Below are 72,089 nucleotides of genomic sequence, written 5' to 3'. Positions count from 1 at the left end.
CCCTGCCCTTTTTGGGTAGCACTATGCGGTTACCCCACAACAGGCAGTCTGCCTGAATGGACAGCTTATCCTTTTGCCGCTGGAACGGCTTGATTAGTTCTCGCATTTCAACGGGGTTGCTGGCCCAGCTCCCATGCAGTACACAGTTTTTTACTAGGGACAGCAGAGAATCCTGGCTGGTCCAAGTCCTAATCTGGCGAGCTGTGACAGGTCATTTTCAAACGCTTCCATGACCATCAACAAGTCTGCAGGCTGCGCCACCATCAACAAGTTTGCAGGCTGCGCCATTTCCATCCCTGTGGTGGGCAATGGTAGCCGACTGAGGGCATCCGCACAGTTCTCGGTGCCTGGCCTGTGGAGGATGGCTGATAGCGCGAGTGCCCACCTTTGTATGAGGGCTGAGGCATTAGTATTTATCCCCTTGTTTTCAGCGAACAGGGTTATGAGGAGCTTGTGATCGGTTTCCAGCTCAAATTTGAGGCCTAACAGGTACTGATGAATTTTCTTTACCCCGAACACACACACTAATGCCTCTTTCCCAATCATGCTGTAGGCCCTTTCGACCTTAGGCAAGCTCCTGGAGGCATAGGCGACAGGGTGCAACTTCCCCGCAACGTTAGCTTGTTGTAATACACACCCGACTCCGTACGACGACGCATCACATGCTAGCACAAGTCTTTTACACGGATTACACAATGCAAGCAGCTTATTGGAGCATAAAATGTTTCTGGCTTTCTCAAAAGCAATTTCTTGATTTTTTCCCCATACCCAGTTCTCACCTTTACACAATAACACATGTAGGGGCTCTAAGAGGGTGCTTAACCCCGGTAGGAAGTTACCAAAATAGTTGAGGAGTCCCAGGAATGACCGCAGCTCCGTGACGTTCTGTGGCCTGGGCGCATTTCTGATAGCCTCTGTCTTGGCTTCTGCGGGCCGAATGCCGTCCGCCGTGATCTTTCTCCCCAAAAACTCAATTTCTGTTGCCATGAAGACGCATTTCGACCTCTTCAGCCGCAGCCCTACGCGATCCAGTTGCTGAAGGACCTCCTCCAGGTTTTGTAGGTGCTCGACGATGTCCCGACCCGTGACCAATATATCGTCCTGAAAAACCACTGTGCTTGTACCGACTTGAGTAGGCTCTCCATGGTTCTCTGGAAGATCGCTGCAGCCGACCCAATTCCAAACAGGCATCTGTTGTAGATGAATAGTCCCTTGTGCGTGTTGATGCAGGTGAGGCCCTTCGAAGACTCCTCCAGCTCCAGCTCCAGTCAGGTCAAGCTTGGTGAACGTCTTGCCTCCTGCCAGCGTTGCAAATAGGTCGTCTGCCTTAGGTAGCGGGTATTGGTCCTGTAGTGAGAAACGATTAATAGTTACTTTATAATCGCCGCAAATCCTGACCGTGCCATCACTTTTGAGTACTGGAACAATCGGGCTGGCCCACTCGCTGAATTCCACTGGGGAGATGATGCCCTCACGTTGCAGCCTGTCCAGCTCGATTTCCACTCTCTCCCTCATCATGTGAGGTACCGCTTGCGCCTTGTGGTGAATGGGCCGAGCCTCTGGGACCAAGTGGATCCGCAATTTCGCCCTGGAAAAGTTTCCAATGCCTAGCTCAAAAAGGGAAGGAAATTTGTTTACAACCTTGGTACATGAGGCCTCATCGACATGTGATAGCGGTCGGATGTCATCCCAGTTCCAGCGGATTTTGCCCAGCCAGCTCCTTCCAAGCAGTGTGGGGCCATCGCCTGGGACAATCCAGAGTGGCAGTTCATGCACCGTGCCCTCGTAGTTGACCTTGACCATGGCACTGCCCAGGACAGTGATAAGTTCTTTGGTGTACGTTCTCAGTTTCGTGTGGATGGGCTCAGGGCTGGTTTGAGTGCCTTGTTGCACCACAGTCTCTTCAACATCTTTTTACTCATGATGGATTGCCTAGGCCAGTGTCCAGTTCCATGGCTATGGGTAAGCCATTCAATTTTACATTTAGCATTATGGGTGGATATTTCGTCGAAAATATTCGCACCCCGTGTACTTCAGCATCTGCCTCCTCTCTCTGAGGCTCGAAATTGCTTTGATCCACCATGGGCCGATCTTCCTCTGCCACGTGGTAGTTAGCAGGTTTTGCAGAGCTTGCAGCTCGTCGACAAGCTCGTTAGAGGTGCCCCGTTGTTCCACAGCTCTTGCAAACATACCCTTTCAAGCGGCATGAATAGGCTGAATGGAAACCTCCACAGCACCAACAAGGTGTGAATTGCCTTGCATTCATCCTTTGTTGCGGACTCTGATTCATCTGGGTCACCTGAGACCTGCTGGCAGTTGCAGACTCGTGGTGTCTGCCCTGTACATTTCTGCTCGCAAACATAGTTCCAGTTAATTTATGAACATTGCGAGTACTTCTGTGCTGAGAGATTTTTTTGGTGTTATCACTGGTGGACATAAACGCCTGTGCTATCGCAATGGCCTTACTGAGGGTCGGTGTCTCTACAGTCAAAAGTTTTCAGAGGATGGTCTCGTGGCCAATGCCCAGTACAAAAAAGTCTCTGAGCATCTGCTCCAGATAGCCATCAAACTCACATTGTCCTGCAAGTCGCCTTTGCTCGGCGACGTAGCTCGCCAATTCCTGACCTTCAGACCGCTGGCACGTGTAGAACCGATACCTCGCCATCAGCCGCTCTCCTTCGGGTTAAGGTGCTCCTGAACCAGTGAACACAGCTCCTCATACGACTTATCTGTGGGCTTCACCGGCGCCAGAAGATTCTTCATGAGGCTGTAGGTCGGTGCCCCGCAGACCGTGAGGAGGACCGCACTCCTTCTTGCAGCGCTTCCTTCTCCGTCCAGCTCATTGGCTACTGGTCTAGCCATTCGACATAGGCTTCCCAGCCCTCACCCTCCAAGAACTTCTCCAGGATGCCCACAGTTTGCTGCATCTTCGCGTTAGATTCGTATACTCGTCACCAGTTATTGTATTCCTAACACAGATGAGACTGCACATAGGGAGGTTAAAGTAACAGTGACCTCAGTTTTTATTAAGACACACCAGAGTGAGGAACAGGCCTTAGGGGCCGGCTTATATACAGTGCTCCCAAGGGATGCTGGGATCCCTTGGGACTTCAGGGGATGCACTCCCTGGTGGCAGAACATGGGAGTGCATGCTTTACAGATACACAACATCTACATTCTATTACGTTGCTCAATTGCACTAGTTCATGGAAGATTTTTCATTTGTGGTTATGCAGATAGATTTTTGCAGAAACGTGGGGCTCAATTTTCCCCAATGCTGCTTTTTGGCATATTTGAAGAGTTATGCCTGGTTTGTTTGGGCCCGACTATGCCAAAAGAAAAGTTGAAAGTTACCACGTTTTAACTTGTGAATATGGCCCGGCGCACATTGTCCTTAAGCTCTGTGGGTGGAGCCTAAGATGTGCGCCAAAAAGATCAGGTTGCCAGGGTAACGAGGGACACACTGCGGGCTGAGGTTGGAAAGTGAAACATACAACACATTCTGGCCAGCTCACAGCAACCTGCACAAGCACCTTGCACATTGCAGCTATTTAAGGCAGTAACTTACCAACATGAAAATATTAAAGAGTCTTTGTGCCAAAAATCTATCACCCCCCCGCCCCCGCCCCCCGCTGGTGCCCGGTGCTGCCCCTAGCCCAGGCTGAAAGGTCTCCCTCCCCCCGGAGTCGGTGCCATTCCTAGCTCAGGCCAAAAGGCCTCCCTTCCGCCGGGAGCTGGTGCCACTCCTAGCCCAGGCCGAAAGGCCTCCCCTTCCCCCCGGGGCCGGTGCTGCTCCTAGCCCAGTACTCCAGCTGCGGCCTAACCAGTGTTTTATACAGTTCAAGCATAACCGCCTTGCTCTTGTATTCCATGCCTCGACTTATAAAGGCAAGTATTCCATATGCCTTCTTAACCACCTTATCTACCTGGCCTACTACCTTCAGAGCTCTGTGGACCTGCACTCCAAGGTCCCTTTGTTCCACGACACTCTTCAGTGTCATACCATTTAATGTGTATTCCCTTACCTTGTTAGCCCTCCCCAGATGCATTACCTCACACTTATCCGGATTGAATTCCATTTGCCACTGTTCTGCCCACCTGACCAGTACATTGATATCTTCCTGCAGACCACAGCTTTCTTCTTCATTATCAACCACACAGTCTAATTTAATCTCATCTGCAAACTTCTTAATCATACCCCCAATTTTTAAGTTCAAGTCATTGATGTATACCACAAAAAACAAGGGACCCAGCACTGAGCTCTGCGGAACCCCACTGGAAACAGCCTTCCAGTCACAAAAACACCCATCAACCATTATAAATTTAAGTAAAGTAAAGTAAATTGACCAAAGTAAATGGGGCTGAGCTGTTAATTTGGCATAATAGAAAACCAGTATCAAACTAAAAGAAAAAGCTTACATAAATGCTCGGAAAAGCAGAAATCCAGCAGACTGGAAGAGTTATGAAAGTAATAAAGGAATAAAGGGATACAAAGAAAGTAATAAGATGTGCAAAAAGGATGTATGAAAAGAAAATTGCAGGGACATTAAAACAGTAAGGGCTAGAATTTGACATTATTCGCAGATAATGACTTTTTTTGTTGCCAAAATAACAAAAGAAATAAACGTTTAAATATCACGTTTTGTAATGTTTGGCGAAGCATTAAAAAAACGCCATTTTTAACGACAAAATGAAATAATTTTGCGATTATAAAACGGCCGTCCTGCGCATGCGCAGAAAAAAAAAGTTTTCACCCGTTTCTCACATGACGGCTGTGCCCGTGCACGTGCAGTACACTTCCAGGTGTGTATCTGCCATTTTTAAAGGGAATTTAAAGTTCTCGGAGAGTTCTCCATACTTCCATGCAGGTGCCGCAGGAACAAAAATGCAGGGTGACTTAGGAAGGAAGAGGGCTAGGAAGTTTACCCAGGATGCAAATGAAACCTTGGTAGGTGCTGTAGAGAGAGGAGTGACCAGATTGGAAAATAGGGTAAAGGGAAACTGCACCCATCTGCAATGGCAGAAGCATGGAAACGCGTTGTCGAGCAAATTACCTCTGTGGACTTGGTCAGGAGGGCCTATCACCAGTGCAGGGAGAGGTGACATGACCTTTGTGGGACAGCCAGAGTAAGTAATATTTTTATTTATGCACTCCAATTACTTAAATTATAAATAAGACCCATCTTGGTATCGCTAGGCTTCTGATCGTCACACATTATAAAGACTGCTTTTTTTCTGCACTGCACTTCGATGTTTTCATGGTGAACAACGTGCAAGTAAAATGACATTATACAGATCACTTAATTAAATGCACACAGTATTGTATAAGTGCTTTCATGACTATCTGTGTGTGTCACGACAGCAGAAGGCCCCTCTCTTAAAAATTTCTATTGCCATCTTTGCAGAGAAAGTTGTCCCAGAACCGGCGATAGCAGCGGAAAACTGGTGGCAGTCCAACAATACTGGTCCCACTCACACACTTTGAAAGTCATGTTGCAGGTCTGATTGGTGCATTGCAGAGATCGACTACCTGTGTGGATGCTGAGCTCACGTTCAGGAGTGACAGTAAGTCCTGCAAAATCCACAGTCTGGGTTGGCTCAATGTTAAGTACTGTGTAGGCTAGGCTTCGGTTTATGCGATGTACTGCCATTCATCGTGGTTCTTCAAATGAGCCTGTGCTATGTGAGCCTACTCATGTCACCCTGCCCCCTCCCCTGCTGCTAACCAGTCATCAGTTCTTTTATATTTTGCAGAAGATTCAGAAACATCCAATACTGGAGAAGACCCCGACAGTGTGCAGCTTCCATTGCTGTCTCCTTTGTCTGTCTCCAACAAGCGTAGGGGCTTACGCACAAAACTATTAAAAGACAGCTTGGGGTCACCGGGACTAGGGGTAAGCCTGTGGTAATGGGCAAGACTAATACCAATGGCAAGAAGGGGTGGGGGGGGGGGTTAAATTAGGGGGGATGGGCGGGGGAGAGGTGGCTGCAGCTGGTTTGTTTGCTGCTGTGGTTGTTGTTGTTGTGCTGTTTTGTTCTTTTATTGTTGTGGTTGGTTATTTTCTTTATTGTTATTTAAGTGACATTAATTAAAAAGTTTAATATAATTCAAAAATGTTTTATTAAAGGTAAGAAAGTTGCTTTTAAGTACAAGTGTACAAATGTTTAATAAATTTCAAATTATTTTTCCAACTAAACCAAACGTATGCAGTGTCTCATTCAATATCCTTAAAAACGAATTATAATCTCACAAAAAGCTCAAACTGTAAAACGCAGCCTTCCCTCCAAAGGCTTCAATTCACTAAACTGTAGCTCCATTTTCCAAGATGGTACCGATATTGATGATTTCAATCCAACTCGGCCAGGTAAGACAAGCTTTTTTTGTGCGGTATTTATCATTGTCTTTAAAAATGTTGTTATTGGGCAAATTCACAAAAACTGCAATATCGTTGTTTTTGACGCCTAGTGATGTCACAAAAACTGTTTTGAAAAAAGGAGGTTGTTATTTTTTAACGACGGCGTTAAAGCACTGGCGAATTAGCAAAATGTCGTTAACTTTTTTTAACGACAAAAAAACACTACTCACCAACCGCCCAGCTCCGCTGATTCTTGTGGCCGTTTTTTTTCATACTTGCCTACGGGTCACCGCTGAGCCAAATATCGCGCCAGGGCGATCTGAGGATGGTGCATGCTGGCAGTCCACTCCCCAGCAGTACCTCAAAACTGCCGGTGTAACTCAGCTGGGCAATTTCTCGCCGACTTGGTTATCGCCCATAATGGCCAATACCGCCCAGAAACCAGGCCGTGAGCCAATGCAATTTCTAGCCCAAATGCAGGTAATACTGTAAAGGATAATAAGTAAATGTCAGACTTGTCAGACTCTTAAGTAATAGGAGCAGGAGTAGGTCATTCGGCCCCTCGAGCCTGCTCTGCCATTCAATTAGATCATGGCTGATCTTCTAGCTCAAGTCCACTTTCCTGCACTATCCCAATATCCCTTGATTCCCTTAATATCCAAAAATCTATCAATCTCTGTCTTGAATATACTCAACCACTGAGCCTCCACAGCCCTCTGGGGTAGAGAATTCCAAAGATTCACAACCCTCTGAGTGAAGAAATTTCTCCTCATCTCAGTCCTAAATGACCAACCCTTTATTCTGAGACTGTGACCCCTGTTTCTAGACTCCCCAGCCAGGGGAAACATCCTCCCTGCTTCTACCCTGTCAAGACCTGTAAGAATTTTGTTTCAATGAAATCACCTCTCATTCTTATAAACTGTAGAGAATATATGTCTAGTCTACTCAATCCCTCCTCAGAGGACAATCCCCCCATCCCAGGAATTAGTCTGGTGAACCTTCGTTGCATTCCCTCTATGGCAAGTATATCCTTTCTTAGATAAATGGAGACCAAAATTGTGCACAATACTCGAGGTGTGGTCTTACCAGGGCCCTATATAATTGCAGTAAGACATCTTTAATATACACTCAAATATTCTTGTAATAAAGGCCAACATACCATTTGCTTTCTTAATTGCTTGCTGTACCCGCATGTTAACTTTCAATGATTTGTGTACAAGGACACTGAGGTCCTTCTGAGCCACAACATTTCCCAATCTCTAACCATTTAAAAAATATTCTGCTTTTCTATTTTCCCTACCTAAGTGGATAACTTCACATTTCTCCACATTATATTCCATTTACCATATTCTTGCCCATTCACCTGCCTATATCCCCTTGAATCCTCTTTGCATCCAAACCACAACTTACATTCCCACCTAGCTTTGTATCATCAGCAAACAGTAGAGGATGATGACAAAACATCAGTGCTACAAGGGAGCCTACAAATAAGATATGGATTTAATATAATTAAAACTTGTCAATGGAAAAATAATGGGACTTAAGATGGGCAAATCGACAAAAGCTAATGGTTTGCACCCTTAGGTATTAAAAGAAACAGGTGGGGAAATTGTAGATGCATTAGTTATCATTTTCAAAAGTTCTCTAGATTCGGGAGCTGTGTCCTTAAAATTCATGCGCAGGGAATGGTGAAGACCTGAGGCAGCCCTGATATTAGGCCTCAGGCCTCATTTCCTTGGAGCTGATGAGCTGAGAAGGGAAATAGGCAGCTCGCTGGCGAAATGCAATAGAGGATTGGCTGGCTGCTGGCATCGCAGTGGCTCTCAGGTAACTGAAGCAGAGGGCAACTGGGAAGGAGGGGCCATCGGAAAGGGGGAGGGTGATCAGGTCGGGAGGTAGTGATGATCTGGGGTGCTCAGACGGCAGGGGTGAATCGGTGGCGATCGGGTGGGTGGGGGTTGGTGGGGATCGAGTGGGAGGGGATCAGCTGCGATTGGGTGGGGGAGATTGGTGGCGATTGAGTGGGGAGGGTCATTTACAATGATTGGGCAGTGAGGATTGGTAACGATTGGGCGGTGGGAATTGGCAGCAATCAGGCAGCGGATTCGCTGGCAATTGTGGGTGGCACGGTGGCCAGCGGTGGTCCGCATGCTTCAAAGGTGGGGTCGGGAGCACTGATCAAACTGGCTAGTAAGTCCCCCCATCAATTTTCCTTCTAACAACAACAAGTTGTATTTATGTAGCACCTTTAACATAGTAAAACGTCCCAAGGCGCTTCACAGGAGCATTATAAAACAAAATTTGACACTGAGCAACATAAGTAGAAATTAGGGCAGATGACCAAAAGCTTGGTCAAAGCGGTAAGTTTTAAGGAGCACCTTAATAAAAAACACAAAAATATGATTTTTTTTTTACAAGAAGAAATATCATTGCAAGTAAAACTGTTGAGAAGGTGGACCTAAATTGAAATAAGATTTATTGCCAATATCAATCTTTCTAACACAATTACTGCCAGACTTCATTTTATGGCCATGCTAATACACAGGTATAACAGGTCTACTTGTTTACTCATCCGGTTTACTCATCGTTCACCGCCCAATGCCGTCGGCTTAAGAAATGGAACAGCATCGCCGAGTCGGAGAGGCCAGCAATGAGGCCGGGACCCAGGGAAGGTACAGCACGGACCATCAGCAAGATCGGGACCCAGGAAAGGTACAGCACGGACCATCAGCGAGGTCGGGACCCAGGGAAGGTACAGCACGGACCATCAGCAAGATCGGGACTCAGGGAAGGTACAGCACGGACCATCAGCAAGGTCGGGACCCAGGGAAGGTACAGCACGGACCATCAGCAAGATCGGGACTCAAGGAAGGTACAGCACGGACCATCAGTGAGGTCGGGACCCAGGGAAGGTACAGCACGGACCATCAGCGAGGTTGGGACCCAGGGAAGGTACAGCACGGACCATCAGCGAGGTTGGGACCCAGGGAAGATACAGCACGGACCATCAGCAAGATCAGGACCCAGGGAAGGTACAGCACGGACCATCAGCAAGATCAGGACCCAGGGAAGGTACAGCACGGACCATCAGCAAGGTCGGGACCCAGGGAAGGCACAGCATGGACCATCAGTGAGGCCGGGACCCAGGGAAGGTACAGCACAGACCATCAGCGAGGTCGGGACCCAGGGAAGGTACAGCACGGACCATCAGCAAGGTTGGGACCCAGGGAAGGTACAGCACGGACCATCAGTGAGGTCGGGACCCAGGGAAGGCACAGCACGGACCATCAGCAAGGTCGGGACCCAGGGAAGGTACAGCACAGACCATCAGCAAGGTCGGGACCCAGGGAAGGTACAGCACGGACCATCAGCAAGGTCGGGACCCAGGAAAGGTGTGGTGTCCCTGCACCTTATTACAAACTCACACAAGGCATGGATATATCAGACACGGTCACTCTGTGACCTTCACCTTTATTGCCCAGACCAAGGAGTGCTGACCCTGGTTGGAACCTCCCCTTTTATACCTGGAAACCCAGATGAGGAGTGTCTCCCGCAAGTTCACCCACTGTGGTCAGGGTGTGCATTTCTATGGTACAGGTACAGTGTACATGAGTTACAGTTACATGACTATGTCATTGCAAGATGGTTAAATACATGACATCACCTCCCCCCTTAAGTCTTTTTGTTTCAGAGGTTAAGTCTGTCAGGTGGTCGACACTCTCTCGTGGAGCGCTGCAGTTGTGGCTCTGGTGGCTGAGCCTCGGCACGCGTCTCTGTCACTTGAGGTGATTCCGGCCTGTCCAGGCTGGCCGCAGGGACTGTGCATGCTGAGGACTGTCTTTGTTGCTCCTCCGCTGGCAGTGGTGTGGGTGCCATCTCACGCTCTTCTTCAGGTTCCTCCGTGTCTATGCTGAACCTTTTCTTCACTTGGTCCAAGTCTTTGCGGCATATCTGCCCATTGTTTAGTCGGACCACCGTGACTCTATTTCCTTCTTTGCCAATTACGGTGCCCTCAAGCCACTTGGGTCCCAAAGCATGGTTAAAAACAAATACTGGGTCATCTGTTTCTATACACCTCCCCCTTGAGCCTCGATCATGGAGCTCGGTTTGGGACTGGCGCTTGCCCTCAACAATGTCTGCCAGGGCTGGTTGAATGAGGGACAGCCGTGTCTTGAGCATGTCTTTCATGAGGAGTTCTGCTGGCGGGACTCCCGTTAGCGAGTGAGGGCGGGACCCGTAGGCCAGCAGGAGGTGTGATAGGCGGTACTGAAAGGAGGGTCCTTGAATGCGTAGCATGCCCTGTTTTATGACTTGGACCGCCCGTTCCGCCTGGCCATTGGAAGCCGGCTTGAACGGCGCTGTCCAGATGTGCTTGATACCATTGCCTGACATAAACTCCTGGAATTCACGGCTGGTGAAACACGGGCCATTGTCACTGACCAGGATGTCCGGCAAGCCGTGGGTCGTGAAAACCGTACGCAGACTCTCCACGGTGATGGATGTCGTGCACGAGTTCAATATGATGCACTCGATCCACTCGAGTATGCATCGACAACGATCAGGAACATTATCCCCATGAACGGGCCTGCATAGTCTATGTGAATACGTGACCATGGTCTGGTGGGCCAGGGCTACGGGCTGAGTGGGGCCTCCCTGGGGGCATTGCCCAGCTGGGCACACGTCGTGCACCTGCGAACCCAGTGTTCCAGGTCTGAGTCAATCCCCGGCCATCATACATGTGACTGGGCAATGGCCTTCATTAACACGATACCAGGGTGCTCGCTGTGGAGTTCCCTGATGAACGCTTCCCTTCCTTTCTGGAGCATGACTACCCAGCTGCCCCATAGCAGGCAGTTGGCTTGGATGGAGAGCTCATCCATCCGTCTCTGAAACAGCCTGACTTCCTCGGGGCGCGCCCTGTGTGCGGGTGCCCAATCCCCGGTCAGGACACATTTCTTTATCATGGATAGGAGGGGGTCCCTGTTGGTCCAGAGTTTAATCTGGCGGGTTGTGATGGGGAAGCCTGCGGTGTTAAAAGCCTCAACGGCCATGACCATCTCAGCGCTTTGCTCCGATATCCCCTCGGTGGTGGCCAGTGGGAGCCTGCTGAGCGCGTAAGTGCAATTTTCGGTGCCTGGCTGGTGTCTTATGGTGTAGTCATACGCAGCCAGCGTGAGGGCCCAGCGCTGTATGCGAGCTGACGCATTGGCGTTGACAGCCTTGCTGTCGGACAACAGGGATATTAACGGCTTGTGGTCCGTCTCTAGCTCGAACCGTCTACCGAAAAGGTACTGGTGCATCTTTTTCACACCGTAAACACACGCGAGTGCTTCCTTCTCGACCATGCCGTATCCACGCTCTGCCAGGGAGAGCGACCTGGAGGCGTAAGCCACCGGTTGGAGTCGGCTGTCATCGTTACCCTGCTGCAACACACACCCAACCCCGTAGGATGACGCATTGCATGTTAAAACCAGTTTTTTACAAGGGTCATACAAAGTCAACGGTTTGTTGGAACACAGCAGGTTCCTTGCCTTATTGAAAGCCCATTCTTGACAGTCCCCCCCAAAACCATTCACAACCTTTACGCAGGAGCATGTGTAACGGCTCCAACAATGTGCTTAAGTTTGGCAGAAAGTTTCCAAAATTGTTCAAAAGTCCCAGGAATGATTGCAACTCCGACGTGTTGCCGGGCCTGGGCGCCCAGCGGATCGCCTCCGTTTTTGATTCAGTGGGTCGGATCCCGTCTGCGGCAACCCTCCTGCCCAAAAACTCAACCTCTGGGGCCAAAACACACACTTGGCCTTTTTCAGCCACAAGCCTACCCGATCCAATCGGTGTAGCACCTCCTCCAGGCTGTGCATGTGTCCTTTGGTGTCTCGACCCGTTATGAGAATGTCGTCTTGGAATACGATCGTTCCAGGAATGGATTTGAGCAAGTTTTCCATGTTTCTCTGAAAGATGGCTGCTGCCGAACGAATGCCAAATGGACACCTGTTGTAGACAAATAATCCTTCGTGCGTTGTGATGGTGGTCAGAAGCTTGGAATCTTCAGCCAGTTCCTGAGTCATGTAGGCCGAAGTGAGGTCCAACTTCATGAACAGCTTGCCACCTGCCAGCATGGCAAAAAGGTCCTCCGCTCTCGGAAGTGGGAATTGGTCTTGCAGCGATACTCGGTTGATGGTGGCTTTGTAGTCGCCACAGATCCTAACCGAGCCATCTGCTTTGAGGACGGGAATGATGGGACTTGCCCAGTCGCTGAATTCAATGGCCAAAATTATGACCTCTCTGAGCAGTCTGTCGAGTTCACATTCAATTTTTTCATGCATCACATACGGCACCGCTCTGGCTTTGTGGTGCACTGGTCTGGCATCTGGAGTGATGCGTATCATTACTTTAGTGCCCTTGAACGTTCCGACACCAGGTTGAAACAGTGACCCGAATTTTTGCAGGACCTGTGAGCATGAACTTCGCTCCACGGATGAAATGGAGTGCACATCCCCCCATTTCCAATTCATCTCAGCTAGCCAACTCCTCCCCAAAAGCGCGGGGCCATTTCCCGGAATGATCCAGAGTGGCAGCCGGTTCTGTAATCCATTATGTGTTACCACCAAGTTTGCACTGCCCAGCACTGGGATGATCTCTTTGGTGTACATCCGTAGCTGCGTCTCAATGCGTTCCAGTTTGGGCCTGCTAGCTATGTGTGGCCATAGTCTCTCAAATTGTTGGGTGCTCATGAGTGACTCCAGCTCCATGTGCACCGGGATGCCATTCAGTAAGACTTTCATCATCATGGATGGTGTTTTAGTGTATGAGCTGTGGACGTCAGCCACATGAACCCGCTGAACTTCTATGGCTTTACCCCAGGCCTCATCCTGCATTGCAGACCCCTCGTCTGGTTCCTCTGTCTCGCAGATTAGCCTTGCTATTGCCTTTTTGCACATTCTGGCCAAGTGTCCACTGACATTACAAATCCTACAGGTGTATTGCTGGAACCTGCAGCTTCTCACAGTGTGTCTACCCCCGCACCTTCAGCATGAGCTGAGATTGAGATTGCTGTTAACAAGAGGACTATTACCAGGCATTCCTCTCTGATTGCCCATTTGGCTGTTTCTAAGCACTCTGATGGTGGGTGTTAATGGTCCCATCACGGGACGCATTGTTCCTCGAGATGGCATGAATTGCCGATCCCCTTTCCATTGTCCTCGTTGTGGGCCCACCCGAGAGCCTGTTGCTGCCTGGGCGGTTTGGAAATGCCCTTGCCTGCCTGCAGGGTCCTGAGCCGCGTTCACCATGTTAACTCCCTGGTCCATCGCTACGTTTGGACCAGGGCTGGGCATGTAAATTAGCTTGGTCTCCTCTTCCCCTGCCATAAAGGTCTGAGCTATCAATGCCGCCCCTTCTAAAGTCAAGTCCTTAGTCTTTATGAGCTTCCTGAAAATGCCGGCATGATTAATGCCCTCAATGAAAAAGTCCCTTAACATCTCCCCCCTGCAGGCATTGGAGAACTTACAGAGACTGGCCAAGCGCCGCAGTTCCGCCACGAAGTCTGAGATGTTTTGTCCCTCCCGATGCCGGTGAGAGTAGAACCAGTGCCGGGCCATGTGTACGCCGGCTTGAGATGCTCACTGATCAGCTGGCTGAGCTCTTTAAAGGACTTGTCCGCCAGCTTTTGGGGTGCGAGCAGGTCTTTTGTCAGCGCATACGTCTGTGGACCACAGCTGGTCAGTAGATGCGCCCTCCGCTTGTCAGCCGCAGTCTCTTCCAGCCAGTCCTTTGTGACAAAGCTCTGCTGGAGTCTTTCCACGTAGTCGTCCCAGTCCTCACCCACACAGTAACGTTCCTCTGTGCCACCAGTGGCCATCCTCGTGGTTCGGTGATTCCCGTTTCTCGTCGCCAAATGTGGTGTCCCTGCACCTTACTACAAACTCACACGAGGCATGGATATATCAGACACAGTCACTCTGTGACCTTCACCTTTATTGCCTGGACCAAGGAGTGCTGACCCTGGGTGGGACCTTCCCTTTTATACCTGGAAACCCAGGTGAGGAGTGTCTCGCGCAAGTTCACCCCCTGTGGTCAGGGTGTGCATTTCTATGGTACAGGTACAGTGTAGATGAGTTACAGTTACATGACTATGTCACTGCAAGATGGTTAAATACATGACAAAAGGTACAGCACGGACCATCAGAGAGGTCGGAACCCAGCGAAGGTACAGCACGGACCATCAGAGAGGGCGGGACCCAGGGAAGGTACAGCACGGACCATCAGAGAGGGCGGGACCCAGGGAAGGTTCAGCATGGACCATCAGTGAGGTCGGGACTCAGGAAAGGTACAGCATGAACCATCAGAGAGGGCGGGACCCAGGGAAGGTACAGCACGGACCATCAGAGAGGGCGGGACCCAGGGAAGGTTCAGCACGGACCATCAGAGAGGGCGGGACCCAGGGAAGGTACAGCACGGACTATCAGAGAGGGCGGGACTCAGGGAAGGTACAGCATGGACTATCAGAGAGGGCGGGACCCAGGGAAGGTACAGCATGGACTATCAGAGAGGGCGGGACCCAGGGAAGGTACAGCACGGACCATCAGTGAGGTCGGGACTCAAGAAAGGTACAGCATGAACCATCAGAGAGGGCGGGAGGCCAAGGCCAACAGCGAGGTCAGGACACGAGGCCAGAATACGCGTGATCACTGGTAAAGAACCAACGACCAAAGCATGTGCGGCTGGAGAGAGAGCGGAAAAAGCACAGCAAGGCCTGAGCATGGAGAGCACTGTGCTGGAGTTGCAGCTGGGGGGCCAAGGGCACAATATCAGTATTTTTATGGACAAATTTAAAAGTTGCTCCAAGATTAATGTGCGCACCTACACTGCGATCTCTGAAAACCAGTGAGAGAGGACATGAGGGAGAAAGGGAGGGGGTCAGTAGGAATATGAATGTGTGTGTGTGCTAGGCCCATGCAGTAGAGCCTGGTCTCCAATTATCTTGGATCCCCTTGCCATTGGGCCAAGACCTAGCTCTATCAAGTTTGTGTGCTAGCTGGTGTGCAACGGCCACCCCATGTTAAAAGAATTCATGCACAGACATCTTCCATCAAGTCATCCTCGACTCTGGGGGATTGCCTAAGAAGAAGATAACAGGTCATGTTGACAAACGTATCAATTAAAGAACAGATTACATTAGAATAAATTAGTATTCTATTTTGTATATTTTAAAATCTATTTATTACATAGATTCAATATGGAGTAAGTTTAAATAGCATAACACGAGACGTCAACACAGTTCGCATTTCCTGTAGCAAAATGCCTCATATTGTTTGATAACGTAACGGAGAGAGTGGAGAGGCATTTGATAAAGTATCACATAATAGACTTGTTAGCAAAATTTAAGTCCATGGGATTAAAGGGGCAGTGGCCACACTTGAGAAACTGGCTAAGCGACAGAAAGCAGAGAGTAGTAGTGAACAGTTGTTTTTCAGATTGGTGTCGGTATTAGGACCACTGATCTTTTTGATATATATTAATGACCTGGATGTGGGTAAAAAGGGCAGAATTTCAAAGTTTGCAGATGGCATGAAATTTGGAAAAATAGTAAACAAAGAGGAGTATAGTAATAAACTTCAGGGGGACATAGACAGACTGGTGAAATGAGAAGACACATGGCAGATGAAATTTAACGCAGAGAAGTGTGAAGTGATGCGTTTTGGAGGCAGAATGAGGAGAGGGCAATATAAATTAAAAAGTATAGTTTTAATGGGGATGCAGAAACAGAGAGACCTGGGGGTTTACCTACAGAAATCTTTGAAGATGACAGGGCAAGTTGATAAGGCTGATAAAAAATGCATATGGGATCCTTGGCTTTATAACTAGATGCATAGAGTACAAAAGCAAGGGAGTTATGCTAAACCTTTCTAAATCACTAGTTAGGCCTCAAATGGAGTATTGTGTCCAATTCTGGGCACCACACTTTAGGAATAATGTCAAGGCCTTGGAAAGGGTGCAGAGGAGATTTACTCGAATAGTACCAGATATGAGGGACTTCAGTTACATGGAGAGACTAGAGAAGTTGGAATTGGTTTCCTTAGAACAGAGAAGTTTAAGGATAGATTTAATAGAGGCATTCAAAACCATAAAGGGTATTGATAGAGTAAATAAGGAAAAACTGTTTCTACTGGCAAACGGGTCAGCAACTAGAGCACATAGATTTTAGGTAGTTGGCAAAAGAGCTAGAGGTAAGATGAGGAGAACTTTGTTAATGTTGCGAATTGTTATCTGGAATACACTGCATGGAAGGGTGGTGCAAGCAGATTCAATAATAGCTTTCAAAAGGCAATTGGATAAATACTTCAAGGGTAGAAAATTGCAGGGCTACGGGGAAAGAGCAGGGCAGTGGGACTAATTGGATAACACTTTCAAAGAGCTGGCACATGCATGATGGGCCGAATGGCCTTCTTCTGTGCTGTAAGATTCTATGATTAGTAAACTATTGGAAGTTATTACTGATGATGTGCAGCAAGGTAATAGTGAAATGGGAAAGACAGCACCTTTCCCGATGGCCTCGTGGGTAAAGGCACTGTCCTATGCAGTATACAAAGGCACAGAGTTCCAAAGTTGCACTACCATTATTGAGTTCCCCACCATCAACATTTGGGTTAACCATTGATCAGAAGCTATTCAAACAGCCATACCAACAAGAGCTGGGCAGAGACTAGGTATTCTGTAGCAAATGACTCAATCCCTAACCAGTCAACGCTTCTTCACCAGTTACAATGCTCAAGGCTCATATCCGAGGTGTAATAGAATACACATCACATGCCTGGATGGGTCTGGTCACAATAACACCTGAAGCTTAACAGCATCCAGGACAGAACAGTTCTCTTGGTGCCCATGCCACTGGACTCAATAGCCACCACTGGTGTACTATGGCAGCACTATGTGCAATCTAAAAAATACATTACAGTAACTCCCCAAAACAAATTTCCCAGCATCTCTCAGCCTCACAACCCTTACCATCAAGTGGGACAAGAGCAGCAATGTCATGGGAATACCATGACCTGCACGTTATCTTCATCACACGCCATCATCACTTGGACATATTCCACTCTTACTTCAACATTGCTGGGCCACTATTCTGGGACTCCCTACCAAACACTATTGTGGGAGTACCATCATCTTAAGGACTGCAGTGGCTCAAGAAGAAGGTCCACCACCACTTTCTCAGGGTAACTAGGAATGGGCAATAAAGTTGGTCTTGCCATTGCCACCCACATCCCGAGAACAAACTAAACAAATAGTTAGTTGATCTGACCTGGAGCAGGAATTGAGGCAATACACTTGTCCTCATTATTCCTCAACTAAGGATGGGAATAATCAGTCATAGTTCCCTCTCCAGATCACTTCTACTAGGATGCATATGTCTGTGGTGTCAGGTGAAGAACCTATAGGACTCAGTTGTTATACTCTCCATGGTTGAATAATCTACCAATCGCTACTGCCGCATGAAGAATGCATTCTTAGGTACATTAGCAGAGGGCTGCTTGAACCCTTTGGAGCTGTACTCCGGTAAGATTCAGGACCTTCGGGGGAAAGGAGAAGAAAATTGGCAAAAAGAATGAGAAGGGACTCACTTGGAGGTGTTTCTTGTTAAAAATCCTGGTCAGAAGGCAAAGGACAAATTAATTAAAATTGCCTGAGGAACATTATGTAAGAAGGTTCTGCCTTACCAGCGATATAATTAGTCGCATCTGCAGCATGTTAGCTTCAGGTTTAGAATTGGCATTACTAACCCTAACTGCTCTGACTGTGACCGCTACAGTTAAAACTGCAAATAATGTTACTGCAACTAGTTCATTCATCTGGGGAGGTGGGATGACGGGAAAGATAAAATGGCACTTCAATACTTCTGCCTATAGCAGATCCAGGATGGATTTATTTGTAAGGCTGGAAGATTTATTCACTCTCCGATGTGTACAGAGAAACAAAAATGACGGAGTCCAATGCTGGATTTTTGAGATTCCTGGCAGTAATTAAGTGTTCCAGGCTGAAATATGGATATTGTCAATCAATAGGATGATATACATCCACTGAAAGAGATTTAATTCCCTCAATATGCAGATGGTTTGTTGCAGTGGTGAAAATCTAAACTGAACACATGGATCCTTCATCCTTAGATATTCTTTTATGTCTCAATTATTCGATCACAATGATCAAACTTCAGAGCTGGCCCTTGGGGGACAATGAATATATATGGCACATCATGACCCACATAGATTACCTTCAAACAGCAACCAAGCACACAATATAACCAGGCACATTTCATTATTAAAGCAACTCCATGAGATGTTAAAGCAAAGAATTTGTAGCTTGGATGTCTCCCGAAATGCCCTGCAGTATCTGAGATATTTATGGTGAAATGCTTGCTATTAACGGTAATTCATGGAATTGCCTCCTGAAACTCATGCATTATATACTTTTTCTTAGTGTATGCACAGCTGATCATGTTTATAGCTCTTGCGTATCACCAATAGTGGCACTGCTAGTGAGATTGCCATCTTCTATCAATTCCAACGATGGCCTGTGAATTGGGAAGGTGATAAGATCATAACTTGATTTTTGAGGTTTGCTATTCTGCTGATGAAAATTAATTGATAACTTGAATAATAATTGCTTTGACATTATGAGACATAGAAGTAAATAGACATTTCTGGACAGCACACCAGATGGATGACAATCCTAACTGCTCATGGAAGATATTCTGACATCTAATGAAGAGATTCTGAAGTGGGAGCATTGGCAGGCTCAGAGCGACATTTAAGGGAAATCCAGGCCTCCTGCTGAATTACTGAATGGCTGAAAACTTTGAATGTTGCTTTTGAGATACGTAGATCACTTTGGAACTGATACAGATATAACACTAACCGCAGAACCCTTGTTTTACTTATGAGGTCACAAGCTGAATTCGAATACAATTTGTAGAGTCCCAAAATGGTCGCGGACCTGGATACAACCATTCTGATTGGCATTCCAATTTCTGGATAATTCTGGAGGACTGCAATCCATCCCTAATGTCAGGTAAACCTTCGGAGTGGGCCAGATTGAATTGCAGCCCTCATATTATTTAACGACACAGTATGTCACAAACAATAATTAACACTGAATTACTGCCATGTCAAAGTCCAATACAGTTTGAAAAATTTCACAAGCCTGAGTGCATATTTACCCATGTCAAGGGTTTGCAATGTTCTATGCTCCACACAATTCCACAGATGTCGAATACTTGCTTTCATATTGTGATGCGCTAGCAAACTCCCTAAAGATAGAAGCAAATGATCGTACTGTGTTCACATTCTGTACCTGCAACATTTGACGTGTTTAACTTGGAATTAGCGGACTTTAGTCGCCTTCCTCCATTGGCAGTGCAAGTTCTTAACCACTGGTTAGTCCTGGTGTGGTGATAAGTGTGCCTCATCCCCTTTGTCGATGATGTTTTGGTACTGGCAATGGATGTATTGGATGTTGGAAAGCTGCTTATATTGACGCTTCTTTGTGCTGTCTCAAGTGCAGACAATACTCTTGTAATCTCTGATAGCCCAGGCTCAATACTCTATAATATACTAAATAATATTTGCAAAGTCGTAAATGTAAAATAATCAACATTTGACAAAACATAGGGCAACAGCATTAAATATATTTTTGAAAACATTCACAAATTAAACACAGCTATTTGATATTCTAAGTAATAATATAATGTGAAACGTTTGTTGTTTGTTGTTTTTGGAGAAAGAGTCAGACTGAACACTGTGAGCTCAAAGTGAAGTGTGACCTTAGTCTTTTATTACCGGTCTCCAGAGTGCCTCTCCAACCTGTAAAGCCTCCTTAAATACCTGTGCTCCCAAGGGATCTCCAGGGGATGAGCCCTCTGGTGGCTGTACAGAGTAAATACAAGTCCACATATATAACAACACTCCCCCCGCAAAGTCAATCGAGTAACTATTTACAATGTGAGTCGATCTGGGGCCCTTCTTGCCCTGGTTGATCGTCTTGGTGTGAAAGCTGGTGTTGTTGAATCATTTGTTGGGCCCTCGCTGGGCTGCTGTGCAGCTGGCCTTGCTGGGCTGCCTGGTGTGTTGGGCCCTGTTGCGCTGCTGTGGATGATGGGTTCTGCTTCGTGGTCAACCGTGGTGCCGGTTGCCACTGGTGTGTATGTTGGGGGATCAAAAAAGGTAGAGTCCAAGGTGGATTGCTCAGGATAGTCCGTGAATCTGAGTTTGATTTTGTCCAAGTGCTTCCGGTGAATGAGTCCATTTGAAAGTTTGATCCGAAACACCCTGCTCCCCTCTTTGGCCACAACAGTGCCGGGAAGCCACTTGGGACCTTGTCTATAATTTAATACAAATACAGGATCATTGATTTCAATCTCGCATGACACATTTGTGCTATCATGGTATGCACTTTGTTGAAGCCGCCTGCTCTCTACCTGTTCATGTAGATCAGGGTGAACTAACGAGAGCCTTGTCTTAAGTGCTCTTTTCATGAGCAGTTCAGCAGGTGGGATCCCAGTGAGTGAGTGGGGTCTCGTGCGGTAGCTAAGCAGGACTCGGGATAGGCGAGTCTGCAATGAGCCTTCAGTTACCCTCTTCAAGCCTTGCTTGATGGTTTGTACTGCTCTCTCTCTGCCTGACCATTGGACGCTGGTTTAAACGGAGCAGATGTGACATGTTTGACCCCGTTACGGGTCATGAATTCTTTGAACTCAGCACTGGTAAAACATGGCTCGTTGTCGCTCACCAGGACATTGGGTAAGCCGTGTGTGACAAACATGGCCCGCAGGATTTCAGTAGTGGCAGCGGATGTGCTAGCTGACATTATCTCACATTCAATCCACTTGGAGTACGCGTCTACGACCACAAGGAACATTTTACCCAAGAACGGACCTGCAAAGTCGACGTGTACACTAGAGCACAGTTTGGAGGGCCAAGACCATAAATCTAGTGGTGCCTCCCTGGGTACATTGCTTAACTGCGAGCATGTATTACATCTGTGAAAGCAGGACACGTGGGATCTGGCTATCACTTTCATCATTACAATGCCTGGGTGGATACTGTGGAGGTCATTGATGAAGGTGTCTCTGCCCTTCTTGAGGACCACTACTTGATTGCCCTACAGAAGGCAGTCTGCCTGTATAGACATTTCATCTTTGCGCCGCTGGAACGGCTTTATCTCTTCCTGCATTTCCACTGGGACACTGGACCAGCTCACATGAAGCACACAGCTTTTGACTAGAGATAATAAGGGGTCCTGGCTTGTCCAGGTTTTGATCTGCCGGGCAGCGACGGGTAATTGCTCACTCTCAAATACTTCCATAACCATGGCTAGATCTGCGGGCTGCGCCATTTCCACCCCCGTGGTGGGCAATGGCAGCCTACTGAGAGCATCGGCACAGTTTTCTGTGCCTGGCCTGTGGCGGGTGGCATAGTTGTATGTGGACAACGTGAGCGGCCATCTCTGGATGCGGTCCGATGCGTTGGTATTTATCCCTTTACTCTCGGAAAACAGGGATATAAGCGGCTTATGGTCAGTTTTCAATTCGAATTTTAGCCCAAACAGGTATTGATGCATTCTCTTTACCCCATAGACACACGCTAACGCTTCTTTTCCAATCATGCTGTAGGCTCTCTCAGCCTTAGACAGATTCCAGCATGCATAAGCAACTGGTTGCAGTTTCAACCATTGGCTTGTTGCAATACACACCTGACGCCATATGACGACGCATCACATGCTAGTACCAAATGCTTACATGGAACATACAACACAAGCAATTTGTTTGAGCATAACAATTTTCTCGCTTTTACAAAGGCATTTTCTTGGCTTTTTCCCCAAATTCTTTCACCCCCATTTCATAGTAAGACATGTAGTGGTTCTAGCAGTGTGCTGAGACCCGGTAAGAAGTTACCAAAGTAATTCAAGAGTCCCAGAAACGACTGCAGCTCCGTCATGTTCTGTGGCCTCGGTGCGTTCTCGATTGCCTCCATCTTCGCGTTGGTGGGCCTGATGCCATCCGCTGCAATCCTCCTTGCCAATCATTCCACTTCAGGCGCCAGGAAAACGCACTTCGAGCGTTTTAACCTGAGCCTCACGCGGTTGAGTCGACTAAGAACCTCCTCCAGGTTCTGCAGGCGCTCGACTGTGTTCCGATCTGTGACCAAGATGTCATCCTGGAAGACCACGGTGTGCGGGACCGACTTCAATAAGCTTTCCATGTTTCTCTGGAATATCGCCGCTGCTGATCGGATTCCAAATGTGCATCTATTATAAACAAAAAGACCTTTGTGCGTGTTGATGCAGGTGAGGGCCTTCGATGATTCCTCCAGTTCCTGCATCATGTAGGCTGAAGTCAGATCCAGCTTCGTGAACAACTTTCCTCCCGCCAGCGTTGCAAAGAGGTCGTTGGCCTTTGGTAGTGGCCTTTGGCAAGGAGAAACGATTGATAGTTACTTTGTAATTGCCACAGATTCTGATGGTGCTGTCTCCTTTGAGGACTGGGACAATAGGACTGGTCCACTCGCTGAACTCGATCGGTGACATGATGCCCTCTCGTTGCAGCCGGTCTAGCTTGATCTCTACCCTTTCTCTCATCATGTACGGTACTGCTCTCGCCTTGTGATGGATGTCGCGCCCCCGGAATTAGGTGGATCTGCACTTTTGCTCCTTGGAATTTCCCGATGCCTGGTTCGAACAGCGAAGGAAATTTGTTTAAGACCTGGGCACACGAAGTGTCGTCAGCGAGCAATAGCGCTTGGATGTCATCCCAGTTCCGGCATATCTTTCCCAGCCAGCTCCTGCCGAGCAGCGTGGGACCATCGCCCAGTACCACCCAGAGTGGTAGCTTGTGCACCGCTCCATCATAGGAGACCTTTACAGTAGCACTGCCGATTACAGGAATCAGTTCTTTCGTGTAAGTTCTTAGTTTCGTGTGAACTGGAGTTAAGGCTGGCCTTGAGGCCTTGTTGTACCTTTCGAAGTCTTTTTGCCCATGATGGACTGGCTTGCGCCTGTGTCCAGCTCCATTGACACCAGGAATCCATTTAGTTCAACATTCAGCATTATCGGGGGACAATTCATGGTGAATGTGTGCACCCTATGTACCTCTGCCTCCTCGGTCTGAGGCTCTGGTTCGTCATGATCCTCCATGGATCTGTCCTCCTCTGCAACATGGTGGTTTGCAGGTTTAACAGGCTTTGCTGCTTGCCTGCACATTCGTTGGAGGTGTCCCATTGTTCCACACATCTTGCAAACGTACTCTTTGAATCGGCATGAATGGAAACGATGATCACCTCCGCAGCGCCAACAAGGTGTTAATGGCCTAGCATTCATCACCCTTGATGGTGGACTCTGAGACATCTGTGCACGTGCAGCTGCAGGTATGTGTGACCTGCCCTGTATGTTACGATTTGAAAACAACATCACTTTGTTCACAGTACTTGTAGCAGCACTTGTGTGCTAAGAGATTTGCTTCGTATTGCCACCAGTGGCAATGAACGCCTGGGCTATCCTATGACTTTACTCAAGGTTGGGATCTCTACAGTCAAAAGTTTGCGAAGTATGGTTTCGTGGCTAATGCCAAGTATGAAAAAGTCTCTGAGCATGTGCTCCAAATGTCCTTCAAATTTGCAATGTCCTGCAAGGCGTCTTAGCTCGGCGACATAACTCGCCACTTCCTGGCCTTCAGACCTTTTGTAGGTGTGAACCGGTACCTCGCTATCAGAATGCTTTCCTTCGGATTCAAATGCTCTCGGACCAGTGTGCACAAATCGTCGTACGATTTCTCCGTGGGTTTCGCTGGAGTGAGCAGATTCTTCATGAGGCCATACGTTGGTGCCCACAGACGGTGAGGAGGATCGCCCTTCGTTTGGCAGCGCTCTCTTCCCCATCTAGCTCGTTGGCAATGAAGTATTGGTCGAGTCGCTCCACAAAAGTTTCCCAATCATCTCCCTCCGAGAATTTCTCCAGGATGCCCACTGTTCTCTGCATCTTTGGGTTCCCTATCTGTATCTGCCAGTTGTTGTGTATAGAGAAAGAGTCAGACTGAGCACTGTGAGCTCAAAGTAAAGTGTGACCTTAGTCTTTTATTGCAGGTCTCCAGAGTGCCTCTCCAACCTGTGAAGCCTCCTTAAATACCTGTGCTCCCAAGGGATTATGGGATGAGCCCTCTGGTGGCTGTACAGAGTAAATACAAGTCCACCTGTATAACATTTACATTTAATAAAAAACATTTCGATCCACTTGCTATTATAGTGTTCCAAAATCACAGCCCCCAACTCCCTCCAAAGAGTGCATTAAGTAAATATGTGCCTTTCTCTTCTCTGAAGGAGACAGTTCTCCCTAGATTGCTGCTCATGACTGGATACTGAATGCAATATTTTTACCTACCTAGTTCACAGCATTCAACCTACTAGAGATATTTTTATTGTTTTTAGTTTTTATAATTTTGCCTCCTTCTGACTCATGTACCATGGGTGTCAGCTATTCTCCAGTGCCTCAATCTTCATTCTTCACATTTGAGCCCAGACTGTGACTTTCAGCAAGCTATTCGACTTTGGAAGGCATCACAGTTGATCCTGATCCCAGGAATCCTGTTGATTTTTTACCTTTCCTAGGCCTAGACATAGAGCATCTTAATGTTACCCAAGCTGAGATCAGACCAGGACTGAAACGAGATCATCTTGATCTCCATGGCTGAGTACAACTGGGTGGTTTTTCAAGCAGCAGGGAACTCTGCCCGGTTTCTTGTTCTAAAGATTGCATTAATAGCTCTTTATTCTTTTCCACTGCTTTTCAGTGTGCACTAGGATTGGAGGAATCTAACTGGTCCAAAACATAGAAGGATACCTTTTGAAACCTCTTCCACTATGAATCCAGCTTCCTGCTCAATGAACCACAACTTAGATCATAAGAACATAAGAAATAGGAGCAGGAGTAGGCCATATGGCCCCTCGAGCTTGCTCCGTCATTTAATACGATCATGGCTGATCCAATCATGGACTCAGGTCCACTTACCTGCCCGCTCCCCATAACCCCTTATTTCCTTATCGGTTGAGAAACTATCTCTGTCTTAAATTTATTCAATGACCCAGCTTCTACAGCTCTCTGAGAGAAGAAATTCCTCCTCATCTCAGTTTTAAATGGGCAGCCCTTATTCTAAGATTATGCCCCCTAGTTCTAGTCTCCCCTATCAGTGGAAACATCCTCTCTGCATCCACTTTGTCAAACCCCCTCATAATCTTATAGGTTTCGATAAGATCACCTCTTATTCTTCTGAATTCCAATGAGTAGAGGCCCAACCTACTCAACCTTTCCTCATAACCCAACCCCCTCATCTCTGGAATAAACCTAATGAACCTTTTTGGTACTGGTACTGAAGTTGCATGTTTAGCCATGAACTCATTGGATGGCGGTGCAGGCTCGAAGGGCCGATTGGCCTACTCCTGCACCTATTTTCTATGTTTCTATGTTTCTCTGAACTGCCTCCAAAGCAAGTATATCATTTCTTAAACTGTACGCATATTCCAGGTGTGGCCTCACCAATACCCTGTATAACTGCAGCAAGACTTCCCTGCTTTTATACTCCATCCCCTTTGTAATAAAGGCCAAAATTCCATTGGCCTTCCTGATCACTTGCTGTACCTGCATACAAATCTTTTGTGTTTCATGCATAAGTAGCCCCAGTTCCCGCTGTACCGTAGCACTTTGCAATTTTTCTCTATTTAAATAATAACTTGCTCTTCGATTTTTTTCTGCCAAAGTGCATAACCTCACACTTTCCAACATTATACTCCATCTGCCAAATTTTTGCTCACTCACTTAGCCTGTCTATGTCCTTTTGCAGGTTTTTTGTGTCCTCCTTACACATGGCTTTTCCTCCCATCTTTGTATTATCAGCAAACTTGGCTATGTTACACTCAGTCCCTTCTTCCAAGTCGTTAATATAGATTGTCATCATCATCATCATAGGCAGTCTCTCGGAATCGAAGAAGACTTGCTTCCACTCATAAAATTAGTCCATAGGTGGCTGAACAGTCCAATATGAGAACCACAGTCCCTGTCACAGGTGGGACAGATAGTCATTGAGGGACAGGGTGGGTGGGACAGATTTGCAGCACACTCTTTCCGCTACCTGCACTTGATTTCTGCATTCTCTCGGCGATGAGACTTGAGGTGCTCAGCCCCTTCCCGGATGCACTTCCTCCACTTAGGGCAATCTTTGGCCAGGGACTCCCAGGTATTTACTGAGGCGTACGAAGGCATGGGCCTTACACTAAACATCCATACGACAAAGGTCCTCCATCAGCCTGTCCTTGCCGCACAGCACTGCCCACCATTCATCAAGATCCACGGCGCGGACCTGGACAAAGTGGACCATTTCCCATACCTCGGGAGCCTCTTATCAACAAGAGCAGACATTGACAACGAGATTCAACACTGCCTTCAGTACACCAGTGCAGCCATCGGCCGCCTGAGGGAAAGAGTGTTTATAGACCAGGCCCTCAAAACTCTCGCCAAGCTCATGGTCTACAGGGCTGTAGTAATACCTGTTCTCCTGTATGGCTCAGAGACATGGACCATGTACAGTAGTCACCTCAAGTCGCTGGAGAAATACCACCAACAATGCCTCCGCAAGATCCTACAAATATAGATTATAAATAGTTGGGGTCCCAGCACTGATCCCTGCGGTACCCCACCAGTTACTGATTGCCAACCTGAGAATGAACCATTTATCCCGACTCTCTGTTTTCTGTCAGTTAGCCAATCCTCTATCCATGCTAATATATTACCCCTAACCCCATGAGCTTTTATCTTGTGCAGTAACCTTTTATGTGGCACATTGTTAAATGCCTTCTGGAAGTCCAAATACACCACATCCACTGGTTCCCCTTTATCCACCCTGTTCGTTACATCCTCAAAGAATTATAGGAAATTTGTCAACATAGAAACATAGAAAATAGATGCAGGAGTAGGCCATTCGGCCCTTCGAGCCTGCACCGCCATTCAATATCATCGCTGATCACTCCCTCAGTACCCCTTTCCTGTTTTCTCTCCATACCCCTTGATCCCCTTAGCCGTAAGGGCTATATCTAACTCCGTCTTGAATATATCCAATGAACTGGCATCAACAACTCTATATGGCAGGGAATTCCACAGGTTAACAACTCTCTGAGTGAAGAAGTTTCTCCTCATCTCAGTCCTAAATGACCTATCCCTTATCCTAAGACTATGTCCCCTGGTTCTGGACTTCCCCAACATCGGGAACATTCTTCTCGCATCTAACCTGTCCAGTCCCGTCAGAATCTTATACGTTTCTATGAGATCCCCTCTCATCCTTCTAAACTCCAGTGAATAAAGGCCCAGTTGATCTAGTATCTCCTCATATGACAGTCCAGCCATAGAAACATAGAAACATAGAAAATAGGTGCAGGAGCAGGCCATTCAGCTCTTCTAGCCTGCACCGCCATTCAACGAGTTCATGGCTGAACATGAAACTTCAGTACCCACTTCCTGCTTTCACGCCATACCCCTTGATCCCCCGAGTAGTAAGGACTTCATCTAACTCCCTTTTGAATATATTTATTGAATTGGCCTCAACTACTTCCTGTGGTAGAGAATTCCACAGGTTCACCACTCTCTGGGTGAAGAAGTTTCTCCTTATCTCGGTCCTAAATGGCTTACCCCTTATCCTTAGACTGTGACCCCTGGTTCTGGACTTCCCCAACATTGGGAACATTCTTCCTGCATCCAACCTGTCCAAATCCGTCAGAATTTTAAACGTTTCTATGAGGTCCCCTCTCACTCTTCTGAACTCCAGTGAATACAAGCCCAGTTGATCCAGTCTTTCTTGATAGGTCAGTCCCACCATCCCGGGAATCAGTCTGGTGAATCTTCGCTGCACTCCCTCAATAGCAAGTATGTCCTTCCTCAAGTTAGGAGACCAAAACTGTACACAATACTCCAGGTGTGGCCTCACCAAGGCCCTGTACAACTGTAGCAACACCTCCCTGCCCCTGTACTCAAATCCCCTCGCTATGAAGGCCAACATGCCATTTGCTTTCTTAACCGCCTGCTGTACCTGCATGCCAACCTTCAATGACTGATGTACCATGACACCCAGGTCTCGTTGCACCTTCCCTTTTCCTAATCTGTCACCATTCAGATAATAGTCTGTCTCTCTGTTTTTACCACCAAAGTGGATAACCTCACATTTATCCACATTATACTTCATCTGCCACGCATTTGCCCACTCACCTAACCTATCCAAGTCACTCTGTAGCTTCATAGCATCCTCCTCGCAGCTCACACTGCCACCCAACTTAGTGTCATCCGCAAATTTGGAGATACTACATTTAATCCCCTCGTCTAAATCATTAATGTACAATGTAAACAGCTGGGGCCCCAGCACAGAACCCTGCGGTACCCCACTAGTCACTGCCTGCCATTCCGAAAAGTACCCATTTACTCCTACTCTTTGCTTCCTGTCTGACAACCAGTTCTCAATCCACGTCAGCACACTACCCCCAATCCCATGTGCTTTAACTTTGCACATTAATCTCCTGTGTGGGACCTTGTCGAAAGCCTTCTGAAAGTCCAAATATACCACATCAACTGGTACTCCTTTGTCCACTTTATTGGAAACATCCTCAAAAAATTCCAGAAGATTTGTCAAGCATGATCTCCCTTTCACAAATCCATGCTGACTTGGACCTATCATGTCACCATTTTCCAAATGCGCTGCTATGACATCCTTAATAATTGATTCCATCATTTTACCCACTACTGAGGTCAGGCTGACCGGTCTATAATTCCCTGCTTTCTCTCTCCCTCCTTTTTTAAAAAGTGGGGTTACATTGGCTACCCTCCACTCAATAGGAACTGATCCAGAGTCAATGGAATGTTGGAAAATGACTGTCAATGCATCCGCTATTTCCAAGGCCACCTCCTTAAGTACTCTGGGATGCAGTCCATCAGGCCCTGGGGATTTATCGGCCTTCAATCCCATCAATTTCCCCAACACAATTTCCCGGCTAATAAGGATTTCCCTCAGTTCCTCCTCCTTACTAGACCCCCCGACCCCTTTTATACCCGGAAGGTTGTTTGTGTCCTCCTTAGTGAATACTGAACCAAAGTACTTGTTCAATTGGTCTGCCATTTCTTTGTTCCCCGTTATGACTTCCCCTGATTCTGACTGCAGGGGACCTACATTTGTCTTTACTAACCTTTTTCTCTTTACATACCTATAGAAACTTTTGCAATCCGCCTTAATGTTCCCTGCAAGCTTCTTCTCGTACTCCATTTTCCCTGCCCTAATCAAACCCTTTGTCCTCCTCTGCTGAGTTCTAAATTTCTCCCAGTCCCCAGGTTCGCTGCTATTTCTGGCCAATTTGTATGCCATTTCCTTGGCTTTAATACTATCCCTGATTTCCCGAGATAGCCACGGTTGAGCCACCTTCCCTTTTTTATTTTTACGCCAGACAGGAATGTACAATTGTTGTAATTCATCCATGCGTTCTCTAAATGTCTGCCATTGCCCATCCACAGTCAACCCCTTAAGTATCATTCGCCAATCTATCTTAGCCAATTCATGCCTCATACCTTCAAAGTTACCCTTCTTTAAGTTCTGGACCATGGTCTCTGAATTAACTGTTTCATTCTCCATCCTAATCCCTGGAATCAGTCTGGTAAACCTTCGCTGCACTCCCTCAATAGCAAAAACATCCTTCCTCAGATTAGGAGACCAAAATTGAACACAAGATTCCAGGTGAGGCCTCACTAAGGCCCTGTACAGCTGCAGTAAGACCTCCCTGCTCCTATGCTCAAATCCCCTAGCTATGAAGGCCAACATACCATTTGCCTTCTTCACCGCCTGCTGTACCTTCAGGCGTAGGTTACAAATCAGGCGTAGGAAACGTGAGATGGGCGGGGGGGGGTGTGGGGGGGGAAGGGAAGTCATTAAATTCTACAAGCATTCAACAGTCTTACTTATACAAATAAAGAGCCATTCTGAATAAAAAATTATGAACAAAGCAAATACAAAATATTGCATATCCCTACCTGTGTGAAGCAGCAGCAGCCTCCGAGCTGCGGTGCTTCAGGCAGATCTTCCTTCCATGTAGGAGACAGGGGCAGCGTCAGTGGCTTGACGGCAGCTGAAGAAACAGCAAGTAGCCTTCGAGCTGCGAGGGAGGCTGAGGCCATTCGGCCAGGGAACAGGGTAGGTGTGCAAAGCACCGGGAGGGAGAGGCAGCCAGATAGCCAGTTTGAAACTTAAATTTGTAATTGCAGAATGGGTGCTGCATTGTCAACACCACAGATTATGCAATGGTTTGCCAGCAATTCACTGCATAGGAGAGAATTGATTGGAGCTCACCGCAGCAGGAACATCATAGTCCGTAGGCTGATGGGCAGGAGACCTTACCCATTTCGGCAAAATCGAGCCAGGTGCTCGTACCTGGACATGAGTGAGGCTGATTGTGTCAAAAGGCTGCGTTTCCGCAGCGAAGTTGTCATTGAGATCTGTGATATGCTGAGAGCAGATTTGTAGCCCAGAAGCAGAACCCCAACTGCCTTGTCTGTTGAAGTGAAGGTAACAGCTGCACTTACCTTCTATGCATCGGGATCATTTCAGGCTACAACTGGAGATGTGTGCGCCATCTCTCAACATGCAATACATGCCTGCGTTTACCAGGTCACGGCTGCACTGTATGCGCAGAGGAATGACTTCATCAATTTCCCAATGACCGCACAAGCGATTCATGAGAGGGCTGTGGGCTTCTTCAGGATTGCTGGCTTCCCAAAGTTACAGGGCTGCATTGATTGTACCCACATAGCCTTGCGAGCACCTGTGGAGGATTCCGAGCAGTACAGGAATAGAAAAGGTTTCCACTCCATCAAAGTGCAGCTCGTGTGTGACGACAAACAGCGCATCATGTCAGTTGATGCGAGATACCAAGGCAGCACCCATAATGCGTTCATCCTACGTGACAGCGGTATATCTGACATGTTTGAGCAGCAGCCAGATGGACAGAGCTGGCTATTGGGAGACAAAAGGTACGGCCTGGCCACCTGGCTCATGACGCCCCTGCACGTGACACGGACAGAAGCTGACCGTCAATACATCATGGCACACATTGCGATGCGCAGCATCATTGAGAGGACCATTGGAATATTGAAACAGCGTTTCCGATGCCTGGACCATTCCGGAGGCCACTTGCAATACTCTCCTCAGATTGTCGGTCATTTCACTGTTGTGTGCTGCATGCTCCATAACTTAGCCATCATGAGGCAGCAGGAGCTGGTAGTGGAACCAGAAGACCCACATGAGGGGCCAGTGCCTGATGATAGTAATTTGGAAGAGCAGGATGAGGATGATGACGACGATCAGGGAAGCATGCAAGTGCCTGATGCCGAAGCACGAGGTCGGAGGAGGGCCGTCCATCGTGCCCCTTTAACGATTGCTCAAGCCCTGCGCCAGCAGCTCATCCGTGAACGCTTCAACTACTGATGCCTGAGGGCTCTGCAACCACTGTTGCACATGGACATGTTTATTCTTTGGAGTTGTTCCTACATTGTGTTGTGTTAATGGAACATGATTCACTTTTAATGAAAACATATTTTATTGAAAAGTTAACGTCACTGTAATAAAATATTTGTTGTATCAAAATTTACTTTTTAATATGACTCTTGAAGATCACTTAAAAACTTTAAGATCACTTATAAGCTTGTAAAGTTACAAAACAATTTCAATGTGAAAAATCTTACACTCTTAAGATCACTTAAACTTCAAGATCACTTTTTAGGTGCAAAATTAAATAAGTTACAAAATGTGAGAGCATTTACACTATAAGATCACTTAAAAACCCTAAGATCACTTATAAATTGTAAAGTTACAAAACTTACAAACCAATTTCAATTTGAAAAACGCTACTACAGCTACATCAAGAACAAGAACAAAAGCAGCAAAGAAAGGCTGCAACCATGTCTCATCCACATCTCAGTGAATGTTCACTTCTTCATGGAGGTGTCATTTGATTGGCGGGGCTGTGTGCCCTTATTGCAGCAGCTACCTCCACGAGGGCCTGTGCCACCACTTGCATGCCCTTCCTGACTGCCTGTGCCATCGATTGCACTCCCTCGGACATTCCCTCCCTAAGTTCCCGTGTCATTACTGCTATTTCTCCCGTCAGGACCATCACCTCTTCACCCACTGCACTGATGCTACCGATGAGTGATCGGGTAAGCTCATTGGTCTCCATACCCAATGCCACAACCTGAGCCGCATTTGTTGCACGCTGCATCTCAGGAGAGCGTGTCTCCAATCTCCTTCTCCTTTGCCTGAGTCTGCCTCGCGGCACCACTACACTGGGAGGTGCGGGCTGGGACAGTGGGACGCTCGGTGTTCCAGACGGCAGTACAAGAGAGAGAGGCGCGAGCTGGGATGGTGGGGCGCTCTGTGTTCCAGACGGCAGTACAAGAGAGAGAGGCGCGGGCTGGGACGGTGGGGCGCTCGGTGTTCCAGACGGCAGTACTCGAGTGCGAGCCGTGGGCTGGGATGGTGGGTGAATGGGTGTAAACTGCTCCATGATATCACCAGCACCACTAGGACCCGCAACGTCGGAATCAAAACCATGGAAGGTGGAACCAGAACCTATGCGAGTGGGAGGCGTAGGCTCGGACAGTGGTGCACTGGCTATAAACAGCTGCATAACACCAGCAGCACCATTGGGACCCACAACATCGGAAGCAAAACCATGGAAGGTGGAACCAGAACCTATGCAAGGGGTTGAAACTCTGATGCCCCTTAATGGGGGCTCATAAACATTAATTTGGAAGCTCTCCCCTGTAGACAATTTAGTCATCACTGCCAGCATCCAGTCTGGATCGTCCGCATCTGGTTGTACTGGTTCTTGTTCTGGATCTTCAGGATCCTCAGGGTTGGCATCATCATCATCATCATCATCATGTTCTGCAAAATATATCAGAACAGTCAAATGTTTAACAGCAAGGGAAGGGGCAGGATGGGTGGCATGAGTACTTTCACACATAGCAGGCCAGGCAGCAGGTTGATTTGAAGGGCCACGATGCATTTTCAGGACTTATCCTCTTCCTCGCGTGCGGGCCCAGCTTGTGCTGTACCGATTGCTTTTCTCCATGTACGACTCATCATAGCAGCTACCCTCTGTTCCAAGGGTGTCAGTGGATGCAGATTGGACGTGCCTCCTCCTGTTCGAGTTGCTTCCCTTTTGTTGTGGGCCAATTTCTTCTGCAAAGAGTAAAATATAACTTTTTACAGAGTGCGTCTTTCTGCAGGGTGGGACATACAGATAGTCACATTACAATTACGATTACATTAAAAAATGAAAATATTACTTACACTAACTACTTGACCAAGGTCATACCATTTCTTTTTACACTGGCTTCCAGATCTCATGGTATGCACCACTGCGCAGTAATCTTCTGTAACTTGATTCCAGCGTTTCTTCATTTCTTTAGGTGGCACTTTTATGCGACCTCTGTTGCTGGTATCTAGCTCGTGCCATCTCTGCTCAATGACGTTGACTAATATCTCCACTTCCTCATGCAAGAAATTCTTTGTTCTTGGAGGACGTTGTTCCATTGCTGTATTGAATTGACACTCTTATTTTTCAAAACACACATTCCTTATTTTGCATGCACCTATGCAGCACCTATTCTGGATGTTTAGCAGCAAAAAGCAGCACTCACTGATTTCAGCAGGTGATTTCTTCAACAGTGCTGGTAAAAGCACTCCTTCAGACACCAAAAAAATCACCAAGATTCAATCCCAAGCCTTTCCAGAGCTCCACGAAACAAATCAATACTTTTCTTCAAGTTCCTTTAAAAATGGCCGAGTGCCAATGTTTATGGGCTACTGCGTGTGCGCACGCGCTCCAACGCGCATGCGCAGGGCTGCCGACACGACGTTCTCTCATTTGACTTAGTCCCGCCCCCCTGCACTTGCAGAATCGGTGCGACTCTGCGGCTCCGCCCCCCGTTGATGTCTGCGCGCTGCGTCGAGCTCCGAGGGACCTGCAGGGAGCCCGAGAATTGCAAGGCAAATTTTTGTCGCGCTTTTAGGCGCGAAAAACGGGCGTCCATGTTGGGCTGCGCCGTTCTAGGCGTGGCCCGAAACTGAGTTACAGCACAGAAGGAGGCCATTCAGCTCGTTGAGCCTGTGCCGGCTCTCTGCAAGAGCACTTCAGCTAGTCCCACTCCCTTGCCCTTTCCCCGTAGCCCTGCACATTTTATTTCTTCAGGTACTTATCCAATTTCCTTTTGAAAGCCACAATTGCGTTTGCCTCCACCACCCTCTCAGGCCGTGCATTCCAGAACCTAACCATTCACTGCGTAATACGTTTTTTTCTCACGTCGCCTTTGGTTCTTCTGCCAATCATCTTAAATCTGTGTCCTCTGGTTCTCGACCCTTCCGACAATGGGAACAGTTTCTCTCTATCTACTCTGTCCAGGCCCTTCATGATTTTGAACACCTCTATCAAATCTCCTCTTAACTTTCTCTACTCTAAGGAGAACAACCCCAGCTTCTCCAGTCTACCCACGTAACTGAAGTCCCTCATCCTTGGAATCATTCTTGTAAATCTTTACTGCACCCTCTCTCAGGCCTTCACATTTTTCCTAAAGTGCAGTGCCCAGAATTGGACACAATACTCCAGTTGAGGTCGGATCAGTGTTTTATAAAGGGTCATCATAACTTCTCTGCTTTTGTACTCCATGCCTCTATTTATGAAGCTCAGGATCCCGTATCATTTTTTAACCGCGTTCTCAACCTGCCACCTTCAATGATTTGTGCACTTTCTGCATCATTTAACTGTTGGTATAACTATTAGGGTTCAAAGCCCTAATTTCTGGCTTGTTAAGTTGGTTAAAGGCCATGTATTTTGATCTGATGGTTTAGTTTATCATGTGATAAATTACTATGTGGCATTGGCGGGAATGGCCTTCTAAAATGTGCATGGCTAGTACTCTTATTTACCACAAATGCTGTGAACCCCACACAGAAAACTTACCCCATCTCTCAAGACATTTAATTGGCTTTTAGCTCCTTTATTTAAAGACTTTACGGATTGATCACCATACATTTCAGAAACAATTTCATTTTACTTGTTATCACATAGTTGTGATTTCCCAATTCAGTTTTTTAAATCCTCTGCTAATACTGCTCTGTAAGTGGTTAGCTGATGCAGCCTATAATGAGCCCCAGTCAATAACTCATCCTCCAATTCTTCCCCCACTCCTTGTAGAGAAGAATCTCATCTGCAACCATTGCCTCTCCATCAACTGATCAACCTCCCAACATGAGAAATTTTCCACATTGTATGTCACAGCCTCAGCCTGATGCAGTTTAAAAGTATACATTAAGCACATTAAGTTACAGTTCGCTTTGAACTGGAAACTTCTGTGTGGAGCATTCAATTGGAAAACGATTGAATGTGCTGTGAAATTATTCCTGTCGTATAAAAGAAGATAAAAAGAATAATCTGACTAACATCCTTGAAATGCAAATTTCCTCAGAGTATTTTGCATTGTATGTTGCAATAAACTTCCAGGTTTTCTCCCAAGTCTATCAACAGTAACATCTTAAGTACACAGAGCTACCATCACAAACAGATGTTATCTAAAGAGTTGGAGACAATGGCACTATGCAAGAGAAAATATACAAATGTGAATGGAATTCAGTGGGCAGCATTCCTTGTGCTAATATCACAATAATTATATCTATACAATGTTCACTCTTCACACATTGTTAACTTAATTTAAAAGAATATACAAATCAGATAGGAAGCATCGTCAATGCCTGTTGAGCCTGTATAATCAAAGATTTATCTGAAACAACAGAATCCTGATCATAGTATCATAGTAATTGCAACACAGGAGGCACTACTTCCACACCCTGGCTCCTCAACTGAAGCTATCTACACTAATCCCATTTCTCTGCTTTTTCCCCATATTCTTTTATATTCTTAATTTTCAAGTACCTATCCAATTCCCTTTTAAATGTTATAATCCCAGTTTTAACAGCCATGTGTAGTAAAGGATTATATATAACATTTCTTCTAACTTCCTCCTCCATTCTTCTCGTAATAATCCTCACTTTATGTCCATTGTTACTGATTGTCAACCAGTTGAAGCAATACTTCACTATTTACTCTCTCAAAACTTTCCATGATCTTGAAAATCTCAATTCGATCCTCCCTAACCTTTGTTCTAGTGAAGAGAGACACAACTTTTGAGCATAATAACCTCTCATTTGTGGCATAGTTTTAGTAAATCTTTGGTTACATGGCTCTCATATCCTTCCTATAATGGATGCCCAGAACTGCACGCAATATTCCAACTGTGGTCAAACTTCATTTGCTGTAAAGCGCTTTGGGATGTCCTGGGGTCGTGAAAGGCGCTATATAAATACAAGTCTTTCTTTAAACCAATGTCTTGCACAAATTCATAGGATTATATAGGATATACAGCACAGAAACAGGCCATTCGGCCCAACCAGTCCATGCCGGTGTTTATGCAACACTCAAGCCTCCTCCAGGTTTTCCTCATCTAACCCTATCAGCATGCCCTTTTCCCCGCTATGCTTATCTAACTGCCCTTTAAATGCATTTATACTATTCGCTTCAATCACTCCCTGTGGTAGCGAGTTCCACGTTCTCACCACTCTCTGAGTAAAGACATTTCTTCTGAATTCCGTATTAGATTTAAGAACATAAGAACATAAGAAATAGGAGCAGGAGTAGGCCATTTGGCCCCTTGAGCCAGCTCCGCCATTCAATAAGATCATGGCTGATCTGATCTTGGGTTCAGCTCTACTTCCCTACCTGCTCCCCATAACCCTTCACTCCCTTATCGTTCAAAATCTGTCTATCTCCACCTTAAATATATTCAATGACCCTGCCTCCACAGCTCTCTGGGGCAGAGAATTCCACAGATTTACAACACTCTGAGAGAAGAAATTCCTCCTCATCTCAGTTCTAAATGGGCGACCATTTATTCTTGGTGACTATCTTATACTGATGGCCTCTAGTTATACTCTTCCCCACAAATGGAAACACTCTCTCTGTATCTACTCGATCAAAACCTTTCATGATTTTAAAGACCTCTATTAGGTCACCTGTCAGCCTTCTCTTTTCAAGAAACATTACTTTCTCGATTTTATGTTCAATACCCCTGTGTAAAATCCAGATTCCTATTTGTCTTTTATGGCCTTTTCTACCTGCAATGCCACTTTCTTACATTACTTTGTCTTGACATTCTGATGTTTTGGTTGGTATTGTGCATATGTTAAACTGAATCCTTCGGATATAAAGACGCTATGGGCTGGATTTTTGGCTTTGCTGATTTCGGGGCGGTGATGGTGACAGGGCAGTAAAAAGTGCGTCCGGAACAGTTTACGTCTCAGTCATCAAAGTTGGGCAGCTGGGCCCTGAGTCTGGGGCGGAGCGCTAAGGAAGATGTTGTACACCTCTCGCGGGCGCTAGGCCGGCTGAGCATGCGAAAATCCCGATCTAAACAGCCGGTCAGGAAGCGCTCTGAGAGAGGCCTGGGAAAAAAACACCAAAAACATTCCCAATACATAGCTCGTGCCACCACAACATAACTCACAAAAAAAATTAAAATAAAAAATAATCACGCTTACCTGAGGACGGCATTACTTACCTCACTGCAGTTTTCACAGGCGGTCCCAGCAGGGCGCGCTGCGGGGCCTACGGGTCTGGTGCCACTCAAAAAATCGAGCCGGTGTCGCAACCAGTGGCGTTGCGCACCGGCGCAATTCTCATGAGCGGCACTGCTCCGCATTCCTGCAAAACCCACCCCGAAAACCCCAGCGGCTTTTTGGAAGCTGACTGCCCGCCCAGAAGAGCTCACCGCCGGCATTGCCGCCCCTCCGGGGGCGAAAACAGAAGCACATATCACCAGAAAATCCCCCACTATGGATTGCAAAAAGGAACACTGACGTGGCTCCGGTGGCAGAGCAAGTGAGTGCACCGAGGCATTGCAAAGTGACAAGAACCTCGGAACAATCTCAGCCAGGCTGCCCGGGGCACACACTCATCATCATCATAGGCAGTCCCTCGGAATCGAGGAAGTCTTGCTTCCACTCCTCAAGTGAGTTCTTTGATGGCTGAACAGTCCAATACGAGAGCCACAGACCCTGTCACAGGTGGGGCAGGCATTCGTCGGGGGAAAGGGTGGGTGGGACTGGTTTGCCGCACGCTCTTTCTGCTGCCTGCGCTTGACCTCTTCACGCTCTCGGCATTGAGATTCAAAGGGCACTCAGCAAAGTTAAAACGCGACCTAACCACACACACCCATAGTGTCAATTACAGTAGAACAAGACTGAGGGAGGGAAAATCAGAGGCAGATTTAAAGCAGGGACCTGTGGCATACTCCAATTTGTGTAAGACTTTGTGCAGCATAAACAGAAGATTGGGAATAGATTACCTGTTGGAAATTGGAATGCTTAGAGGTCAGAAGCTAAGATACTTAAAGAACATAACTTACCAAAATCGAATCGAGGCCATTAAGACGTGCACAATCCATTAATCTGGTGTTATACATGGCCATATTAATTACTTCACAAAGTGAACATCAAAAGCACAGGTCAGCGACTTAAGTATAGGGCATGACACCAGCACCAGAGAATTCTTTAAACCCTCACATCTTCAGCCTGATGACAATCATGCATCTGATGCAGGATTGATGTGTTGTTACTCTGCTGGATTTTAGGCATTTCTGGATTGCATCTTAACCATTTAGGGACTGTATTCCACACTCAATGTGAAATGCTATAGGGGAAATGACAGGGGTAAGTATGATGACTTATCTCTGCAGAAGTAGTTTTTAAAACAACAGTGGCGATATTAACAGAGATAATTTAAATGCTTAAGAAAGAATAGATGACAAATGAACGTTTGGTTTATTGTGACTGTTCCTGCCATACCCCATACACAATCCATTTGACTCAACCCAACTAATCTCCTGACCAAAGCTTTACAAAGTTGCTCTTTGACACATCCAAAGGTAACAACTCTGACTTTACATCCTACATGAATTAATTTTAAGAGGCCCTGAAATTCCTGTTGGAGTCTTCCCGCGGGCAATTACCTCCGACCTGAAACGTTTCTACGAAATTACCTGGTGGTCCGAGAGGAGCCTGCAATTCCGTTGGGGAGACCTTCTCTTCCCGCGCTGTGAAGCGAGCTCCCGTACTCCCGTCCTCCAGGTTCCCACGCAGAAGGTGCAGTCACGTGTGACTGCTCAGCCAATCAGGTACAGTATTCCACAGCTTTCTCATTAATAGCAATGAGAACTCCGTAACTACGAATTCTCATTGATATTGATATTAATGAGAAAAAAAATAAAGACACTTAACACGTAATAAAAAATAAAAAACACACTTCACGTAATTAAAATTAATTTAAATTAAAGTTAATACATATCTGAGAGAAAAAAAAATTCTGAATTTTTAAAAAGTTTTTTAAATTATGGTTAAAAATAAATGTCATGTTGTGGGCAGGGATTTTAAAAATAATACGTGTTTTTTACATTTTATTTAATTATATTTTTGAGAATGGAGGGAGAGAGAAAACGGGTAATTATAGACCGGTTAGCCTGACATCGGTAGTGGGGAAAATGTTGGAGTCAATTATTAAAGATAAAATAGCAGCACATTTGGAAAGCAGTGACAGGATCGGTCCAAGTCAGCATGGATTTATGAAAGAGAAATCATGCTTGGCAAATCTTCTGGAATTTTTTGAGGATGTAACTGGTAGAGTGGACAAGGGAGAACCAGTGGATGTGGTGTATTTGGACTTTCAAAAGGCTTTTGACAAGGTCCCACACAAGAGGTTGGTGTGCAAAATTAAAGCACATGGTATTGGGGGTAGTGTACTGAAGTGGATAGAGAACTGGTTGGCAGACAGGAAGCAGAGAGTCGGGATAAACGGGTCCTTTTCAGAATGGCAGGCAGTGACCAGTGGGGTGACGCAGGGCTCAGTGCGGGGACCCCAGCTATTTACAATATACATTAATGATTTGGATGAGGGAATTGAGTGTAATATCTCCAAGTTTGCAGGTGTCACTAAGCTGGGTGGCGGTGTGAGCTGTGAGGAGGACACTAAAAGGCTGCAGGGTGACTTGGACAGGTTAGGTGAGTGGGCAAACGCGTGGCAGATGCAGTATAATGTGAATAAATGTGAGGTTATCCACTTTGGTGACAAAAACACGAAGGCAGAATGTTATCTGAATGGCGGCAGATTAGGAAAAGGGGAGGTGCAACAAGACCTGGGTGTCATGGTACATCAGTCATTGAAAGTTGGCATGTAGGTACAGCAGGCAGTGAAGAAGGCAAATGGTATGTTGGCCTTCATAGCTAGGGGATTTGAGTATAGGAGCAGGGAGGTCTTACTGCAGTTGTACAGGGCCTTAGTGAGGCCTCACCTGGAATATTGTGTTCAGTTTTGGTCTCCGATTCTGAGGAAGGACCTTCTTGCTGTTGAGGGAGTGCAGCGAAGGTTCACCAGACTGATTCCAGGGATGGCAGGACTGACATATGAGGAAAGACTGGATCGACTGGGCCTGTATTCACTGGAGTTTAGAAGGATGAGAGGGCATCTCATAGAAACATGTAAAATTCTGACGGGACTGGACAGGTTAGATGCAGGAAGAATGTTCCCGATGTTGGGGAAGTCCAGAACCAAGGGACATAATCTAAGGATAAGGGGTAGGCTATTTAGGACCGAGATGAGGAGAAACTTCTTCACTCAGAGAGTTGTTAACCTGTGGAATTCCCTGCTGCAGAGAGTTGTTGATGCCAGTTCATTGGATATATTCAAGAGGGAGTTAGATATGGCCCTTACGGTTAAAGGGATCAAGGGGTATGGAGAGAAAGCGGGAAAGGGGTACTGAAGTGAATGATCAGCCATGATCTTATTGAATGGTGGAGCAGGTTAGAAGGGCCGAATGGCCTACTCCTGCACCTATTTTCTATGTTTCTATGTTTCCATGTTTTTAAACTCTTACACCTGTAAAAGTAGGTTATGCGCCTGCTTTTATCAGGTGCAAGAATTTTGAGGATATTTGCTGGGCAAGATATGGGTAAGTACCGCAATTTTCCCTTGGAAATGTCCTCGCTCCCGAGATACGGAGGATCTATCAAGCTCCAGCTTGACAGATCGGAAAAGCTGGGTTTCAGTGCATGCACATTGTGCGCTGAAATCGTCTTCTTCGATGCCTTCCCGGGTCAGTAGAAACATAGAAACATAGAAAACAGGTGCAGGAGTAGGCCATTCGGCCCTTCGAGCCTGCACCGCCATTCAATAAGATCATGGCTGATCATTCCTTCAGTACCCCTTTTCCGCCTTCTCTCCATAACCCTTGATCCCTTTAACCGTAAGGGCCATATCTAACTCCCTCTTGAATATATCCAATGAACTGGCATCAACAATTCTCTGCGGCAGGGAATTCCACAGGTTAACAACTCTCTGAGTGAAGAAGTTTCTCCTTATCTCAGTCCTAAATGGCCTACCCCTTATCCTAAGACTGTGGCCCCTGGTTCTGGACTTCCCCAACATTGGGAACATTCTTCCCGCATCTAACTTGTCCAGTCCCGTCAGAATCTTATTTTTCTATGAGATCCCCTCTCATCCTTCTAAACTCCAGTGAATAAAGGCCCAGTTGATCCTGTCTCTCCTCATATGACAGCCCAGCCATCCCTGGAATCAGTCTGGTGAACCTTCGCTGCACTCCCTCAATAGCAAGAACGTCCTTCCTCAGACTAGGAGACCAAAACTGAACACAATATTCCAGGTGAGGCCTCACTAAGGCCCTGTACAACTGCATTAAGACCTCCCTGCTCCTATACTCAAATCTCCTAGCTATGAAGGCCAACATACCATTTACCTTCTTTACCACCTGCTGTACCTGCATGCCCACTTTCAATGACTGATGAACCATGGCACCCAGGTCTCGTTGCACCTCCACCTTTCCTAATCTGCCGCCATTCAGATAATATTCTGCCTTTGTTTTTTTGCCCCCAAAGTGGATAACCTCACATTTATCCACGTTATACTGCATCTGCCATGCATTTGCCCACTCGCCTAACTGACCAAGTCACCCTGAAGCCTCTTAGCATCCTCCTCACAGCTCACACCGCCACCCAGTTTAATGTCATCCACAAACTTGGAGATATTACACTCTATTCCTTCAACTAAATCGTTAATGTATATTGTAAAGAACTGGGGTAGAAGCTCTGTGCAGACTCGGGGAGGCCGGAATTTCAGGGCCATCAAATTCTTGACCAGTTTACTTTGCCGACTCATGCCTGATCTCTAAGTTTCATGTAGAAATGCTTAATTTATGTTTTGTAATTGTGTCTCAGGATGTGGACGACACTGGCAATGCTACATTTATTGCCCATCCCAAGTTGCCTTTCTCCTTGAACTACCGCAGTGTTTTTGATGATAGTCCTGCCGCGATAGACATGATAGGACTTCCAGGATATTGATCAGACGATGAAGTATCAGTTGTGGCTCAGTGGATAGCACTCTCTCACCTCTGAGGCAGAAGGTTGTGGGTCCATAATCCCACTCAAGAGACTTGAGCACAAAAATCTAGGCTGAGTGAATCTGTGCAGTGTTGAGGGAGTTCTGCACTGTCGGAGGTGCCGTCTTTCACATAAGAACATAAGAACTTAAGAAATAGGAGCAGGAGTAGGCCATACGGCCCCTCGAGCCTGCTCCGCCCTTCAATACAATCATGACTGATCCGATCATGGACTCAGGTCCACCTCCCTGCCCGTTCCCCATAACCCCTTATTCCCTTGATCGGAGACATGAGACATTAAACTGAGGCCCCATCTGCTCTCTCAGGTGGACGTAAATGAAGCCATGGTACTAGTTTGAAAAAGAGCAGGTGAGTTCTCCCTGGTATCCTGGCCAATATTTATCCCTTAAATAATATCACTAAGAAACAGATTATCTGGTCATTATTACATTGCTGTTTATGGGAGCTTGCTGGGTGCAAATTGACTGCTGCATTTCCATTGTTACAACCGTGACTGTACTTCATTGATTGTAAAGCACTTTGGGATGTCCTGAGGACGTGAAAGGCATTATGTAAATGTAAGTCTTTCTTTTAAAGATACGGTGTCGTTGTCTACGTCAGGATGATGTGACTTTGTATTTGGAGGTGACGGTGTTCCTAAGACATTACTATTCGTGTCCTTCTCATGGTAAAGGTCACAGGGGAAGGAGGTGCTATTGAAGTAAACATGAGGTTTTCTTGCAGAGCTTCATGTAGATTGTGCATACTGCACAATGGAGCGTCCTCCTCTGTTTCAGATGCCCCCAAAAGTTCATCAACATCCTCCGCCTGCTCCACAACGACATGCAGGCCGTGATCCTTACCAACGGAGCCATCACAGACCCAATCCACGTCGGACCGGGGTCAAACAGGGCTGCGTCATCGCCCCAACCCTCTTCTCAATCTTACTCGCTGCCATGCTCCACCTCACAGTTGACAAGCTCCCCGCTGGAGTGGAACTAAACTACAGAACCAGTGGGAACCTGTTCAACCTTCGCCATCTTCAGGCCAGGTCCAAGACCACTCCAACCTCTGTCGTCGAGCTACAGTACGCGGACAACGCCTGCGTCTGCGAACATACAGAGGCTGAACTCCAGGACATAGTCGACGTATTTACTGAGGCGTACGAAAGTATGGGCCTTATGCTAAACATCAGTAAGACATAGGTCCTCCACCAGCCTGACCTTACCGCACAGCACTGCCCCCCAGTCATCAAAATCCACGGCGCAGCCCTGGACAACGTGGACCACTTCCCATATCTTGGGAGCCTCCTATCAACAAGAGCAGGCATTGATGATGAGATCCAACAACGCCTCCAGTGCACCAGTGCAGCCTTCGGCCGCCTGAGGAAAAGAGTGTTTGAAGACTCGGCCCTCAAAACTGCCACCAAGCTCATGGTCTACAGGGCTATAGTAATACCCGCCCTCCTGTATGGCTCAGAGACATGGACCATGTACAGTAGACACCTCAAGCCACTGGAGAAATACCACCAACGATATCTCCGCAAGATCCTACAAATCCCCTGGGAGGGCAAGCACATCAACATCGGCATCCTCATCCAGGCCAACATCCCCAGCATCGAAACACTGACCACACTTGATCAACTCCACTGGGCAGGCCACATAGTCCGCATGCCAGACACGAGACTCCCAAAGCAAGCGCTCTACTCGTAACTCCTTCACGGCAAACGAGCCAAAGGTAGGCAGCAGAAACATTACAAGGACACCCTCAAAGCCTCCCTGATAAAGTGCAACATCCCCACTGACACCTGGGAGACCCTGGCCAAAGATCGTCCTAAGTGGAGGAAGTGCATCAGGAAGGGTGCTGAGCACCTCGAGTCTCGTTGCCGAAAACGCACAGAAATCAAGCGCAGGCAGCAGCAAGAACGTGCAGCAAACCAGTCCCACCCACCCCTTCCCTCAGCGACTATCTGCCCCACCTGTGACAGAGAGTATGGTTCTCGTATTGGACTATTCAGCCACCTAAGGACTCATGTTATGAGTGGAAGCAAGTCTTTCTCGATTCCGAGGGACTGCCTATGATGATGATGCATACTGAAACTACAATGCCGCAGTGGTAAAGGGAATGGATATTGAGTCCGGTGGCAGGGATGCCTATCAAGCAAACAGCTCTATCCTGGATGGTGTCAAGCTCCTTGAGGGTTGTGGCGGCTGCACAACTTCTCCCCCTAAAAATCTTTCCGTAGAGATTTGACATTCTTTTCTTTTGATTTGTAGGGGCCAAAGTTGCCTCTTTCCTTAAAGCCTGTTACCACCGAAAATCGGCGGCCACACTGCGGAGTACAATGGCCGCCGATTTTTCATGTAACGGCCGCCATTATCAAAATTCCGCTGCTGCGTCATCCCCACAGTGACCCGCTCCCCCCCACCGTTCCGCTGCTGCCGAGACATCCTAAGTACGTCATCAGAGTGCACATCGCCGATGTTCCCCCTCCGACGGCGAAATTCCGCCGAGAAAATCTTCCTCCCGCCGGGAAGTGCCAAAAGCTACTTTTTTCTCAGACGGTGCAGTGAGGTTGTAGTCCTTCTGCAATGGCGGTGCGGCTCCCGTTAAAGGGGAGGACGCACTGCCATTGCCGCCATGTTTTTTTTTGTTGGTCGACAATTATGCCCCCAGTTTCGGCCGGGCCCAACAGACAGCCTGGTACTTCTCTTGGGTGCCAGGATGCTGGCCTGGCCGCAACCCTCCCTGGTGGCCCAGTGGACCAAACTTTAGAAATCGCGCAGGCTCTCCCCTTTAAGTGAAGGGGAGAGCCATGGTGACACGGCGCAGTGATGACATCATCAGCGCTACGCTGATGACTGATAGCGGCGGACACTACACCCGCCCTCAACTTCCACCCCTCTAGCGTGCTCACGGCAGCATATCCACCCATATTATGAACGACACCTGGGAGTCCCTGGCCCAAGACCGCCCTAAGTGGAGAGGGTGCTGAGCACCTCGAGTCTCAACGCCAAGAGCATGCAGTAATCAAGCGCAGGCAGCGGAAAGAGCGTTTGGCAAACCAGTCCCACCCACCCTTTCCCTCAACGACTATCTGTCCCACCCGTGACAGAGTCTGTGGCTCTCATATTGGACTGTTCAGCCAGCAAAGAACTCACTTCAGGACTGGAAGCAAGTCTTCCTCGATTCCGAGGGACTGCCTATGATGATGAACGACTTACGGACCACCGAAAAGAAAAGCCAAAGAGCAGAATTTCGCTCAAGAGGCCACCGCATCCACCGTGGCAGTAAAAACACTAGAAATGGGGTGTGTGTGCCCTGTTTCCAGCGGTGGGCAATTTCAGCCCCATAGTGTTCTTGCACGTAGGTGGAATCATCGAGGACACAATAGTAGCAATCTTGGTAGGGTGCGCACAGCAAAATCCTACAAACAGCAAATTAAGTGAATGTGCAGTTGATACATTTTTTGATGTTGCTGGTTGTAGGGGGAATGTTGAGAAGGACATTCCATGTTCTTTGAATTGCACCATGGAATCTTTTGCATCCACCTGAACTACTGGAACAGGCCTCGGCTTAAAATAAATGCCCCCAAAAACTACCTCCGACAAAGAAATACTCCCTCAGTCCAGCACTGAAGTGCCGCCCTAGATCATGCAATCAAATCCTGGTGTAAGGCTTGAGCAATATTTTAATAAAGCGTTGGGGTCAATAGGATGTTTCTTCATTTGTACTTGTCTTTGAGGGCAGTATTACATAGAATTATATAAAATATACGGCAGAGAAACAGGTTGTGTTTATACTCCAAACGAGTCTCCTCATGGCCTGATTCCAGAGCAGTAATGGCGGCGGGGCGGTAAAGTTTGCACCCGGGAATAGTTTGTGCCTCAGTCAGCAAAATTGGGCAGCTGGGCCCTGAGTGTGGGGCGGAGCGCCAACAGGGGCGTTGCACACCTCTCTTAGGGCGCGAGGCCAGCTGAACATGTGAAAATCCTGAGCTAAAGAGCTGGCCACAGAGCACTCTAAGAGAGGCCTGGGGAGAAAAAAAAAACCTGAAAAAAAAGCAGCAAAACCATTCCCAATAAAGAACTCACGCCACCACAACATGAATCACAAAAAAAAAAATCATACTTACCTGAGGTCGACATTACATACCTCACTGCAGCGGCTACAGTTCAGACACCCCTCTTTCACAGGCCGTCCCAGCCGGGCACTCTATGGAGCTCTATGGATCGGGTGGGAGCCAAAAATCGAGACGGTGTTGCAACCGGGGGCGTTAATGCTCCGCGCCTCGCCCAAACCGGCCCCGAAAACCCCGGCGCTGGCAGCTGACCGCCCGCCCAAGAGAGCTTACCGCCCTCATTGCCCCTCTGGGGCGAAAACAGAGGTGGCAATGAGTCGAAAATCCACCCCACTGTATTTACACTTCATGGAATCATAGAATCATAGAAATCTACAGCACGGAAGGAGGCAATTTCAGCCCATCATGTCTGCTCTGGCCGACAAACAGCTGTCACCCTTTCAGACAGTGAGTTCCAGACCCCCACTGTCATGTATTCAACCAGCATTGTAACCCATGTATAATTTGACCTAAGTTGTACACTGTGAGAACAATGACCACTAGGCGGTGAACTTGTGGGAGACACTCCTAACCAGGTATAAAAGGGGAAGTTCCACCCACTTTCTTCACTTGAGTGCAAAGGAATAAAGGACAGGTCACAGACTGACCTTCTCTCAAGCATGGGCCTCGTGTGTATTTATACTGTATAGTGAGGACATATCAATGGCGACAAGAAACTGGGATTTAAACCATGCGAGCATGGCCACTAGCAGAACAGACGAGAGGTACTGTGTTAAGGAATGGTTGGGACATAGATTCAACATTGTTAAAGCAGCACACAGTTCTCAAGGCAGACAAGGGCAGTCGGGCATGCCCCAACATGTAGTCGAACCCAAAGACAATGACAAGCTGAACGGCGATTCACGCCATTGCAAGGGACAATGCGGCCAGTAATGGGGCCATCAACACCTGTTAATGGCGCACTCAAAGGCAATAACAGGGGCAGTCAGGGACGATCGACTGGCAAGGGACCTTTTGTTTCAAACAGCAACTCATGCTGAAGGAAGTGGGTGGAGCTTCCCCTTTTATATCTATAGGTTAGGAGTGTCTCCCACAAGTTCACCACCTAGTGGTCAGTGTTCTCACAGTGTACAACTTAGGTCAGATTATACATGGGTTACAATGCTGGTTGAATACATGACACCCACCATCCTCTGGGTGAAAACATTTCCCCTCAATCCCCTCTAAACCTCCTACCACTCACTTTAAATCCATGCCCCCTGGTTGTTGACCTCTCTGCTAAGGGAAATAGGTCCTTTCTATGCAACCCATCTAGGCCCCTCATAATTTTATATACCTCAATTAGGTCTCCCCTCAGCTTTCTCTGTTCCAAAGAAAACAACCCCAGCCTATCCAACCTTTCCTCATAGCTAAAATGCACCAGTCCAGGCAACATCCTCATAAATCTCCTGTGTTTTACTGAAATTTACCCGCCACCCACAGTTGGACCAATAATGACAGCTCTACATTCTCCCTCTACATTGGGGAGGTTGTGATTGTGGTTCAAGGATTGATGGTGGTGAATGAAAAAGAATTGTACAAGAATTAAAACTCTAACTCAACCCTGACTGAAAGCAGTGCTTGAATCAACCAGATAGGTGTGTGGGACAAAGTTCGCAGCAACAAATCACAGGGATAGATTCCATACCGGTTACTTCATTGTTACCGGAAAATATAAACAAATGACTGGGCTTTTAAAGCAAATACAGTAAATCAGCACTAATCAGAATCGCTGTCACACACAAAACACAACTATCATTAACTTTTTAAGAAATTAATTAGAGTAGCCTTTTAACCTGACAGTCAATTTCATCTGTTGTGGAGTCAGTATATCAGTCACTCACATCCACAGAAATAACTCCAATAAAACCTTTATGTTTTGTCCACAATGCAAGCTTTAAAATGATTTCCTCAAATTTATATATTTTTTTCTACACCCTTTCCATCAAATTTTGGCTCAAAGAGCAGAAAGGTAACTTGCTCCTGGGCCTCTATCAAATACAATCATCATCATCATCATAGGCAGGCCCTCGAAGCGAGGATGACTTGCTTCCACGCCAAAAAGGGATGAGTTCACAGGTGTTTCAATGAAGGACCTAATATTCCAGATCTACATCTTGAAGGGTGGAAGAAACCTGTGTGTAGATTTTTTAACGTGTGGTGGCTGTTGCACACCAACCATCACACGGGCTTGACAGAGCTAGGTCTTGGTCCAGTGGCAAGGATTACCCTTGCAGAAAGCAAGATGCCACAAGCTACAGATGAGATAAAAGACAAGTTAGCCTGTTTTTGGAGGTATTGGTTGGAGTCAGGAATGTTGGGTTATGCGACTTTGGCGTTATTAGCACCACGCTCTAACCAACAAAGCTAACTGACCTTAAAGACCTATCTGGAGCGGGTTCGAGTCTGGGCTGGGTGTTGTGTGCTTTAGAGCCGAGCTAGCTCAGTCAGTAGGGCATCAGACTTTTAACCTGAGTGCCCAGGGTTCAAGTCCTTGTTTGGGTGCTGCTTTCCTGGCACAGACTTGATGGGCTGAATGGCCTCCTTCCCAGCTGTAAATTGCTATGATTCGAGGACACCAATTCTATGATGTGCCTCCTTGGTTTCGAACAACAACATAGGAAGTAGATTGCCCTCTTCCCGGCCGGGTGGTAATTTGACGAAGTGAATCATCCGTCTGTTATTGTGCCTGCCTGACTTTCATTCCGAAGATCTTTTACATCCACCTCAACAGGCAGATGGTCCATTGGTTTAAAGCTCATCCAAACGACAAGACAATGCTTCCTCAATATTGCACTGAAGTGTCCGGGGTGGAAATTCGGTGCTGCCCGCATTGAGAGTCTACCACCTCAAGGTACAAAGTTCAGCTGTTTTGCTCAAATACCTCTCTGTAATTGGCTATGAGGAAGTACTTAACAGTAGCCTGGGATGATTTACCCATAACCCTGCACGTCAAGGAGAACTGACCTCCATTCAGTGCAGTGCCCGAGAGAATCTTCGTCTGTTCCAGGAGCGTCCCGGACAATCAGGGATGATAGGCAATCCTACCCGTAACTGAGTCCAGGCACTAAATTAACCCCTTGAGTGCCACTCATAACCCACTGAAGGTTCACAACCAATGTTGTAAAGCTATAGCTAAAGCAATTAGGGTACTGGGCTGCAGTCACAGGACTACCCATTATAAAACAAAATATATCATTTTTTCCTTGTACAAGACCATCGTTAGGCCTCATTTAGAATACTGTGCCCAGTTTTGGTCTCCGCACAATGGTGGGTGCTACTGAGGCTTTGGTAAAGGTTCAGAGGAGGGTCACAAGATTAATTCCAAGTTTAAAAAACCTTAGTTACCCAGATAGGATTAAAGATCTGGTTCTATATACTTTGGAGAAGCATAGATTCAGGCGATTTGATTGAGTTCTATAAAATAATGAAAAGACTATATTGTGTGCATGCTGACAAGTTAATTCAATTTGATAGGTTGGGGAGGACCAGGGAGTTATGCATATAATTAACACAAAGGAAGGAACAGGTTAGATCTTAGGTGGTTCTTTTCTCAAAGAATAGTAGACCTATGGAATAAGTTGCTGGCTTGTGCGTTGAGTGCTGATTCACTGTATACCTTCAAGAGAGAGCTCAACCGCTTCTTTCATGGGGTGGAGAATGCATCATAAAGAGCTAGCTACTAAATAATATAAGGTACGGTCGATGTGATCTCCCTTCACCTAGAGAGAGATCGGTGAGGAATTTCCAGATTTTTTTTCCCTAATTGGTTTTGGGTTTTTGATCTAGTTTTTTGCCTCTCCCAGGAGATTACATTGCACCTAAGGAGTAAGGAATCTCTTATAGAATCATAGAATGGTTACAGCACAGAAGGCCATTTGGCCTGTCGAGCCCGCACCGACTCTAAGCTAGTCCCACTTCCTGGCCATAGCCCTGCAATTTGTTTTCCTTCAGGTACTTATCCAACTCCCTTTTGAAAGATAAGATTGAATCTGCCTCCACCACCCTTTCAGGCAGTGCATTCCAGATCCTAACCACTCACTGCATTAAAAAGTTTCTTCTTACATCACCTTTGGTTCTTTTGCCAATCACCTTCAATCTCTGGTTGTCCTCGGGTTCTCGACCCTTCTGCCAATATCTACTCTGTCTAGATCCCTCATGATTTTGAACAACTCTATCAAATCACATTTCAATCTTCTCTGCTCCAAGGAGAACAACCCCAGCTTCTCCAGTCTATCAATGTAACTGAAGTCCCTCATTCCTGGAACCATTCTCGTAAATCTGAGGTGAATGATCAGCTATGATCATATTGAATGGTGGTGCAGACTTGAAGGGCTAAATGGCCTACTCCTGCACCTATTTTCTATGTTTCTATGTTTCTATCTTTTCTGCACCTTCTCTAAGACCTTCATATCCTTCCGAAAGTGCGGTGCCCAAAATTGGACACAGTATGCCCGGTGGGGCCGAACCAGTGTTTTATACAGGTTCATAATTTACAAACTTTTGTACTCTATACCTCTATTTATGAAGCCCAGGATCCCGTAAGCCTTTTTAACTGCTTTCGTAACATTTGACATGATACATAAAGGATTACATTTATATAGGACATGTGAGATGGACCAGCTGGTCTTTTCCCGTACAACAATTCTGTACGCTCGGATGAGCTTATTTCTTCATGTACAATGGGTAATCAAGAGTGCACATGGAAAATAACTTCACATTACAGTGATTCCAAAATCCAAATAATAAAAAAACTGCAGACGCTGGAAATCTGAAACAAAAACAGATGACGGGTTATACGTGAAACTTTACCTTTTTTCCTTTCTTTACAGATGATGTTTTTGTTTCCTATAACAAGAAACATGCAGATTTCAGGGAAACCTTAACAGGGGCAAATTGGATAACTTTGGCTTCCCAATTCAATTCAGCATTCATTCCTAGCACCAACATTAAAAGTGGTGCTTAATCCATTTCTGTCCCCTTGACCTCTCAATATCATCCTGTATAGTTCCAGTTTGACACTTTCAGTAACCTTTACTAATGACTCTCTGAATCCCCACTTACACTAGCAAATCAATCGTGATCACATTCACCGTGGCTCAGGATGAAATGAACTAAATACAATTGTCCATGATTTATGCCGAAGGTTGTCCCAAATCACTGCTGGAGGTATTAAATGACCTGCTCAACCCTGACTCTGCACAATATTCACATTGAGTATTTATATGGGTACAGCGTGAATCTTTTTTGAAATGTAGGACAAGTGTACTTAAAGATGAGAGTTTCTACTCCGAAATCTGATCACGTAAATAACTCCACACCCTTTACGGCTGCCAAATTCCTATGACTGTTCAGCAACTTCAAGAAAAATGCAGAGTTTGTGTCAATTTATGGGAGACTTTAGTGCTGTAGACACAGTTGCCCTGGAATTTAGATTGAGGTGCGTCAAATGTTTTTCATCAGTTGCCTCCTGATTGATCATATAAAGCAGACTGGAAGCAGTATGGGTTCAGTTAGGTTGTCCTCATATTGCCTTTGATGTGTGCTGACCTGTAAGAAGGTTTCTTCATTGCTGTCGCATTCCCTGCCTGTGTTTTGTCCTGGGACTTGATTTTAATCAGTGCTGATCTGTCTTCAAGTTGGTATAACCCACTGAAACTATAGGAGATTATGCCAACAAATGACAAATTGAAGCCCCAAGGAAGTAAGCTGTGGCAGGAAATGCCATCAGATGAGGTGATGTTATGATGCCTTTTATGGAAGTGTTTTAGCTTTCTGAGGCATTTATGCGCAATGATTTAACCTCCAATGTAAACATAAAAAGTTGGGAGCACACAGCAGGTTCACCGGCATCTGAAAAACAAAGCTGTTATGTTCAGAATTAATTCACAGGACTGTATCGCAAGCTCAAACTGTTGTGACCTTGGTCTCTTTATTCAGACTCCACAGTGGGGAAGCAGCATGGTGAATCACCTTTTATACCTGCTTGCCCCAGGGCGCACAGGTGGCCCTTAGGTCTCCCACAGGTGTACCCCCGAGTGGCAAGTCTTACATTTGGGTAAGGTCTACATACATACATAACATCACTCCCCCCCAAAGTCTTATTGTGCAAGTTATTTGCAAGTTGAGGTGATCTGGCACCCTGTGCCCCCGGGTCGATCGCCTGGGTTGAAGTCCTGACATGGTGGGTTCATCCTTGTGGTTGACGGCGAAGTTGATCGTGTTCGTGGGTCGCTGGGGGCCAGGTCCTTTCACAGTGGTTCCTGGTTATCTGTCGTTCGCAGTTTGGTCTTGTCCAACTGCTTTACTCGTTAGCCTGGTACATGATTTCACAATCAAATGCTCCGTTTTCATCACATACACTCCATTCCCCCCATTAGCTAATGCAGCGCTAGCGGCCCAATTGGGGCCCTGAACATAGTCTACATCACTTATTCTCATGTCCCGTGGAGGGGCCGTGCAACTATGGTGCATTTATGGTGCGGAAGGCTTGGTTCTGAGTGATTCCGCCTGGTGATTGCGTAACACCCAGGATAGCCGGATCTGTAGGGAGTCTACCGTGACACGCGTGGTGCTAGGTTTAGTGATTTGGGCGTTGACCCTGAGGTCTGGCAAGCCCAGGATGGCCGCAATGGCCTTGAGACTTTCGGTAGTGATGGGAGGCCTAGTGGTCCCCGTGGACATTGGGCTGCAGTGTGGGGGCCCCGGACCATCGACTGTGTGTAGCCGCCCTGCCTTGCTTTGCAACGTTGGGATGGGTCTATCGTCTCTGCGGCTGATAGGTTGCCACATCCCGTCTAGCAGTTCATCTTTGGCAGGTGGTAACATGGGATCCTGGCTGGTCCAGGTCCTAAGCTGGGGGGCTGTTATGGTTGACCCCTCGCTTTCTAGCACTTCCACGACTGCGAGTGGGTCTGCAGGCTGCGCCGTTTCCACCCCGGGTATGGGCAACGGTGGCCATCTGAGAGCATAGGTGCCGCTCTCTGTGCCTGGCCCATGGCGGATCATGTAACAATGTACAGACAGAGTTAGACATTTTCGAAACAACACATCGATAATGGTGCCTCTGCTCTCCCAAGCTTGTGGGATGAACAACTTGTCTGACTTGAGCACACATTTGGACACTCTTTGGTACGTCTCTTTAGTCCCGTGAACACAGGCTGCTGCTTTGTTTAACTTATTTGATACATGTTCAATCGTTTGGGGTTCACCCGCCACTTTTGATTGCTGCACAACACTCCCGACCCCATGCGGTAACATCTCACTTGCTACGAATACTTTGCTAGATACATATACAACTGGTTGGGATTCACCCGCTACTTTAGCTTACTGTAAAACACACCCGACCCCATGTGATAACACATCACTTGTTACAAGTACTTTGTCAGATACATATACGACCGGTTGATGTTCGCTCGCTATTTTAGCTTGTTGTAAGGTACTCCCAACCCCATACAATGGTACATCATTGGCCACGAAAGACCGCTTGCAAGGGTTGCATGGTGCGCACAATTTCTTTGAGCGTAGTGGGTTCCTGGCCTTCATCGTGGCCGCCCCTTTACCTTTGCCCCAAACCCAGTCGTCTTCCTTGCTGAGCGACACATTCCTCCATTCCGTTGCGGCGACCTTCCGTGGTTTGGACGTTCTCTCGTCCCAAGGCCTGGACGCACCTTCGACCCATGGTCTGGACGCCTTCTCGTCCCGTGGTCTGGACGCCTTCTCGTCCCATAGTCTGGGCGCTCTCTTGTCCGTGTCCGTGATGCCGACTGCCATGATCTTTCTCCCCAGGTATTTTGCCTCTAGCGCCAGGAAGAGGCATTCGGATCATTTCGGCCAGAGTCCCACTCCGCATGGTCGACCTGGAGCATCTGTCATCGTCATGAAGAGGTTGTCAGCTTCGGGTGGTGGGTACTGCGCCTGTACCACTACTCGGTTGAACTTTATCTCCTCGTGGTTGTGAATCAATTATTAAGGATGAAATAGCAGCGCATCTGGAAAGCAGTGACAGGATCGTTCCAAGTCAGCACGGATTTATGAAGGGGAAATCTTGCTTGACAAATCTTCTGGAATTTTTTGAGAATGTAACTAGTAGAGTGAACAAGGGAGAACCAGTAGATGTGGTGTATTTGGACTTTCAAAAGGCTTTTGACAAGGTTCCACACAAGAGGTTGGTGTGCAAAATCAAAACACATGGTATTGGGGGTAATGTACTGACATGGATAGAGAACTGATTGGCAGGCAGGAAGCGGAGAGTCAGGATGAACGGGTGCTTTTCAGATGGCAGGCAGTGGCTAGTGGAGTGCCGCAGGGCTCAGTGCTGGGACCCCAACTCTTTACAATATACATTAATGATTTAGATGAAGGAATTGAGTGTAATATCTCCAAGTTTGCAGATGACACTAAACTGGGTGGCGGTGTGAGCTGTGAGGAGGACGCTAAGAGGCTGTAGAGTGACTTGGACAGGTTAGGTGAGTGAGAAAATACATGGCAGATGCAGTATAATGTGGATAAATGTGAGGTTATCCACTTTGGGGACAAAAACACGAAGGCAGAATATTATCTGAATGGCGGCAGATTAGGAAAAGGGGAGGTGCAACGAGACCTGGGTGTCATGGTTCATCAGTCATTGAAAGTTGGCATGCAGGTACAGCAGGTGGTAAAGAAGGCAAATGGTATGTTGGCCTTCATAGAAACATAGCTAGGGGATTTGAGTATAGGAGCAGGGAGGTCTTACTGCAGTTGTACAGGGCCTTGGTGAGGCCTCACCTGGAATATTATGTTCAGTTTTGGTCTCCTAATCTGAGGAAGGACGTTCTTGCTATTGAGGGAGTGCAGCGAAGGTTCACCAGACTGATTCGTGGGATGGCTGGACTGACATATGAGAGAGACTGCATCAATTGGACTTTTATACACTGGAGTTTAGAAGGAAGATAGGGGATCTCATAGAAACATATAAGATTCTGACGGGACTGGACAAGTTAGATGCGGGGAGAATGTTCCCGTTGTTGGGAAAGTCCAGAACCAGGGCCACAGTCTTAGGATAATGGGTAGACCATTTAGGACTGAGATGAGGAGAAACCTCTTCACTCAGAGAGTTGTTAACCTGTGGAATTCCCTGCCACAGAGAGTTGTTGATGCCAGTTCATTGGATATATTCAAGAGGGAGTTAGATATGTCCCTTACGGCTAGGGGGATCAAGGGGTATGGAGAGAAAGCAGGAAAGGGGTACTGAGGGAATGATCAGCCATGATCTTATTGAATGGTGGCGCAGGCTCGAAGGGCCGAATGGCCTACTCCTGCACCTATTTTCTATGTTTTTATGTTTCTATGAGCGGCCTGTGCCTCGGGGATCTGCAAATGGATCTGCACTTCGATGCCTGGTTCAGCTGGAAGAGGGGGTTTGCTTAGCCTTTGTGAAAGGGAGGCCTCGTTCGCCGGAGAAGGTATGCAGAGGTCTTCCCAGTTCCATCGAATCTTCCCCATCCACCTCCTGCCAAGCAGTGTTGGCCCATCACCTGAAACAATCCACAGTGGTAAATTGTGCACTGCTCCCTCATGGGATACTCTTATGTTTGCACTACTAATAACTTGTATCAGTTCCTTGGTGTAGGTGCGCAGCTTTGCCTGAATCGGGATCAGCTTGGGTCGCTGTGCTCCGTCGCTCCACAGCCTCTCGAAAGCATGACTGATTGATTTGCCCCCGTGTCTAGTTCCATGGAGACTGGAGTGCGGTTAAGTTCAATTTTTAACATTATCGGAGGGTTTTTGGTGGTGAAGGTGTGTATCCCATATACTTCATCCTCAGGTGCAGTTGCCTCTCCTGCTTGTTCATCGTGATCCTCGCTGGATCGGTCATCCTCTCCTGACTCTGCCACGTGGTGAGTCAGAAATCGTTTGCACATTCGCTGGAGGTGCCCCATTGTTCCACAGCCCTTGCACACATAGGGCTTGAATCAACATTGATGAGCTCTATGGTAGACCCCGCAGCGCCAACATGGTGCTAATGTATACGCATTCACGCACAACGGAGGACTCTGAGTCACTCTATGCCTAGGTCTGACCTCTGCAACCGGGTGGGCCCTGCCCTGTGCTGTTCTACCTGCATTATTTTGTGCACGATGCTCGCCGGTGAACTTTGATTCTCTGAAGATATCTGTTTCGTGTTATCGCTTGTGGATATGAAGACTTGGGCTATAATGATGGCCTTGCTCAGATCTAGGGATTCGGCAGACAGCAGTTTGCGAAGGATGACCTCGTGGCCAATTCCAAGCATGAGAAAGTCCCACAACCTTTCCCCCAAGGATCCTGCAAAGTCGCACTGTCCCGCAAGGCGTCTTAGGTTGGCGACAAAACTCGCCACGTTCTGGCCCTCGGAGCGACGGTGCGTGTAAAAGCAGTACCTGGCCATCAGGATACTCTCCTTTGGCTTGAGATGTTCCTTAGCCAGCGTACACAGCTCTGCGTAAGATTTGTCCGTTATTTTGACTGGTGCCAGCAAATTTTTAAGGAGGCCATATACCGATGATCCACATATGGAGAATCGCCCTGCGCTTGGTCGCCGTCTCAGCCCTGTCCAATTCGTTGGCCACAAAGCACTGGTCGAGGCGCTCAGCAAAGGCTTCCCAATCATCACCCTCAACAAATCTCTCAGGAATACCAACGGCAGCCATTACCGTGTGAAAGTTCGTGATCCGTTACTCGTCGCCAATTTATTATGTTCAGAATAAATTCCTAGGACTATATCACAAGCTCAAACTGTTGTGACTTTGGTCTCTTTATTCAGACTCTGGAGTGAGGAAGCAGTATGGTGAATCACCTTTTATACCTGTTTGCCCCAGGGTGCACAGGTGACCCTTAGGTCTCCTACAGGTGTGCCCCCTAGTGTCAAGTCTTACATTTGGGTAAGATCTACATACATACATAACAAAAGCAACAGGTTAATGTGGCCAGAAAATCGTAGGCTGAGGATGCTAATCTTCCTAATATGCACTCCCTGCATGTGCCAGGAGCAATGAAGTAGAAAATCCTGGTCCCGTAATCCAGCAGGAGCCACTGGATAGGGCAGTAAAGTGTGTGAATTGGCTGCCGCGTTTCCTACATTACAACTTGTGACTACATTTCAAAAGTACTTCATTGGCTGTAAAGCATTTTGGGATGCCCTTTGGTCATGAAAGACGCTATATAAATATAAGATTTTTCCCATCCTTATCCCAGGTGTCAGCAGTGGCTCAGTGGTAACTCTCTTCCCTCTGAACCAAGCAGGTTTTGGGTTCAAGTCCCACTTCAGAGACTTATAGCACAAAATATAGTTGGACACTCCATTGTAGTACTGAGGGAGCACTGCACTGTCATTAATGCCATCTTTCAGATGAAGCTTTAAAACGAGGCTCTCATGGGATGTAAAAGATCCCATGTCACTATTTTGAAATAGAGCAGGGGAGTTGGCCTGGTCTCCTGGCCAATGTGTATCCCTCAACCAATATCACTAAAACAGATTATCTGGTTTTTATCTCATTGCTGTTTGTGGGACTTTGCTGTGTGCAAATTGGCTGCCGCATTTCCTACATTACAACTTGTGACTACACTTCAAAAGTACTTCATTGGCTGTAAAGCATTTTGGGACACCCTGAGGTCATGAAAGGCGCTATATAAATATAAGACTTTCTTTTTTTTGAATCTGGAGAAAACTCAGACAAGCATAGTTTAGCTCCTTCCTTCCCCTCCAGTTTTCCTTCAATTCTGTCTCCTTAATTGTCTTCGCCTGGAGATGCTGGGAAACTGTTTCACAACAAACAGCCTTCCAACATTATGAAAGCAACTGTTCTTCATGTCTAAATCAGAACACTGAATTGTGACAGCCTATTCAATCGTAGGGGACATTGGGGCTGAACTCATTCCTATTTTTGTAGTTTAAAAGACACCTCAAGGAGAATTGTTGGAGGATGGTAGACATATTAAGGATGACCTTGTTTACTGTATGTACCATGGGATAGTTCTCCCCTACTTATAACAGGGAGGAGGGATGGTTCATCTGTCTGAAATTCAGATTAGAAACATTGTGCACCTCAGCCAACAATATCTTTCGTGAAGGTGCATGCACTGCTCCAATGTGACCGTTTTGAATGCTACTTATCTAATATTAGTCCAATTAATAATTGCTGCATGACTATAATGTACCCAGATTTCTCCTGAACTTGTTAATTGTGAGCATATTAACATAGAGTTACATAGGATATACAGCATGGAAAAAGGCTATTCGGCCCAACCAGTCCATGCTGGCAATTATGTTCCACTCGAGCCTCCTCCTGTCTTTCCTCATCTAACTCTATCAGCATAACCCTCTATTCTCTTCTCCTTCTTTGGTTTATCTAGCCTCCCCTTAAATGCATCTAGACTATATATTGTTCAGTGCCAATTTGCAACTCCTCAGATAATGAAGCAGTCCATGCCCGCATGCAGCAAGACTCGGACAACATTCAAGTAACATTCGAGCCACACAATCGCCAGGCAATGACTATCTCCAACAAGCGAGAGTCTAACCTTAACATTCAACGGCATTACCATTGCTGAATCCCCCACCATCAACATCCTGGGGGGGTTACCAATGACCAGAAACTTAACTGGACCAGCCACATAAATAATGTGACAAGCAGGTCAGAGGCTGGGTATTCTGCGGCGAGTTTCTCACCACCTGACTCCCCAAAGCCTTTCATAGAGTCATAGAATCATAGAAGTTTACAGCATGGAAGGAGGCCATTTCGATCCATCGTGTCCATGCCGGCCAACAAGAGGCTATCCAGCCTAATCCCACTTTCCAGCTCTAGGTCCGTAACCCTGTAGTTACGGCACTTCAGGTGCACATCCAAATACTTTTAAAATGTGGTGAGGGTTTCAGCCTCTACCACCCTTTCAGGCAGTGAGTTTGCAGACCACCCACAACCCTCTGCATGAAGAAATTTCCCCTCAAATTCCCCCCTAAACCTTCTACAATTACTTTAAATTTATGCCCCCTGGTTGTTGACCCACCATCTACAAGGCACAAGTCAGAAGTGTGATGGAATACTGTCCTCTTGCCTGGATGAGTGCAGCTCCAACCACATTCAAGAAGCTCGACACCATCCAGGACAAAGCAGCCCGCTTGATTGGCACCCCATCCACCACCTTAAATATTCACTCCCTCCATCACCGGCGTACTGTGTCTACAGTGTGTACCATCTACAAGATGCACTGCAGCAACTCACCAAGGCATCTTCGGCAGCACCTCCAAAACCCGCGACCTCTACCACCTAGAATGACCAGGGAAGCAGGCGCATGAGAACACCAGCATCTCTAAGTTCCCCTCCAAGTCACACACCATCCTTACTTGGAAGTATATCGCCATTCAGCCTTCAGTCTCACAACCCCCCGAGATGTCTGCGCTCCTCAAATTCTGCCCTCTTAAGCATCCCTGATTATAACTGCTCAACTATTGATGGCCGTGCCTTCAGCTGTCTAGGCCCCAAGCTCTGGAACTCCCTCCGTAAAGCTCTCCGCCTCTCTACCTCTCTTTCCTCCTTTAAAACCTACTTCTTTGACCAAGCTTTTGGTCATCTGCCGAAATGTCTTCTTATGTGGCTCGGTGTCAAATTTATTTGTTTTGTCTTGTAACACTTCTGTGAAGCGCCTTGGGATGTTTTACTATGTTAAAGGCGCCATATAAATATAAGTTGTTGTTGTTGTTCCTTCATCATTGCTGGGTCAAAATCCTGAAACTCCCTCCCTAACAGCACCACGGGAGTACCTTCAGCACAGGGACTGCAGTGGTTCAAGAAGGTGGATCACCACCACCTTCTCAAGGGCAAATAGGGATGGGCAATAAATGCTGGCCTTGCCAGCGATGACCATGCCATGAACAAATTTTTTAAAAATTTGCTTCAACCACTCCCTGTGGTATCGAGTTCCACATTCTTAACACTCTCTGAGTAAAGACGTTTCTTCTCTGCGCCAATTTTCTCAAGTGTAGGTTTTCCAGAAGGGTGCACTGCGCCATTTTTGAAAAATCCAACTTGGTTAAACTAGCTTAAATGGCCAGAAATGGCGCACCCGGCAGGTTCCACCCCCAGTGACGTCAAAAAATCGGTAACTAAAAGAATCGGACGTAAGTACTTTAGGATGGTACAGAAACTTTGGCGAAACTTGCAGATTTTAGTCTGCTCCAAAAAAACGGCACAGAATGGTGGCGAAAATTCAGCCCCCTGTATCAGTGATGGTGACAATGGGCTCAATTTTGGCCGACCCCGTTTTTCAGCGTACTTACCCGAGTTGCGCCGCTTATGTACATTCGGAGTAGCGCTGGAAAAAAATGATGCAACTTTGGCCGCTGTCTGCCCTCTTCACTGCAGTCGCTCAGCATGGCCAGTCGACTCGGGGGCTGGAGCCTGCTTTCTGCGCTGGAAAATGTGCCGGGACGTCTGCACATGCGCAGTGGTAATTCGTGATGTCCGTGCATGCACAGTAGCGCTGCGAGTTGGCAATCGGCCATTTTAAAGGAGCTGTTTTCATGCCAGAAGGAGTGCTGTGGTAGGAAAATCACTGCTGAATGCAAGAAGCAGTGTTCTGTTTGGTAAAATCATTGCTGCATGCAAAATCAGTACTGTGTGTCTAAGAGCATTGGAAAAGTGCTGTGAGTGTCTCAGAGCAGCTGCAGCAATACAGCAATGCAGCAATGTGGACCAAGTACAAAGAATTTCTTGCTGGAAGAAGTGAAGACACTAGTTACTGTGATTGAGACCAGATAGCAGGAGCTGGATACCAACAGAGGTCACATGGTTTCCCACCTTCCATGACTAGTGGTTTTAGCTCTGATGGGACATTCCATGGTTTGCCCCCTTCCATGACTAGTGGTTTTAGCTCTGATGGGACATTCCATGGTTTGCCCCCTTCCATGACTAGTGGTTTTAGCTCTGATGGGACATTCCATGGTTTGCCCCCTTCCATGACTAGTGGTTTTAGCTCTGATGGGACATTCCATGGTTTTCCCCCTTCCATGACTAGTGGTTTTAGCTCTGATGGGACATTCCATGGTTTTCCCCCTTCCATGACTAGTGGTTTTAGCTCTGATGGGACATTCCATAGTTTGCCCCCTTCCATGACTAGTGGTTTTAGCTCTGATGGGACATTCCATGGTTTCACACAATCCGAAGTTGCAGGTCCCAGTAGTGGGCTGCAGCAAGTAACACCCAGCGCTCACCATCCGAGGCTGCGGCTCCCACTGGGATGCCGCGAGGCAGACCCAGGGTGAGGGGAAGGGGAAATCAACCATGCTCTCCTGAGATGCAGGATGCAACAAAAGTGGTTCAGATCATGTCATTGAGTGCGGAGAGCATTGACCTTACCCGATCACTCGACACCCAGTGGGGTGAGTGATGAGGTAGCTGGACTGTCGGGATAATTAACAGCAATGGCACAGGAAATGGGAACAATGTCCGGGAACATCAGTGAGGGAATAGTGTCCATGAGGGAGTGAATGTCAGAGGTAGTGGAAAGGACGACACTGGCAATGACACAGGCCATCAGGGAGGGAGTGTTTCAGTCTGCTGAGATACTGTCAGGGTGCATGAGGGAGGGCATGTGTGAGTTAGCTGCTGCAATAAGGGGACACGCCCAGACCCCGCGCCCATTGACAGAATCAACTGCCACTCCCACTGCAATCCCCACACCAGCCTCTGAAGAGACCCAAGCCGAGCCCTCCACATTAACACCTGACACCCCCTCCCCCCCACCCCCCCGCCATCAAGAAGTACACATTAAACAAGATGTTAGAAGGAATAAGCTTGGTACCAAGCCCAAAATGACTGCGCCACCGCCTGTGGGCAGGGGAGGTGGGGAATCCAAGACCAAGCGCGGTGGGCGGTGTTAGACTGAGGGGGAGGAGAGATGGGGGCAGCCTTTCTTTGCTGCTGCTGCTGCTGTTGTTGTTGTTGTTGATGTTACTGTTGTAACTGCTTTCAAATTGAAAGTTTTCTGTAAGTTATGTAAATTTACAACTTTATAAGTGATCTTAAAGTTTAAGTAATCTTAAAGAGTCATATTAAAGTAAAGTTTGATACAAGAATAATTTTATTACAGTAAAATTAAGTATATTGTAAACTTTTGAATAAAATATATTTTACATTAAAACTGAATCATGTTCCATTAACACAACACAACATTACGGAACCGCTCCAAACAATAAACATGTCCATATGGAATAGTTGTCGCTGAGCCCTCAGGCATCAGTAAAGCGTTCAGGGATGAGCTGCTGGCGCAAGGCTCGAGCAATCGTTAAAGGAGCATGATGACCCGCCCTCTTCCGCTGTCGTGCTCTGGCCTCAGGCACTTGCATGGTTTCCTCATCCTCGTCATCATCCTCCTTCATCTTCTCCTGCTTGTCACCTGCATCTTCCACATCATTATCATCAGCCACTCTGACCTCAGGTGGGTCTTCTCCTACCAGCTGCTGCTGCCTCATGATGGCTAAGTTATGCAGCATGCAGCACACAACAGTGAACTGACCGACAATCTCAGGGGAGTACAGCAAGTAGCCTCCGGAATGGTCCAGGCATTGGAAATACTGTTTCAAGATGCCAATGGTCCTCTCTATGATGCTGCGCGTCGTAATGTGCCACATGTTGTATTGACGGTCAGCTTCTGTCCGTGTCACGTGTCGGGGCGTCATGAGCCAGGTGGCGAGTCTGTACCCTTTGTCTCCCAGTAGCCAGCTCTGCCCTTCTGGCTGCTGCTCAAACATGGCAGATATAATGCTGTCGCGTAGGATGAACGCATCATGGGTGCTACCAGGATATCTTGCATCGACTGACATGATGCGATGCATATTGTCACACATGAGCTGCACATTAATGGATTGGAAGCCTTTTCTATTCCTGAACAGCTCGGAATCCTCCAAAGGTGCTCGCAAAGCGATGTGGGTACAATCAATGCAGCCCTGTACTTTTGGGAAGCCAGCAATCCTGGAGAACCCCACAGCCCTGTCATAGATTGCTTGGGCAGTCATTGGGAACTTGATGAAGTCATTCCTCCGCACATACAGTGCAGCCGTGACCTGGCAATTGGAGACATATATTGCATGTTGAGAGATGGTGCACAAGCTACAACATCTCCAGTTGTAGCTTGAAATGATCTGGAGGCATAGAATGAAAGCGCAGCTATAACCTTCACTTCAACTGACAAAGCAGTCTACCTGACGCTTCTCAGCTGCAGATCTGGTCTCAGTAACTCACAGATCTCACGGACAACTTCTCTGCGGAAACGCAGCCTTCTGACATATTCTGTATCACTCAGGTGCAGGTACGAATGCCTGACTCAGAATTGCCGAGGTGGGTAAGGCCTCCTGCTCAGCAGTCCACGAGCTCTGATGTTCCTGATGTGATGAGCACTAATCAATTGTCTGATGTACCATGACACCCAGGTCATGGTACATCAGTCGGTACACCTCTATCCACCATGCTCGTTATATCCTCAAAGAATTCCAGTGAATTAGTTAAACATGATTTCCCCTTCATGAATCCATGTAGCGTCTGCTTGATTGCACTATTCCTATCTAGATGTCCCGCTATTTCTTCCTTAATGATAGCTTCAAGCATTTTCCCCACTACAGATGTTAAACTAACCGGCCGATAGTTACCTGCCCCCTTTTTTAAACAGAGGCGTTACATTAGCTGCTTTCCAATCCGCTGGTACCTCCCCAGAGTCCAGGGAATTTTGGTAGATTATAACGAATGCATCTGCTATAACTTACGCCATCTCTTTTAATACCCTGGGATGCATTTCATCAGGACCAGGGGACTTGTCTACCTTGAGTCCCATTAGCCTGTCCAGCACTACCCCCCAGTGATAGTGATTGTCTCAAGGTCCTCCCTTCCCACATTCCCTTGACCAGCAATTTTTGGCATGGTTTTTGTGTCTTCCAGTGTGAAGATCGAAGCAAAATAATTGTTTAAAGTCTCAGCCATTTCCACATTTCCCATTATTAAATCCCCCTTCTCATCTTCTAAGGAACCAACATTTACTTTAGTCACTCTTTTCCGTTTTATATATCTGTAAAAGCTTTTACTATCTGTTTTTATGTTTTGCGCAAGTTTACTTTCGTAATCTATCTTTCCTTTCTTTATTGCTTTCTTAGTCATTCTTTGCTGTCGTTTAAAATTTTCCCGATCTTCCAGTTTCCCATTAACCTTGGCCACCTTATACGCATTGGTTTTTAATTTGATACTCTCCTTTATTTCCTTGGTTATCCACGGCTGGTTATCCCTTCTCTTACCGCCCTTCTTTTTCACTGGAATATATTTTTGTTGAGCACTATGAAAGAGCTCCTTAAAAGTCCTCCACTGTTCCTCAATTGTGCCACCATTTAGTCTGTGTTCCCAGTCTACTTTAGCCAATTCTGCCCTCATCCCACTGTAATCCCCTTTGTTTAAGCATAGTATGCTCGTTTGAGACACTACTTCCTCACCCTCAATCTGTATTACAAATTCAACCATACTGTGATCACTCATTCCGAGAGGATCTTTTACTAGGAGATCGTTTATTTTTCCTGTCTCATTATACAGGACCAGATCTAAGATTGCTTGCTCCCTTGTAGGTTCTGTAACATACTGTTCTAAGAAACAATCCCGTATGCATTCTATGAATTCCTCCTCAAGGCTACCCCGTGCGATTTGATTTGACCAATTAATATGTAGGTTAAAATCCCCCATGATTACTGCTGTTCCTTTTTCACATGCCTCCATTATTCCCTTGATTATTGCCCGCCCCACCGTGAAGTTATTATTTGGGGGCCTATAAACTACGCCCACCAGTGACTTTTTCCCCTTACTATCTCTAATCTCCACCCACAATGATTCAACATTTTGTTCATTCGAGCCAATATCGTCTCTCACAACTGCCCTGATATCTTCCTTTATTAACAGAGCTACCCCACCTCCTTTCCCTTCTTGTCTATCTTTCAGAATTGTCAGATACCCCTGTATGTTTAATTCCCAGTCTTGGCCACCCTGCAACCACGTTTCTGTAATGGACCAAATCATACCCATTTATAATGATTTGTGCCGTCAACTCATTTACTTTATTTCGAATGCTGTGTGTGTTTAGGTAGAGTGTTTTAATACAGCAGTTGTGACTGGTCATTTAAAGAACTTACAATTACATCACCACTCTGTCTATTTTCTAATGAACATTTCTGCAAAATACTCACTTTTTGAAGATGGGAAAATTTATTTTTGTGATAAGTAGTCCCTAATCTAATACTGGTGTGAAAACGAAGTACTTCCACAGAGGGGCTATGGCAAAGTATTGTATTGAGACTCGGCCCACAGTCTACGAGAGACAGTGACAGCACCAGTTGCTGCTATGTATAGAGAATTGCCAATTGTGGTTGGACCTATTCCTGAAGGTTTCATTACATGATGTTCCATCTACAACTGTCCTGCCCAGTCAGAGTCTTTTTCTCTTCTCTAATATGTTTTCATTATGAATAAGTTCAATAAAAGAAAAGAAATAAAACATAAATAAAAACAGAAAATGCTGGAAACACTCAGCAGATCAGGCAGCATCTGTGGAGAGAGAAATATAGTTAACATTTCAGGTCGATGACCTTCCTTCAGAACTGGAAAAGATTGGAGATCTAGCAGGTTTTAAGTAAGTGCAGGAACAGGGAAAGGGGGTAGGAAGGAAAGAACAAAAGGGAAGGTCTATGATAGGGTGGAAGGCAGATGACATTCATTTCATATATGTAGGCAACAGTGGGTGACAAACTCAGAGACATTGCAAGTGTCTCCTGCTGTACCGGCCCATGCTCCAATCAGTGACCTGGATTTTGGTGACGCCCGTCTCCAAGTCGTCGCCCTCCTGCACCAGCTCGCGCTGCTCCCTGAAGTGGTCTCCACGCTGCTCCCGGGCCGCTGCACCTCCGCTCCTTTTATGGCCCCGACCTGCGGCTGGTGGTTTGTCGCAGTCACTGATTGGAATGTGGGCAGTTACAGCAGGAGAGGCAACAAGCAGCAGAGGAGCGGCGAGGTCGGGGCGAAGGAGCGGCGAGAGATTGTAGAGCCATGTGATTGGGGCCCATGAGAGGCGTGAGTTCAGGGCCCAGAAGACATGAGGGCCCAGGGTCAGTGCTTAGATGCTGTGGATGTTGGCCTGATCGCGAACACTGACGTTGGTGCGTCTATCCCCCGAGGGGATTTGCAGGATCTTGCAGAGACATCGTTGGTGGTATTTCTCCAGCGATTTGAGGTGTCTGCTGTATATGGTCCACATCTTTGAGCCATACAGGAGGAGTTAAACTAATATGGCAGGGGGATGGGAACCAATGCAGGGAGATAGAGGGAAACAAAAAGGAGGCAAAAGAAAAAGACAGAAAGGAGATGAGGAAAAGTGGAGGGCAGAGAAACCCAAGGCAAAGAACAAAAAGGACCATTGTATAGCAAAATTCTAAAAGGACAGAGGGTGTTAAAAAAACAAGCCTGAAGGCTTTGCGTCTTAATGCAAGGAGTATCCGCAATAAGGTGGATGAATTAACTGTGCAAATAGATGTTAATAAATATGATGTGATTGGGATTACGGAGACGTGGCTCCAGGATGATCAGGGCTGGGAACTCAACATCCAGGGGTATTCAACATTCAGGAAGGATAGAATAAAAGGAAAAGGAGGTGGGGTAGCATTGCTGGTTAAGGAGGAGATTAAGGCAATAGTTAGGAAGGACATTAGCTTGGATGATGTGGAATCTATATGGGTAGAGCTACAGAACACCAAAGGGCAAAAAACGTTAGTGGGAGTTGTGTACAGACCTCCAAACAGTAGTAGTGATGTTGGGGAGGGCATCAAACAGGAAATTAGGGGTGCATGCAATAAAGGTGCAGCAGTTATAATGGGTGACTTTAATATGCACATAGATTGGGCTAACCAAACTGGAAGCAATACGGTGGAGGAAGATTTCCTGGAGTGCATAAGGGATGGTTTTTTAAGACCAATATGTCGAGGAACCAACTAGGGGGGAGGCCATCTTAGACTGGGTGTTATGTAATGAGAGAGGATTAATTAGCAATCTCGTTGTGCGAGGACCCTTGGGGAAGAGTGACCATAATATGGTGGAATTCTGCATTAGGATGGAGAATGAAACAGTTAATTCAGAGACCATGGTCCAGAACTTAAAGAAGGCTAACTTTGAAGGTAAGAGGCGTGAATTGGCTGGGATGGATTGGCGAATGATACTTAAGGGGTTGACTGTGGATGGGCAATGGCAGACATTTAGAGACCGCATGGATGAACTACAACAATTTTACATTCCTGTCTGGCATAAAAATAAAAAAGGGAAGGTGGCTCAACCGTGGCTATCAAGGAAAATCAGGGATAGTATTAAAGCCAAGGAAGTGGCATACAAATTGGCCAGAAATAGCAGCGAACCTGGGGACTGGGAGAAATTTAGAACTCAGCAGAGGAGGACAAAGGGTTTGATTAGGGCAGGGAAAATGGAGTATGAGAAGAAGCTTGCAGGGAACATTAAGACGGATTGCAAAAGTTTCTATAGATATGTAAAGAGAAAAAGGTTAGTAAAGACAAACGTAGGTCCCCTGCAGTCAGAATCAGGGGAAGTCATAATGGGGAACAAAGAAATGGTGGACCAATTGAACAAGTACTTTGGTTCGGTATTCACGAAGGAGGACACAAACAACCTTCCGGTTATAAAAGGGGTCGGGGGGTCTAGTAAGGAGGAGGAACTGAGGGAAATCCTTATTAGCCGGGAAATTGTGTTGGGGAAATTGATGGGATTGAAGGCCGATAAATCCCCAGGGCCTGATGGACTGCATTCCAGAGTACTTAAGGAAGTGGCCTTGGAAATAGTGGATGCATTGACAGTCATTTTCCAACATTCCATTGACTCTGGATCAGTTCCTATAGAGTGGAGGGTAGCCAATGTAACCCCACTTTTTAAAAAAGGAGGGAGAGAGAAAACAGGGAATTATAGACCGGTCAGCCTGACATCGGTAGTGGGTAAAATGATGGAATCAATTATTAAGGATGTCATAGCAGTGCATTTGGAAAGAGGTGACATGATAGGTCCAAGTCAGCATGGATTTGTGAAAGGGAAATCATGCTTGACAAATCTTCTGGAATTTTTTGAGGATGTTTCCAGTAGAGTGGACAAGGGAGAACCAGTTGATGTGGTATATTTGGACTTTCAGAAGGCGTTCGACAAGGTCCCACACAAGAGATTGATGTGCAAAGTTAGAGCACATGGGATTGGGGGTAGTGTGCTGACATGGATTGAGAACTGGTTGTCAGACAGGAAGCAAAGAGTAGGAGTAAATGGGTACTTTTCAGAATGGCAGGCAGTGACTAGTGGGGTACCGCAAGGTTCTGTGCTGGGGCCCCAGCTGTTTACACTGTACATTAATGATTTAGATGAGGGGATTAAATGTAGTATCTCCAAATTTGCGGATGACACTAAGTTGGGTGGCAGTGTGAGCTGCGAGGAGGATGCTGTGAGGCTGCAGAGCGACTTGGATAGGTTAGGTGAGTGGGCAAATGCATGGCAGATGAAGTATAATGTGGATAAAAGTGAGGTTATCCACTTTGGTGGTAAAAACAGAGAGACAGACTATTATCTGAATGGTGACAGATTAGGAAAAGGGGAGGTGCAAAGAGACCTGGGTGTCGTGGTACATCAGTCATTGAAGGTTGGCATGCAGGTACAGCAGGCGGTTAAGAAAGAAAATGGCATGTTGGCCTTCATAGCAAGGGGATTTGAGTACAGGGGCAGGGAGGTGTTGCTACAATTGTACAGGGCATTGGTGAGACCACACCTGGAGTATTGTGTACAGTTTTGGTCTCCTAACCTGAGGAAGGACATTCTTGCTATTGAGGGAGTGCAGCGAAGGTTCACCAGACTGATTCCCGGGATGGCGGGACTGACCTATCAAGAAAGACTGGATCAACTGGGCTTGTATTCACTGGAGTTCAGAAGAATGAGAGGGGACCTCATAGAAACATTTAAAATTCTGACGGGATTAGACAGGTTAGATGCAGGAAGAATGTTCCCAATGTTGGGGAAGTCCAGAACCAGAGGTCACAGTCTAAGGATAAGGGGTAAGCCATTTAGGACCGAGATGCGGAGGAACTTCTTCACCCAGAGAGTGGTGAACCTGTGGAATTCTCTACCACAGAAAGTTGTTGAGGCCAATTCACTAAATATATTCAAAAAGGAGTTCGATGAGGTCCTTACTACTAGGGGGATCAAGGGGTATGGCGAGAAAGCAGGAATAGGGTACTGAAGTTGAATGTTCAGCCATGAACTCATTGAATGGCGGTGCAGGCTAGAAGGGCCGAATGGCCTACTCCTGCACCTATTTTCTATGTTTCTATGTTTCTATACAGGAGAGCGGGTATCACTACAGCCCTATAGACCATAAGCTTGGTGCCAGATTTGAGGTCCTGGTCTTCAAACACTCTCTTCCTCAGGCGACCGAAGACCGCGGTGTTGGATCCCGTTATCAATGTCTGCCATTGCTTGTAGTAGGCTCCCGAGATATGGAAAATGGTCCACATTTTCCAAGGCCGCGCCGTGGATTTTGATGATTGGGGGGCTGTGCTGTGTGGCGGGGTCAGGTTGGTGGAGGACCTTTGTCTTACGGATGTTTAGTGTGAGGCCTATGCTTTCGTACGTCTCGGTGAAGATGTTGATGATGGCTTGGAATCCAACCTCTGAATGTGCGCAGACGCAAGCATTGTCCACGTACTGTAGTTCGATGACAGAGGATGGGACGGTCTTGGATTTAGCCTGGAGGCGACGAAGGTTGAATAGGTTCCTACTGGTTCTATAGTTTAGTTCCACTCCAGCGGGGAGCTTGATGAGCATGAAATGGAGCATTGCAGTGAGAAAGATCGAGAAAAGGGTTACGTGATGACGCAGCCCTGCTTGACCCCGGTCCGGATGTGGATTGGGCCTGTGGTGGATCCATTGGTCAGGATCACGGCTTGCATGTCATCATGGAGCAGGCGGAGGATGGTGACAATCTTTTGTGGGCAGCCGAAATGGAGAAGGAGGCTCCATAGTCCCTTGAGGTTAACAGTGTCAAAGACAAAGATTAATTGACAAAAGGTATGATTGGAGAAGGCAAAAGGAGATGCTAATGGGACAAGAAAAGAAACAAAAAATGGGTCTAGAAGAGGTGTCAGTGGGAATAGCAGAATGGGGCAGAGGTTATGGTCTGAAATTGTTGAACTCGATGTTGAGTCCAGAAGGCTGTAAAGTGCCTAACTGAAAGATGAGGTGCTGTTCCTCGAGCTTACGTTGAGCGTTGTTGGAACAGTATAGGAGGCTGAGGACAGAGAGGTCAGAGTGGGAGTGGAGCAGAGAGTAAAAGAAATGAAACAATTTGTTTAATTGATATTTCTCCTGGGTTGCTCGCAGTGTCCAGGAGATTAATCTTTGATTCCTGGAGACTCCAGGGCAATCCTGGAGGTTTGGCGACCCTATATCCATCTCCCATTGGTTCCCTCAAATACAGCATAGACACAAGCCTGGAAACGAGCAGTCCCTACATCGAAAATGGTGCGGAAAAGGTGGGGCAGTCAAAGATATATTTTGAGAAAATGTTTTTCTGGAAGTTTGGAGATCAGGTCTAATTGTTGCAGCTATCATGAAATTCACATCACGATCAGTGGGGGGAAGTAAGTGGGCTGTCTTTGGGGCTGAGTTGGTTCCAAGGTGACGTATCTGGTGATGGAACTGAGTTAATCTTCTGTGGCAAGCTTGGTAATCTGATATCTGTGCCAGGCAGATCTGCAACACTCCAGAGCATTTTGATGACTGTCCAGCGAGCCTGTTTCATTGATAGGGCCTGGAGAGGGAGACTGGTCACAGAGACTAGGATTGTTCCCACTCTTCTCCAGATTTTCCTGCAAGCCAATCCCCTAATGGGTAAGCCATGGGTCTTGCCAAACAGAACCTAAG

The sequence above is a fragment of the Pristiophorus japonicus genome, chromosome 1 (assembly GCF_044704955.1).
Source record: "Pristiophorus japonicus isolate sPriJap1 chromosome 1, sPriJap1.hap1, whole genome shotgun sequence".
Taxonomy (NCBI): Eukaryota; Metazoa; Chordata; class Chondrichthyes; family Pristiophoridae; genus Pristiophorus; species Pristiophorus japonicus.
Note: the sequence above shows the minus strand (reverse complement) of the source record.